The sequence below is a fragment of the Coregonus clupeaformis genome, chromosome 40, assembly GCF_020615455.1.
Source record: "Coregonus clupeaformis isolate EN_2021a chromosome 40, ASM2061545v1, whole genome shotgun sequence".
Classification (NCBI taxonomy): Eukaryota; Metazoa; Chordata; class Actinopteri; order Salmoniformes; family Salmonidae; genus Coregonus; species Coregonus clupeaformis.
In genome coordinates, this window is record NC_059231.1 from 12264866 (window position 1) to 12336954 (window position 72089).

Sequence of the window (72089 nt, forward strand, 5' to 3'; positions counted from 1 at the left end):
CACTGGTCTAATGTCCATTGCTCATGTTTCTTGGCCCAAGCAAGTCTCGTCTTCTTATTGGTGTCCTTTAGTAGTGGTTTCTTTGCAGCATTTCATGCAGTCTCCTCTGAACAGTTGATGTTGAGATGTGTCTGTTACTTGAACTCTGTGAAGCATTTATTTGGGCTGCAATCTGAGCTGCAGTTAACTCTAATGAACTTATCCTCTGCAGAAGAGGTAACTCTGGGTCTTCCTTTCCTGTGGCGGTCCTCATGAGAGCCAGTTTCATCATAGCGCTTGATCGTTTTTGCAACTGCACTTGAAGAAAATTTCAAAGTTCTTGACATTTTCCGTATTGACTGACCTTCATGTGTTAAAGTAATGATGGACTGTCGTTTCTCTTTGCTTATTTGAGCTGTTCTTGCCATAATATACTTGGTCTTTTACCAAATAGGGCTATCTTCTGTATACCACCCCTACCTTGTCACAACATAACTGATTGGCTCAAACGCATTAAGATGGAAAGAAATTCCACAAATTAACTTTTAAGAAGGCACACCTGTTAATTGAAATGCATTACAGGTGACTACCTCATGAAGCTGGTTGAGAGAATGCCAAGAATGTGCAAAGCTGTCATCAAGGCAAAGGGAGGCTACTTTGAAGAATCTCAAATCTCAAACATATTTTGATTTGTTTAACACTTTTTTGGCTACTACATGATTCCATATGTGTTATTTCATAGTTTTGATGTCTTCACTATTATTCTACAATGTAGAAAATAGTAAAAATGAAGAAAAACCCTGGAATGAGTAGGTGTGTCCAAACTTTTGACTGGGACTGTATATATATATATATATTTTAGATCTTATGACATGATGCATAATAGTCTTGATAAATCTTAGTCCTGGATTCCCTGGACTACAGAGCTGTGTTTGTTTTGCTTTAATAATACGTTTATGTTGCATTTTCTGTTTCTATGTTTTTCCCTATACAGTAGGCTATGATGGTCTGGCCAAACGGTATGGACTAGAACAGCGTACGGAGCACATAGACCAACTCACAACATTGCCATTTTCTTATTTGTTTGTGTATTAGGATCCGCAGTAGCTTTTGCAGAGGCAGCAGCTATTCTTCCGGGGGTCTGCAAAAAAAACAAAAAAAACATGACAAGTACAAAAAATTTAATTAATAAATATGCCATTTAGCAGACACTTTTATCCAAAGCGACTTACAGTCATGTGTGCATACATTTTTTACGTACGGGTGGTCCCGGGGATCGAACCCACTACCCTGGCGTTACAAGCGCCATGCTCTACCAATTGAGCTACAGAGGACCACAACACTGATACACTGATAGACAAGGACAGTCACACACATTTACAATTCAACGATATACAAACAATACAACAACAAAACATGGATAAATAATAATACAAACAATTCAAATATTACAGCAAGTAATAGTTTATTTTCAAAACATCACTATGTCTCTATTTTGGGGCTGATTATGTGTAGCTATTTGTTGCATTTTCAAAACGGTGTTTAGGTCTGATCGAATTTGAATATTCTAATGTTAATCATTCAATATTGACCTTTTCGATGGGGTATAGACCTAACAATTTTCTTATCTTTCCTTCGCAACTTTGAAAAATGTTTCGTTTCAGATATCTATGTGGTTATTACATGTTTGTTATGTAACATTTTGACCGACGCAAGACGTGTATTTCCCCAATACCGAAACGTTTATTATCATGGATTGTCTCAGATTTCTGGTTAAAATATTGCATAGTGCCGCTATATTTTTGCAATAAATGTTTTCATGATTATTTTTGATCTTCTTGTTTTTGCAAAAAAATACCTATTTTGACCTCTTGACCTGCTCTAGGTCCAGTCATTCCCGTTTCATCATGTCTATAACACCCCATTTCCTTCATTATTAGCTGTGTGGAATGTTCAGGCTCGACATTTACTCAACACGTTTGGAATAACATGACAATAGCAACATTATTATAATAGGAACAATATATTCTCTAGTATGCGCATATCTTCTGATTCAAAAACTAGCAAAGTTGGTTTGTCTACGGTTAAAATCTAAGATGTGAAATTTGAACTATAGATGCAGGGGGCATTGTTCTTTCTCTTTCCAAGTGAGATTTTCAGACAACGCTTTCTGAGAAGAAATGGGGAATAGCCCCCGCCATTATGCGCAAAAACAGGGGGAATTGCTGCAGTCGTAATCCTTCTAGAGAGAGGTGAATTTACAACTTGGTAACAATACTTTTTATGTGCCTCTTTCGCCTGTCATTGGATGCCACTGGTCATGTGCAAGAGGCAAACGTCTTCATGGCACATTTCCTGATTTCCCAACCGATGTTTTGTCTGCATTGTGCTCCCAAAGCGTCCCAAACCAAAACGCTCAGCTTACACTCTCTCAACATTAGCCTTTTATTATTGCACGAAAGAAAGTGTGAACATACCAAGTCCTCGATAACTTTATTCTTATTTAATTGACGTATCAGGGCTAGCGTTCTCCCTGTGTGCATTCCGAACTCCACATCGAAAGAAGAGCCTGTGCTGTTCATCATCTGTATAGTGTAACTGTAACGTCATGTATTATTTACACAGATTCTCCACAAGAAAAGACATGGATTACCCACCTGCATTAGGTAAGCATTTTATATCATTATACATCATGTTACAATGTTTGTTTATTGACTGGATCTACTGGATCCTGTCTCGTTGTACCAGGGCAGTAGCCTAATTATAACTTCAGTCGAGATGACATGTAAAGCCTATAGCCAAAACATACATGTTTAACATTAGCAAAACTGCTGGTATGTATGCACTATGGGGCGACACCTCTTAACGATTACATTCACATTACATGTAAATCTGAACGCATCAAACTGCGAATGGTATTTTACCATTACACTGAATGGTAATTTGCTGTGAGAATGATGTTACGTGTTCATTGTAGTTCGACCCAAATGATTCATCTATAAGGACACATATTTATCTTGACTTCAGTGTAACGTATTTGTACTCACTTTGAAGTGCAGGGTTGGGTTCTTTCGATGTTTGTGGGTATGAACAGTATGTCTGGCAGTGTGTCTGAGTCTGTCTCTCTGTCTGTTATGTATGTCTATGTTTGTGATCATCATTATTATCATTGTTTGATATATATAAATGATTGTATAATGTCTCTGAAGTAACAAGCAGCCTAGCTGAGTTTTGTGGAGCTGGCTGTCAGATGATTTGAGGATGTTAGATTTCCTAAGTGAAGTCTATTCATTAGTCCTCTTTTGGGGGCATGAATTCAATGTCATCACTGTTGTGCGAGGTAACAAATATCTGCATGACGGATTTTTTTTTAATGAAGTCACTGATGTTGTCTTGGTTTTAATGCCACTTTCTATTAGGGACGTTGTGAACGTGTGAATATATCGTTGCATTCAATAAAAGTTATTTATCTTTACATAGGATAATACTAGTAGCATAATATGCCAACACGGTGTCTTATATAGGTGAACTAAACAAGATAACAATTTCCATGTGGTCTTTTCAGATATAGATGTTCAGAAAATGAATAATTTTTGTCATACGAAAACCTTTTTTTTTTTTTACTAAACAAAGGAGTGTGGGAAAATGCAACATAATGTGAACCTTTCTGAAATGCAGAGGTTGTGCTTTCCCATCAGAGAAACAGTTTTCATCGTTTTTTTTCAGCTGCCTGAGATGAGGGCAACCGAACAAAGACAGTATTTCACTGTTGCTTGACAGGCAGCTGTGAAAGTATTTACAGCCTTACTGCAATGCGGCAAAGGAGAGAAAGCCTGAAACGAGGGAAGCCTATAAAAGTGGGGCCTGCGGATGAGAATGAAAAAACCCTGAGCATTTAAATTACTCGATTAACTTCTAGACTATGCTCTGGATTGGAAATCACCTCACGTCCCAACATATGGATATAGAGTAGTTCTTTCATCCTTCGTTCGCTCTTACCATATGAAATATTACACTGTATATAAACGTATAGATCATTTATATAGAAATAAACAGACAAAGAAAACGGTTCACTTTATTGTTATGTTTGGTGTGTGTTTGTATTGCAGTGTTTTTAATTTTGCATTTGTAGCAGTTAACCTATAAGAAATCTGTCATACGAATTGTATTTTTAAGTGTCCGGGTAGTTTAGCCTATAGTATACAATTATTGAAAATAATGGGAGCATTTTAATCCATGTAGCCTATCTGTTGTATAAGGAATGCATTATTAATAAACCTAGACCATCTATGGATTCTTTCCAGATTGAACTGCATACAAGGCCAACCATTTATACACATACAATATATTATGACATGCAAATGGTCGCTAAAATCCAGCTGCAACAAGTTCGCTATGCGCTTTAGGGATTGGGGAAAAAAAACTGAAAATGTTGAAAAAGGGAAATTATTAGGATGTTCCAGCAAGAGGCGCTGTTGCACAACAGTCAGTGATCCCTTGGTTCTTTTCCCGCATCGTTTACCTTACATGTCACTGAACTGGAATATATGATTGGAACATGACCAACTGATGCGTATTATGCTTTAGACATTGAAAATAAGTGGTTTCTGAATCGAAATATCAAGATGTAGGTGGAGTATAACCAAACTCTCTCTTTTTTTAGAGGGTATAGTTTATAAAGAGAGGTAACCCACTGGACAAAACGTTGTTTACACATCATTTCAACTAAAACGTTCAAATGTGATGACGTAGAATCAACATGGAAAACTGATTGGATTTGCAAAAATTCATCAACATAGGGAATTTCGTATTTTTTTCACCCAACTTTATACCTAAATCGAATGACAGGGTGACATTTTTGGTTGATTTCACTTTAGTTGACAACTCAACCAAAAATAGACGTTGAACTGACATCAGTGCCCAGTGGGAGGAGTTATGATACTGGCCTACATCAATGCATGTGATGCATTCGATGGTTATAACGTTTCATTGAAGCATTGTTGATACATTACATTTTAGTCATTTAGCAGACGCTCTTATCCAGAGCAATTAGGGTTAAGTGCCTTGCTTAAGGGCACATCGACAGATTTTTCACCTAGTCGGCTCGGGGATTAGAACCAGCGACCTTTCGGATACTGGCACAACGCTCTTACCCACTAAGCTACCTGCCGTCCTTGATAAATCTCTCTATCATTATATTTTGGCGATATAAGTGCCTAGAGAGAGACAATTTAACATGGAAGCTGAATCTGAGTAGTCTATTCCACGTTGGTTCAAGTAATTTCATTGAAATTACGTGGAAAAAACGTTGATTCAACCAGTGTGTGCCCATTGGGAAGTTATCATGTGTGCTTCTGATTCACCCCAAGCCAACAGGGCATCTTTTATTAAACTTTACAGAAATGAAACGTTGAGGGAAACACCCACATATCTGTGTAGACTACGTTAGAGAGGCGTTTATGGGGAAACAAGCCAAGAGTAAAAAGGTATCGGTGGATGTAGTGCTATAACATATTAGTTTGTTAGACTTTTGTAATGTCTTATATTGACCTAAAAATACATATACGTATGAAAAGAAACACATGGCATTCCATATCTTTTTTCTTTTTTTGTGTGCATATTTTATATGGCATTAGAGTAATCGTCGTTATTGAATAAGTGCAACTTTGACGGTTATTTATGGCACCAGTGCTGTGTCATGAATGGCTGTCGGGGAACACGTGATGTCATTAAACTTTGTTTTATGGCCTGTGAGTTGACAAGCCGAAATATATTTCTCCTTGTGTATTAGTAAGGTCGTGCAGATGGCTTGGAATAGAGCATTGACTCGGTGGAAGGAAATATGAACGTCTGGTTTTGTCTGAACATGGATACGTTTTCCTATTCGATGCATCGCGGTGGACTTTGCGGTAAGCTGTTTTATCATTTGATAGGTTACTAAAACTAGTGCGTGCGCATGCTGATGTCATCAGGTATACATGTCTGTCGCCTGTAGAGTTGTTTGCCTGCGTCGGAAGACAGAACTTTAACCACGGTAGTGGATGTGTATTTCGCATGGGCCAGGATGTACGGAAAACAGAATGTGTTTGAATGTGTCAATACCTAGTTGTTTACTGCGGAGATGACCAATAGTCGTTCAAATCAGTCGTTAGCGAAACAATGCGTTTTGGAAAATGGCTGATAGCCTAATATTGTAGCCTATATGCCTAGGTATATTCGATTTTGCTTCGTATATCCTAGGCTAATATTGCGTGATGGTTTATTAAAACCTGTAGCATTTTTATTTGCCTGCAATACGCACACTTATTTGAATGACAATGGCGAATAGGCTTGTGGGGATCTGAAGTCTATGAGCTGTTGGCTGGCGAGTTTAGACTTTGGAGGGAAAAATATCAACCTGTTGTTGTCACAGACTCAATGGCCTTTACAGCTATTAGCATTTCGTTAAATGACGTTTTGGAGACATAGGCCTTGTTATAACAATATATTAATTAAGTTAAATACACATCAGGCCTGTTTAATCTTAATACCCCGACAATATTTATTTTTTTATATAGCCATGCTCTATCACGCCCCCTAGTACAGAATATTATCCAATCAAAAGTCCTTGTAATATCTTCAATTGACCCATATCAGGGTGTTTGTATAGGCCTACATTGTGATGTTATGCAGGAAGTGATGTGATGACATTGGAAGGGATGTAGATTATTTTGTTTGTTATCCAATATACAGACACATTTACACGAGGCAACATTAGGCAATGACAACATGCATGAATCAGAATTGTTTTATAAACTCCCCCACATTAGGCATTGGCCTTTTATTGTTAATTTTTTACCAATGTAAAGGAAAATGTGTCTATTTTTTCGGGTTCGACTTATAGGCCTACAACTGACAGGCTATATCGTATTGAGGTTGTATTTGTATTACATTGAGAATTGCACTGCTGAAATAATTTCACTAGTCTAGGATTGAATGTAGCTTTATTGACTCTTTATTTATAATAAATAGCCCACAAATTAGATTTCAGAAAAAATACCGATTTTTCATGTTTCTTAAAACCATAAATGATACATGTTGTCGATTACGATTTGGCACACAATTTGGCTTTAATGACATAGGTACTTGAAATCAGAACTATTACCTATTAACAGTTGTATAATACTTTTTTTTTTTATCATCAGAGAACATAGCAAGTGGGTTCATTCTTGGTTCAAATGAAGGATAAAGAAAAGAGCTGACTTTTTCATTCTTTTGTTCATCAGTAGCCTAGCCTATCTCGGCTTTGACCAGCCTGAACAAGTCTCAGGGTAAGGTGAAGGTCAAGCTGTCTAACAAATATTAAAATGTGGTGATGTAATTACAAGTGTGTGACTCATATTTTTCCAATTAACGAGAATTCAGAAAATGTACTTAAAACCTTTAACTGTCTTAACGTTATTTAGACTTGTAAAGTGTCCAATTTGTTGTAAAACGTTAGGCCTATAGCCTTTATTCTTAAACTACCAAAATTATAGTACCGAAATTAGACTACAGAAATTGTCCAGTAACAAAACATGAAATAGGCATATCATTTGGAGAGTATAAGGATGCGTCTTCCGGCATATTCCCAAGAATTTGGACCGAAGGATATAAAATAAGGCGGTCAAATGAAGGGTCATTTCGGATTCGTGCACTTTTGTACTCTTTGAGCTGTCGGCAAAGAAAAAATATTTAAACTTTTTGATATGTTTGTAAATTATTTAGTTTGACCTCGTGGCCTTTAGTCTTTTGTCTTATGGGTCCACTCAATATCCAAACTTCGGACAGTGTATAGAGCACAGGCTGGTAACCTTTAACAACAAAAAAAAGTTTTTCATGGAACGCCTCTAACGTGAGTATCGGTAGTCTATCAGTTGTGAATTACCTATGTTGTGTACCTATACCTCTAACCAATACATAGCGTGTATTAAAAGTAATGAATGATTTTGGAGGCTGTGAACTTGATTTAGAATACAATGGAACATAATTGTTCACCTTCATGATGATGAATTAGCCTATGCCAATTATCGGATTAATCAGGCGCTGTGATTTTGATGGAAATCATTCAAACTTATTTAGAACGTTCATACACTTCCATTGTTTACAGTTGTCAATAGTAAGTGTATGGCGAAGGAATAGGCTTTTTATTTGGTCTTTTTGAGAATCTTATGGCTGGACTTTTGTTGAATTGAAAGAAATTATGGGACCCCTCTATTCCGTCGTCTATATATACCCTGTAGAACCGAATTTGTGTGATAAAACAACGGTCACAGATTCGATTCTAGGGGAGTATATGGTCGATGCAAAAACGTCGAGTTACTTGTCTACTTTTACAGATGTTTTTTTAAATCATTCTTCGTAACAATTTACGAAACTGAATGATGGCATGCTCCTCGTTTGATTGCTGTATTGTTCCAGCTGTTGAGTCTTAGGGTGATTTAAAATCATATCTTATGTTATAATACCATTGTGTGAGAGTACATTTTTAAGTAATATGCTCTTTACAGTGTCACGTGTCATTTTAATTTGATGATTTACCTTGATGTATAGACATAACATAAGAAACCTTTGCACGTGTCAATGTTTGGCCAGTACACCTATCATTAAAGCCAAACAGTCCTTCTCGTTTTGATAGTGAACATAACTCGCCATAATAAAAGTTATCATACCAGACTGAAATCTAAACAAATTTGAACATGGCTTCAAAGTAATGCATTTTTTTCTACGTTTTCATTAGTTTTAACATTTCAATCATTTAATTATTGATTGTTTGGCATTGGTTCGTTGCCACGAGGCTCTTTTCAGTAGTTTTGAAAGGGATAGGGTAGATGAAATGATGAGATTCTTGTAACTTTTGGATGACCCCTTCTTGACAAAGACAGTCCCCATCAATTGTCCCCAGGCTTTATTCCCGTCTTTTTGTGCCCGCTAGACGTTTTATATCTTTTGTTTGTTTATCTGTCAGACTCACGGGCTTTAGTTTGATTTAGTATTGTAGAAGTTTAAGCATGTTAACCATATTATTGCACAAAACCATCTAAATGTCCGTATATACCCAAACGTTGTATTTATTCCATTCAGATTATTTCCCATTGACTGTTAGTTAGATGATCAGGATTGATATTTAGATATGGACATTATGTAGTTAAAATGTTACATATAACATCTTATTTTTCAATATAGGGATTACATTGTCGATCCTAAAATTGCAAATGGTTAAATATGCGGTTTTATTCAACATCATTTAGGTGTTTTTGAAGTTAGTGGAAATTGCTGCTATAGGTATGTATATGTAGGCCCTACCCGTTAATGGAATAGCTTTACCGCCATTGGCCAAACTGGTCACATGGTTCCCTAACTTTATTCAGTTGACAGCAAGTAGGAGGGCTTTATGTTGGTGGAAAAAAGACAACTCGAGAAAAATTTGTATTTTCTACCTTCATAAATTAATGGCCATGAGTTCGTATATGGTGAACTCTAAGTATGTGGACCCACAATTTCCCCCTTGTGAGGAATATTCGCAAAATAGCTATATACATGAGCAGGGGAGAGACTACTACGGTCCATCGCAGGACCCAGATTTGCAGCATCCAGGAATCTATCCACGGTCAAACTACACCGAGCAGCCCTTCAGTTGTACCGCTGTGCAGTGTTCTACAGTGCAGCCGCGGGGTCATGTGCAGGGGCGAGACAGCCAGCCTAGCACTTTTACCGCCCAGACCGAACCGTGTCCCCCAGTCCAAGTGACTGGACCCCGGACTTGTGGACAGCAACAAAACACAAAGAACCAAAACGGGATACAAGCCAAGCAGCCTGCAGTAGTTTACCCCTGGATGAAGAAACACCACGTTACTACGGGTAAGATGCACTCTTTCCTCTCCACGTCTCTTTGGGACAAGTTGAGGTCCAGGATTTGAGCCACCCTAAATTCATTGCGTGAAATATTTATGGACTGCTTTGAAGAGGCTGTCAGTTACACCAGCAATAAATGTTTATTGCTCAGGAAATAGGCCGCTGGCTATCTGACCGTATCAGAGCTCTTGAAGTCCACTGGCCTATGACTATGGTGCATTTGATTGTGACAATACTTGAAGGAAGAGGTTGAAATTAGACCTAATTGCATGAAAGTTTGGTCATAGTTTCGTTCAATTTCATGTCTGGATCGAGTGTTCATTGTTTTGTTTTAGCTAGAAGTTTGGAGCGTCCCGTGAAGGGCTGTTGTTTTGATTTAACTGGGACTTAATTTGCTCACATTGGTATTTTGTTTCTCACAGTAAACCCGGATTACACAGGACCTGAACCCAAACGGTCTCGGACAGCATATACAAGACAGCAGGTTTTGGAACTAGAAAAGGAATTTCATTTTAACAGATATCTGACCAGGCGGCGTCGCATAGAGATTGCCCATACACTCGTTCTCTCCGAGCGTCAGATCAAAATCTGGTTTCAAAACAGAAGAATGAAATGGAAAAAAGACCACAAACTACCGAACACAAAGGGAAGATCTGCATCGGCTTTGCAGCCAACATTTACAAAGTATCCAGAAGGATAACCAGGCTGATGTCACAACGTTCTAAGATGGGAAGCTTTGACTGTTCCATGAACTGTGTATATAACCGACTATATTATCCATTTGACTTTGCATGGTCTCAAAACATGACATTTTGGTCATTGTGATTTAACGTGCAATAGTTATACATTGCAGGTACAGTCAGAAGGACCCTCGATGTGTTGTTGTTGGCTCACTGAATTTAGTCAACTTCCAACATTGTAACTGATCTGATAGGCGTGCGTCACTAAATGCTTAACATGCTTCGAGGAGGTACAGCAGATCGAACGAAAACTTTCCCTTCGGACAAAAGCTTGTTAAAGATGTTTTCTGATTATACCCCTCTTGCTGATTCTATAGTGTTACTCTTCTCACGTGCACCACAAAAGTCAGAGTAAGGCATGAACATTTATATATTTATTTAAAAAGGGTGTGAAGCTTTTGTACACACACTTTAATTAGAAATTGTCTTGTGATGAAATCGAACTTTTAAAACAAACAATATTTGATTCATATGATTGCTAAAAAGAAAATGGTAATTGCAGCATCAGTTGATCTATACATTATTTTCAGACAAGTGACAATATTTGTTACTTTAATATAGGCTAGCTTAAAGAACTCGTATTTATGGGTGCTAACTGGTTGAATTATTCTGTTAACGTTTTTTAAAAACTTTTATACAATAAAGGTTTTAAAATTGCGTTCAATTCTATAAGAAACAAGACATTCCTGTGTGCAGACTCTTCCCAGGGCCCTTATTCGGTTATAAATCTCTCTTGACATCTTTGTAAACAGTGTACATTTAAAGAGGGTCTCACATATGGCGTCTGAAACTCTTTCATGAGTTTCCCTTGTTCTTTGCATCGAATTTATATTTTTTATAGATGCTTCACTATTTTTTTTCATTTTGATCCAAATCAAACAGAACACTATTAAACGTATATATTCAATGTTAAGGACGTTGGGGGATGTAAAGACGTGTGCTAACCTATGTTTCCCTTTTCTTATCTACAACATTTGTAATATAGAGTGTTTAAATTTCATTATGGATATTTATTTAATTAAATATTTGTACATTTTCTTAAACCCCACAACAGTTCTAAACATATTTGAGCAACGAACGTTTTATTGTATGAAATCTGTTTAAAACTGTTGTGGATTATTAGCATGGTCTCACGTTTTCTTATGCAATGTTAAAATGCAGTGTTAAAATCTACCTATGGCATTCATTTATACCAAACCTAGCCACACAGACACTCATGTCACACGTTTCAAGACAGATATTCTTAATAGTCCTATCATTGTCCTCGTGACAAAAAGGGAAGACATCTTTGCATTGCGAAGATGTCTTCCCTCTGAAGTCTTCACGATGAGAAGTTGAAAAGGTATTTCAACTGAAGTTCGACAACAACAAAAAAAAAAAGCTCCAGAGGCAGGTTCACCCAGAGGACAGTGTTTCTATCGCCTTAGACACATTTCAGCCGCGAGGAGTGACCTCGAAACCCTTGACCCGTTGGACCTACAGCCTTCTTCTCTCACCCTTTGTCTCCCACAGGCGCTATTCGCATTGAGACTTTTTCTACTTTAGTATTGGTTTGCTATAGAATATGGAACGCTTATATAACCTGGTTAAACATGCCACGTTTTAAAGCCTATATTTATTCTGCCAGAAGTACCTCAAATGGTACTGGTTGTATGTCTCGCCATGTTAATATGCAATCCTCGCTGTCTTTATTTGTGTACCTGCTTCTTTGTCTGTGTATATACGTGCAAAACTTTAATGGAAAAATAGAGATTGTTACTTGATATGTATTATGGTGACTCAGAGCGCACTCACGTTTGTCAATATATTTCTGTATCAAGTATTCAGAGGTTCATGCTTTACAAACGTCTCTTATTGCCATCAATGCATGATTCACACAAAGGTTACGCCTGGGTACCTCAAGTAGGATTTAGCCTGTGGTTGGGTTCGGACACATCTCACAGATTGAGATATATATTTTTTAAACTTTATGTGCTTGTTTGAAAAAATAATAATATGGCATTGTTAAATTACGTAATGTGACTCAAGATAAAATCTAATTTAAAGCAATAATCATCAAATGTCCGCTTAGCCACACCAATGTTAGTCAGTGCCATAGGTTTCAGGTATTTGAATGTGGTCCTATCCAAACCAGTCAAGGAAATGTTAGCAAACTCGTACGCTCAGTGTGATTATATTTGTGATCATGCTTGGATTAAAATCTGTTCATTTGAATGCTTGTCTGCTTCTCTCTGTGTTTGTCTGTGTCTGTGTGTGTGTGTGTGTGTGATGTGTGTTTGTGTGAGTGCACGCGCGTGAGCGCATGTATCTTCACGTTTGCGCGTGCTCCTTTATAATCTTCGTGTCGCTCTCATCAGGCCATTACACTGTAACCTATTCATGTTCAGTTTGCCACTACATAGATTGTAGTGTACAAGCAATATGCACGTGCAGTGTCATGTCATAGAAAAAGAAAGAACACCGCACCAAATGAACTCTGACAAAAAAAAATGATACAATCATAAACATCAGTTCTACATGTAAACCATGTTGTAATACGTGTGCAGTTCTAAGACTACCATCATGGATTGCTGAATATCATATTCCCATGTTTATTTTCCACAGTGGACCTATGAGGCATGTCAACATGTAAATTGTGTTTCCATAGTTCACCGACATGACCATGGGAATAATGATAAAATGCCTTTGAGAAAAGCAATCATATGTCGGTACCTGCCCTACCATGTGCAGTGTGCATTGACCTACATGTCTGAAATAAATAAATGAGAGCCATAGGCAGTGCCATTTTCAATGACTACACAGAATATGGAATACACCATTGCTGCGCTCACAATGGCTTTCAAACGGCCATATTTGATTTCCAGCTGTTCGCAGAAACTGTCTTCGCCAAGCGAGACAGCCCCTTAAAATGTATTAAACTGCTGTCTGCATTCGAAGATGTAATTCAGAGAATATACCGCTCCTCGCTCTATTTCTGACCACGTGATTTTCTAAATAATTCATGCATCACATCCCCTAGAAACACAGCGTCGTCATTAATCGCGAGGACTCTATCAGACATGAAAACTGAAGAGATCCCCAAGAAAATAATATCCAAACGCTCCGATACTCAACGCATCTGTAGCCAGCACTTTAACACAGCATCTCAACCAATGGAAGCTTGGTAGGTAAATATTTTTGCTTCGTTTTTTTTTGTTGTAAGATGGTAAATGACCATAACTGTCAGATATTTGATAAATAGCGCCCTTTGATGCGTGTGCGTTGGACAGGCTGAACTTATGGCTCGTTAATGCTTTGCTTTTGGGGAAGAAATAAACCAAGAGGACAATGCCAATATTATAAAGTGGCAATATTTGAAAACTAGCATCCTTGTTATGTTTCATAGCAGGTAGAAACAAAATTGAAATATTTTCAGTCACCTTCTGTGTGAAATCGTTGTATTCATGAATGTGCGGGCATAATGAATGCAGCACTGTTGGGAAGTTCTATTTCGTTCTTGAAGGCTGTATGCTAGGGCCTCTGTGATTTATAATATTCCTAAAGAGAGCAATGCAGTCATTGGTTTACACCAAATTGCCTGTTACAAAATGTAAACAGAGTGCTAAGTTGAAAAACATTTCAAAGTGGTACAAGTGCAATATGTTATAATACAACATCTTACTATATTATTTGGATAACACTCCAGCTACATGCGTTATGGCAAAAAACACAAATCGGAAACATTATTGTAAGAATATCTCTCTTTAGATTCAACTGAGATGACGCCCCATTGTTAACATTTTTTATTGTTGATGGGGCATAATTCGAAATGTATTTCTGCTCACAGTAGAAGTTGTCTTTGAGCAGGTGGACAGTTATCTGCCTCGTTGTAAATCATTCTCGCTAATTCCTGAAAGGGTGCGAGGCTGTTGGGGGCCCGGGCGCGCACTGTAAATCTTTCCCTTTTATTACCCATGAACATATGCTGCGACGCTAGTAGTCCTGCAACCTTTCCTCAGCCTCTCCGCCAGCTTCCCCGCTGTCTTTTATGGCTTTAAATCTCCATCTTCCAATTGATTTTTGATCTCACTGATTGTCATTTTAAAGGCGTTTTTCTATTTACATCGAAAACAGTGGCTGAAAAAGAAAATACTATTTCCGTTGTTTGTGTTGATGCTCAAATGTAGGCTACCGTGCGGCTGAACAGCATGAGAAGATAGCACAGCAGACACACAGCAGACAAAAGGGTTTCCAAATGGGTTTATTTGAATACAATTCCAGACGCCTTTTTCTCATGCATTAATATTGGTTCATGGATTTCATAACATTATAAAATGCACATCTCACTCAACCTAATATCACATTGTAGATATACAATTAATGTGTATATTAAAACAATTGTGAAAACAGTATGATTATAGTTGTCAAGTGTACCAATAATGCATCGATGGACAAATCCAAATGTGAAATGTTGTATCCGAAATTCTGTTCAGAACTACATTTGAGTAGGATTCTCAAAACGACATTTATTGGGGTTAGAGGCTTTGTAATCAGGTAAACAAAGACAAATGTAAAGCTTAATATTATATCTTAAAGATGACTAAATAACCACCAATGTCTTTACAATGGTATAGTACAGCCTGACCAAATAATAAGTCAAATTATATTTCTTGCAATGGAGAGAAGAAGACAAAATCTTCAGCAGAATGAAATCAAATCGCAAGTTAAGCATTTTCACTATGGACACAGGTCAGATAAGGAAATGTAAACGCTATCCCATTTCAAAATGGGTTTGGGAGCTGAGGCTTGGTTGAAGAAGCAGCCTCAATCAGAACAATCTGCCATCTCGATCACGTGAACAAATATGCTTGTATTTTAAGGCAGTGCCTTTATTTGTCATCATAAAGGTTTTCCGAAACACAAAAATCCTAATGTTAGCTTCAATTCTGTGACTGTGTCTGAAAACCTGTATTTTTCAATAGGAGATTGATTGGCCGAATTTTTTTGGGTGGAATAAGGATACCTTCTTCGTTTTTTTTATTGGTAGTTGAATATGAGTCTTTCCATTCTATCGGGAATACTGTCTGCATTGGTATATGGAAATGTCTGAAAAACCGCAAGATCAGGTTTAGGACAGTATTGTCTACAGACAAAGGGTGAAGGATATATTCTAGAGACAGCAGGGAAAGGAATTGAGACTAAGAAGCACGAGTATATGATGCATTGATTCACAGGTAAGCAATTGCATGGCAAAATGCAACCTTTAACCATGGCTTTACACAACACGAGAGAATAAATATGATTTATTCCATTCAGAGGGGATCTTGTCGGTAACTACGCAGATAGCCTTCGTCTTATGGACCTGAGATACGATTTTAAGACACAATTTTGTGAGAAACCACTTTCGAAGGCTAGTTTGGATGGATGTATTTTGACAATCGGTTTTCAGCTGCTTTTGCAGTTACATGAAAACTGACCGAAAGAGAAGGAAAAATAGGCATTTCATTCTGACTTCTAGATTGTTAGATCGTAAATCACATTAATTTGTCTTATCATCACAGTGATGTTGGACATGATTTATGTGGTTTCAGCAATATGGATTTGTTAACCTGCGAATGTAAATAATAATGGATTAAATCATTTTAATTTAGATTTGAGAAATATTTTCAGGATTTCTCTATTTGTAAATAAGACCAAAAATATAGAGGCGCATTTTCATTTAGATATATAGGCTATTTAAAACTATTTTAATTGATGTTCTGCACTCATTTTTGCTTATAGGCTACATTATCCCTTTGTGAAGTTATTGGATAATTCAAAATAAAAAAAGATATACAAAATTATAGGCCTGTGGGAATCAAATATGAATTAGGAATAGATCTAAATAATAGGCTATTGTTCCCTTGTATGTTATTGACTGTGATATATTTTCAAGTAATATATGAATGATTGTAACTAATAATTTTCTGACTATACTGAATTAAAACAAATTTAGTCCAAGTAAAGGTTTGTGAAATAAGCTTATGTTTAGGATATGCGTCTAGTGACGACATCTTTTCATAGAAGCTATAAGAAGCTGCCAAACTAGCGATAAGAATCAAATGAATAACAAGAAGAACACATTCAATAATTCGGAGGATTTATCCCAAAATTCGTCTTAAACATAGCCAAATTAACAAGCTTCTAAAAGCTGTAGGCCTTAGCTTTATAAAATGTTTTAAGTATGAACAATTAATTAATTATATCCTCCCATGCTTCCCAGCCCAGGGATGCGCAAAAGTTATATTATTTGTCCCTTCGATTTCTAAAGTAATAACAACAACTTTGAAGTCAACTTCATATCAAAAGCGTACAATGGACACAAAACTAAGGATGAAAAGGACAGCAGATTTAAGTGCAATTTTCGACGACGATTCTTGTAGCAGCCCATTGTATATACCAAACTTACCGTAGCAATGCGTTGGCGAGAAACACTGTCGTCTCAAAAGAGGATCGTGTCTGGCCAGAGTAGTAACAATATATCCTAACAATACACTTTCAAATCCACTCAAAACATATCGACTTCGACTTCAGCAATATTTCGGAGTTTTAAATATTTCTAAGAAACACTAGGCTATAAATCAAATGAGACGATTAGCTCTTTGCCGACAGAAAATAACCTCAAAGCATATTCTGTTAGGCTAGATGAGTAAAGCAGAGTTCAAACTTACATCAAGTAGGCTAGCCTACATACTAGTTTCTTATTCTGACGTTTATCTCTTACAATTGTGGCCATGTGTCCCATCGCCAGGCTGTGTTTCAGCTTTAAAACACTGGTGAAAACTTCGGTGGTTAGGATTTCATTGTGACTTTCTTGAACCCCTTCCGCTCGTTGTTCATTAATCTATGAGTTATTGATGAACGAGCCAAAGGTCAGCCAAAAGCCTTATGACTGCTAAATATTTTGGCCAGCTCATCTTTCTATAGAATCTTCATTGTAAGATTTGTTTTCTCTCCACCATTGCACTAAATGTTCAGTTTAAATCCATTATAATTAAAATAATAATGTGTTCGAATTTGTGGTTTCTGAATTGTCCCATTTTTTTTTCTCGTGTATCCTGTTATAACGATTAGAATAGATACATGTTCGTAGAAGTTAATTATGGTGCTATATCAGATTCTGTTTTCATGAAAATCTCACTGTAAACAAAAGCAAATCAGTACAATATCATTTCAACAAAACATCTATATAAATGGTGCCATCATTTGTGATATGAAATGATAACCCTACAGTAATCCCATTGTTTTCTTCCAGTTAAATGAAGGAATGGTGGGGCTAAAGCGGTTGAAACCCATGGATTATTTTCTCTTTCAGGTCATGGTGGATGTAATGATGAGCACGTGAAGAACAATACAACACTGATCTGCATAAAATACGGTGAGCAGCATTTATTTAACCAACACCCATGACATATTAATGTTTTCAAATGAACGCGCCAAACAACACTGCCCGTCCATATAGGCCTAAGCGTACCATTTTTTATTTATTCTCAAAAATAGTTTTTAATAGGGCCTTAAAAAAAAACAAAAGAAAACGATTATCTAGATTGTGAATGGCAAACTTTTAACTCAATTCGCCAGTTTAGCATTTTCAGTTTCCCTTGCAATTGTAGGCCTATAGCCTAGCCAACCAGAGGCTCGTTTAAAACATGCACTTAGTCATTTTATACGTTGAAGAAGGTTCATCATGTTGACATGCAAGAATGCAGAGTAAGTCCAGATGCAACAGAACATAATCTCTTTGTTTAAGCAGAACATATAAACCTAATTAGGGAACATATCCACGTACACTACTATATAGTTGGTTATGAAAGATAGCTAGGTTACCCACTGGGCACATACTGGTTGTTTCCACATCATGTCAATGAAATTACGTTGAACCAATGTGGAATAGATGTTGAATTGACGACTGTGTCCAGTGGGCACATCATTCAGAATTAACATTTTAAAATCAAAACAGAATTCTACCGGTCATCCCATCACCTCCTCAATACGAATTTCAAACAGGAATACGTCCACCTTTGCGTCAACGGCGATGGTCCCTTTTATAAACCAAATGATTCCTTTATTTTCTGCGGTTTCAAACGTGCGTTTGCGAGAGCGTAGTTGCAGCAATGTAGAATGTAGAGGCTTGATTTACACAAACGGCCTCTGTATTATTGCTGCAGAACTTCCGGAGTATGGAATTCTTTAGCTTGTCTTCCTCCTACGCTTCGAGTTTTATACTTCTGTGGGTGGCATGTCTTGGTGAGTGTTTTTCTTTTCGTTCCTCTCTAAGGCGTTTACGACCATAACATTTGCACTTATACCCTTTGCTGCGGTCCACCATGACAGGTGCATTGATATGCACGGCGCGGACATGCAGGCTGCTTACAGTATCAGTTCGCCTCCATTCATGCCTTGGCCATTCAGTGTGTTACTTATTTCAAGCCTAGAATTCCAAATTGTTTCCAAAAGTAGCACGATATGTTGAATAGAATACAATATGTTTGTATCCTAGTTTAGGCTCTGGTAGATGATTGCTAACTCTAAACTAAATATAGGCTTACTGATTGCAGACTACGTCAGGGTGCCTGAATTTAGGAGCATTTGTTATACACGTACATCATTAGCATATAGGGAACTCACCCATTCCGACCACCCCAATATGTCGGTGAGAAAACAGGGAGAGAGGAAGTCACTTAATTTAGCATCATAACCCCCCTTAGGACACATGCATCGTGATAATATTTTCGAAAATAATGTAATGGTTGATTAATTGCTATTTGAATAAGGTTACCTCTGAAGTGGCATTAAAAATAGAAAAGTCATGAGTGTGAGATGTTACCAACAAATAAACAAAACATATGAACGAGATTCATATGTTAAAAAAAAAAGATTTATTTTATAAATGTGATTTTGAAATAAATGGTGAATTCTACATCGAGAGCAGTTCTGGAACATGCTGGTCTGTTAAACAATACGAGCTGATGGTGGTTTGTGGGGTATTGTGATTGGGAACAGAAAGGGATATTGTGTGAGTCACCATGCTGATTCAGCTCCTTTTCTCAAGTAATTCAAGAAGAAAATCTTTTGATCTTTTGGCACAAGTTAAACTTTAACTAGTTTGTGCCAAACATGCCAAATGGTTCGAAAGTGAGAGGTTGAGAGGGGCTATTGATGATTTGATAGTTCAGGAAAGCAAAGTTTGGAGAGTGAAGAAATAAATATTACAAAACAGAATTTTGGTAGTTTTTCAGTTTCATAAACGAGCACATGAACAAAAATACTTGTATTTGTTTGTAATATTCCATGGAGTTATATTGAAACAAATGCAAAAAATAAAAAATAAAACAGACTTCAGGAATATAATGAAAATGATCAATAGGTTATTGATGAAAGGTTATTTTTCAACTCAGAGTATAGTGTATACTCAGTCATGATTGAGTATTGGTTTACTACATGTTCAATTCATATTGCCTGCATGATGAGCATAACAACTGTTCTCTTCCTAGGTCGAAGAACACTGACGCGGTGGGAAACACCAATCACGTGATAGAAGAACACCCATACCATTGGATAGGGCTGCGTTGGGCCTTCTTGGTTTGAATCCTCACAATGCAGAAAGCTACTTTCTACGATAATTCTGGAGTCTTTGGAAGTTACTCTTACCCCAAATCCGAGTCATATAGTTATGGCCCCAGTCATCAGCCCTACCCCACCTCTAACCTTGAGAGTGATTATCAGGGTCCAGTTTGTCCAATACAAACCCCAACTGTACGGCCACTAAATCATAAAGACAGTAACATGAATGGCAACTGCACGAGACCCAGTAGCAGCCAAGGAAACAGCCAACAGCCGAATATTGGTGAACAGCCGCAAGCACCTCCATTATCGGCATCTTCGCCTAACTCCAGCAACACTTCATCTCAGAAGAAGAAATCTCCCTCAAACAATGCTTCTAATACTGCCACCCCAGTCACTAACAAACAAATATTCCCATGGATGAAGGAGACGCGATCGAACGCCAAACAGAAAAGCAACAACAACAACAACAATTGCTCAACCGCAGAAGGTACAGTGTGTGTGCGTGTGTTTTAGCATGATTCGTCTGGACATGGTGGTGCGTATGCGTACGTAAAAAGGCAGGGGTCATTTTAGGCAGCTAAGGAGGCCTATGAGAAATCATTCATAATACACAAAGACTTATGGTGTTTACTATGTCTTTTCAGGTGAGTCCTGCGATGAAAAAAGCCCACCTGGTCCAGCCGCCAAACGGGTCCGAACGGCCTACACCAGTTCACAACTTGTAGAACTTGAGAAGGAGTTCCATTTCAACCGGTACCTGTGTCGTCCCCGACGAGTGGAGATGGCAAATTTATTGAATCTCACTGAGCGCCAAATAAAGATCTGGTTTCAAAACAGAAGGATGAAGTACAAAAAGGACCAGAAGGCTAAGGGGATAATGCACTCTCCCATCGGACACTCCCCGGACAGAAGCCCACCATTAAGTGGCCCAAATCACATAGGATATTCTGTCAATGTAAATTGTCTCAGCTATGACGCGCCGTCGCCCCCTTCATTCGCCAAACCACAGCAAAACATGTACGGCTTGGCTGCGTACACCGCACCATTAGGTGGCTGCATACCGCAACAGAAAAGGTATCCGGGCTCCGAATACGAGCACCACAGCATGCAAGGCAATGGTGGCTTTGCCAACGCTAATTTGCAAGGCAGTCCGGTGTACGTTGGGGGACATTTCGTTGATTCCATGCCAGCCTCGGGTCCCATGTTCAACCTTGGCCATCTCCCCCATCCCTCATCCGCCAGCGTGGACTACAGCTGTGCCGCTCAGATTCCAGGCAACCACCACCACCATGGACCCTGTGACCCCCATCCTACATATACAGACCTCAGCTCTCACCATGCGTCTCAGGGAAGGATTCAGGAAGCCTCTAAACTAACGCATTTGTAAAATGTGAGGATTCCGTCTGTGTGCCCAAGTTCTGTTAGTCTCTTTTATTACCTCACTAGTCTAAAGTCATTTATATGATTACACTAAAAGTGAATAATGTATTACCCAGTGTTATTATTGATATTACTATTAATGCTATTGTGTAATAATTATTTTCTAAGAATAGCTGCGGTCCATTTTTCTTGACTGTTGACGATGCGCAGGGGAGACCGTTTTGTCTGTTGTTCGTTTTCTGAAGTGCAATGCGCAGAACGGGGACAGAACATGTCGTAACATTACTTGAAGGTAAGTCCTGTAAATCTGACAGTAGTTACCCATCTTTATAGGGATGGTTTTTATAGAGAGAAAAAAAAAACTCTAAGGTGTCTGTTTGCTATATTTGAAGCGTCTTATTTATTTTTCCAAGATTGTATTGAATGTATCTCTTTTTCTGTATGTATTATTTAAGGTTTTTTGTATCACACATTATTTATAATTTACATGTATAACTGTTTATATGGACATCTAGAATTTATGCAACATAGTTGGGCAGACTTTGAGATCATAGCCCTTCAATAGGAACACATGTTTTGGGTGAAGACTAGTTCTAAGATATGGTTTCAGTGGCTGGTGGTTTTAGGTTGTTGTAGAACGAACTCCTACGTGTAAATCTGGGAATATTGGGGCATTTTTCATGTGCCACGATAAAAAACAAAGTTAGGCTACATGTAGCCTATCGAAATACCGAATATTACAGAAATTAATCACACCAGCATGTCATTTGTTGTCATTGCCAATTTTCATATCACGTCATTGTTATTTCATCAGTTGGACTGTCCATGCATACATTTATGAAACGCTAATGATATGAAAATGTTATATTTTAATGTGTTTAACATTTTGTAAATAAAGTGCTTAAATTTACACAGTGGGTTAAAAGCACCGTTATTTTCCATACACATAACACACGTAGAAAAATGTGAAAACAGTAAGAAAATGATTAAGTTGCAGCAGCCGGTTGGGACTAGGTATGAATTTGCCTCGTCGCCATTTTGAAGTAACAGTAAATCGAAAGAAGGCTTACAGCCTAAACAAAGAAATGGCATGTCTCTATTCGCTCACGTCCAGTTGAGAGCGTGCACAGTACAAACATTGCATAAAGGCAAGCAGATCAAAGACACATATAGAAAATTATGTATTTTTCAAAGCATACATATTTCAGGTGGAGATTGAAATTGAATCGAAAGAGAAACCAGAGACCGAGTATGTCTCTTCTTGGTGCTGAAGAAATTCAAATGTTCCATGACTTTTAGGCCTGAAGTGAAATTGCAAAGGCAGAGCATTTTCTTCACAATGATTGTAGGCTAAGCTACATTTTTACATTTACGTCATATAGCAGATGCTCTTATCCAGAGCGACTTACAGTTAGTGAGTGCATACATTTTCATACTGCTCCCCCCCCCGTGGGAAACGAACCCACAACCCTGGCGTTGCAAGCGCCATGCTCTACCAACTGAGCTACAGGGGTCTAATTAATTTGATTTTTCGAATTATTTTCTGTTAGCAAAATGTAGGATATATTTCATCTTAGAGTTTCTCATTCATTACCACATTCTATTGTGAAGCAGATCCCACATTCAACGTAACTGAGGATTTGCATTTATCAAAATATGTTAACTTATTACAACTGGTCCATATATAGGCCTTTAACCACATCAAGGACTTGAAATGTTCCTTTACGTTTAAAAACCACTCTATTTTTGGGTAAGATGTTTAAATTGCACAAATACATATAGGCCTAATATTGTACAATATTATTTCCAACACTAGTGAGTGACTAAAGCATGATGCAGGCAACGGTAGTGTTTAACTATAGCCATATCTAACAGAGTGCCGCGCATCCTTTCTTCCTCCTGAGAGACATTTCAAAGCTCATTAATCAAAAACTCGTCGCTTTTAGACTCCACACTGATTCCCCCTCCTTGTGAACAAAGCATTTGCATTCCTAATTCTAGAAACACATTTCAAACTGAGAGGCCAAACTTTGGTAGATGTCCAAAGAGCACACTGAGCACTGGCTTAAAGAATATCCACAGACGAGAGAGAAACAAGAGTGCGCTAAGGCAATGAATCTGAGCCACGGAAGGAAGGTACTATTACAGGCGACGAGAGAAAGTAAGTGGGTCTGAAAATGTGTTCAATGCATTCAATTCCTCAGCTAGGAAAAGGGATAAAGCCTGATTCAAACGTCTGAATGAAATTAAACCAAAGTAATTTGCGAAAGCTGTTTATAGCACATGGTTAACAATAATTGGTCTGTTTCTAAAACGACAAAATAGAATCTCAGTCTTTTAATTGCCTTGATTGCATAGCTTACATCAGAGGCACTGAAGGCTGTCCCCCCCTGCAATACCATCTTATTCAAAGCACAGTGGAAGGCGGCCATTTTAACCCTTGGGGAGCTTGTCCTTTCATGTTTAATCTCTCCATTTTCTCCCTCCAGATAATGATTACGTTGATACCTTGATAAAATGCACTGTGTGCACAGCTCGCGACCAACGCTGAAGCTATTATAATGGGTAAAACCCTGAAGAAACCCATCCAATTCAAATGAAGTACATTCAAGTAAGGCTTGAAAAGGGAATTAATTAAGCTGACATGTATGTTTGTCCCTTCCACAAAGGATAGGACACCTGATTCCTTCAGCAATATGTTCGTTTTGAATGTGACATGGACACAACAAACAAAGTTGAATCTTGATTGCCTATGTGTCATCATGTTAATAGGTTTATGGCGCTGGGATGGTTTGCCCACATTGCTATTTATTTGGTCAACAATAGTTTTGACACCCAAGGATGCCCTTTGCTATATTATTGGATGACAGAAACGGTATACTATTCAGGAGGCCTTAGATTGCTTTGCTGTCAGAAAATATGCTATCTGAGTGGCACAGTATCACCTATATACACTACATGACCAAAAGTATGTGGACACCTGCTCGTCGAACATCTCATTCCAAAATCATGGGCATTAATATGGAGTTGGTCCCCCTCCCCCCCCTTTGCTGCTGTTACAGCCTCCACTCTTCTGGGAAGGCTTTCCACTAGATGTTGGAACATTGCTGCGGGGACTTGCTTCCATTCAGCCACAAAAGCATTAGTGAGGTCGGGCACTGATGTTGGGCGATTAGGCCTGGCTCGCAGTCGGCGTTCCAATTCATCCCAAAGGTGTTCGATGGGTTTGAGGTCAGGGCTCTGTGTAGGCCAGTCAAGTTCTTCCACACCGATCTCGACAAACCATTTCAGAATGGACCTCGCTTTGTGCACAGGGCCATTGTCATGCTGAAACAGGAAAGGGCCTTCCCCAAACTGTTACCACAAAGTTGTAAGCACATAATCTAGAATGTCATTTTATGCTGTAGCGTTCAGATTTCCCTTCACTGGAACTAAGGGGCCTAGCCCGAACCATGAAAAACAGCCCCAGACCATTATTCCTCCTCCACCAAACTTTACAGTTGGCACTATGCATTGGGGCAGGTAGAGTTCTCCTGGCATCCGCCAAACCCAGATTAGTCTGTCAGACTGCCAGATGGTGAAGCGTGATTCATCACTCCAGAGAACGCATTTCCACTGCCCCAATGGCGGCGAGCTTTACACCACTCCAGACAAGGCTTGGCATTGCGCATGGTGATCTGAGGCTCGGCCATGGAAACCCATTTCATGAAGCTCCAGATGAACAGTTATTGTGCTGATGTTGCTTCCAGAGGCAGTTTGGAACTCGGTAGTGAGTGTTCCAACCGAGGACAGACGATTTTTACCCGCTACGTGCTTCAGCACTCGGCGGTCCCGCTCTGTGAGCTTGTGTGGCCTACCGCTTTGTGGCTGAGCCGTTGTTGCTCCTAGACGTTTCCACTTCACAATAACAGCACTTACAGTTGACCGGGGAAGCTCTAGCAGGGCAGAAATTTGATGAACTGACTTGTTGGAAAGGTGGCATCCTATGATGGTGCCACATTGAAAGTCACTGAGCTCTTCAGTAAGGCCATTCTACTGCCAATGTTTGTCTATGGAGATTGCATGGCTGTGTGCTCGATTTTATACACCTGTCAGCAACGGGTGTGGCTGAAATAACCCAATCCACATACTTTTATATATATAGTGTACATATAGTATGATTGTATCAAACGGGAGATTATGTGCATGGCTAGTCAGATATCCGTGGACCCCCATCATTTCAGTCCCTTATTGGCATTTGCAGGGCAGGCCTGTGCATGCTTTGTGGTCACTAATTCAGAAAACTTGTGTGTGGAATTCAGCATGTATTCAAACAATAAAACGGAATGGTGAGCATCTGATAATGTGTTACTTTTTTTGTGAGCCAGAAATACTAGTTAACCTGATTGGTCTAACTTGTTAGATTTTTAAAAATCCAATATCTAACTTTTACTGCCTGCCTGAATACCTGATACTGCCTGCCTGAATGCCTGATACTGCCTGCCTGAATGCCTGATACTGCCTGCCTGAATGCCTGATACTGCCTGCCTGAATGCCTGATACTGCCTGCCTGTATGCCTGATACTGCCTGCCTGAATGCCTGATACTGCCTGCCTGTATGCCTGATACTGCCTTCCTGAATGCCTGATACTGCCTGTATGCCTGATACTGCCTGCCTGAATGCCTGATATTGCCTGCCTGTATGCTTGATACTGCCTGTATGCCTGATACTGCCTGTATGTCTGATACTGCCTGTATGTCTGATACTGCCTGAATGCCTGATACTGCCTGCCTGAATGCCTGATACTGCCTGCCTGAATGCCTAACACTGCCTGCCTGATACTGCCTGATACTGCCTACCTGTTTGCCTGATACTGCCTGCCTGTATGACTGATATTGCCTGCCTGTATGCTTGATACTGCCTGAATGCCTAATACTGCCTGCCTGAATGCCTGCTACTGCCTGCCTGTATGCTTGATACTGCCTGAATGCCTGATACTGCCTGCCTGTATGCCTGATACTGCCTGAATGCCTGATACTGCCTGCCCGTATGCCTGATATTGCCTGCCTGTATGCTTGATACTGCCTGAATGCCTGATACTGCCTGCCTGTATGCTTGATACTGCCTGAATGCCTGATACTGCCTGCCTGAATGCCTGATATTGCCTGCCTGAATGCCTGATATTGCCTGCCTGTATGCCTGATACTGCCTGCCTGTATGCCTGATACTGCCTGCCTGTATGCTTGATACTGCCTGCCTGTATGCCTGATTCTGCATGTATGCCTGATACTGCCTGAATGCCTGATACTGCCTGCCTGAATGCCTGATATTGCCTGCCTGTATGCTTGATACTGCCTGTATGTCTGATACTGCCTGTATGTCTGATACTGCCTGTATGCTTGATACTGCCTGTATGTCTGATACTGCCTGTATGTCTGATACTGCCTGTTTGTCTGATACTGCCTGTATGTCTGATACTGCCTGTATGTCTGATACTGCCTGTATGTATGCCTGATACTTCCTGCCTGTATGCCTGATACTGCCTGCCTGTATGCTTGATACTGCCTGTATGCCTGATACTGCCTGTATGCCTGATACTGCCTGAATGCCTGATACTGCCTGCCTGAATGCCTGATACTGCCTGCCTGAATGCCTGATATTGCCTGCCTGTATGCTTGATACTGCCTGTATGCCTGATGCTGCCTGTATGTCTGATACTGCCTGTGTGCTTGATAATGCCTGTATGCCTGATACTGCCTGTATGCTTGATACTGCCTGTATGCCTGATACTGCCTGTATGTCAGATTCTGCCTGTATGTCTGATACTGCCTGTATGCCTGATACTGCCTGTATGTCTGATACTGCCTGTATGCTTGATACTGCCTGTATGTCTGATACTGCCTGTATGTCTGATACTGCCTGTATGTCTGATACTGCCTGTATGCTTGATACTGCCTGTATGTCTGATACTGCCTGTATGTCTGATACTGCCTGTATGTCTGATACTGCCTGTATGCTTGATACTGCCTGTATGTCTGATACTGCCTGTATGCCTGATACTGCCTGTATGTCTGATTCTGCCTGTATGTCTGATACTGCCTGTATGCCTGATACTGCCTGTATGTCTGATTCTGCCTGTATGTCTGATACTGCCTGTATGCCTGATACTGCCTGTATGTCTGATACTGCCTGTATGCTTGATACTGCCTGTATGTCTGATACTGCCTGTATGTCTGATACTGCCTGTATGCTTGATACTGTCTGTATGTCTGATACTGCCTGTGTGTCTGATACTGCCTGTATGCTTGATACTGCCTGTATGTCTGATACTGCCTGTATGTCTGATACTGCCTGAATGTCTGATAGTGCCTGTATGCTTGATACTGCCTGTATGTCTGATACTGCCTGTATGTCTGATACTGCCTGTATGCTTGATACTGCCTCTATGTATGATTCTGCCTGTATGCCTGATACTGCCTGTATGTCTGATACAGCCTGTATGCTTGAAACTGCCTGTATGTCTGAAACTGCCTGTATGCTTGATACTGCCTGTATGTCTGATACTGCCTGTATGTCTGATACTGCCTGTATGTCTGATACTGCCTGTATGTCTGATATGGGCCTATAACTAAATGAATATGCTATGGGCCTATAACTAAATTAATATGATATGGGCCTATAACTAAATAAATATGCTATGGGCCTATAACTAAATACATATGCTATGGGCCTATAACTAAATTAATATGATATGGGCCTATAACTAAATAAATATGATATTGCCATTATTGTTATCATTATTAATATGAATACTATTGTTATTATTAATAGTGGTAGTAGTAGTAGTAGTAGTAGTAGTAGTGGTAGTAGTAATAGTAGTAGTACGAATAGCAGTAGTAGTAGTAGCAGCAGTAGTAGTAGTAGTAGTAATTATATTAGCACTATTAGTTGTAGTACTAATAGCAGTAGTAGTAGTAGTAGTAGCAGCAGAAGTGTATTGTTATCATTATTATTAGTGGTAGTAGTAGTAGTAGTAGTAGTAGTAGTAGTAGTAGCAGCACTATTAGTAGTAGTACTATTAGTAGTAGCAGCAGTACTATTAGTAGTAGCAGCAGTAGTAGTAGTAGTAGTAATTATATTAGCACTATTAGTTGTAGTACTAATAGCAGTAGTAGTAGTAGTAGTAGTTGTAGTACTAATAGCAGTAGTAGTAGTAGTTGTAGTACTAATAGCAGTAGCGAAATGTGTCCTCCGCATTTAAGGAAGAATCCACCCAAAACCACACATTCCTATATTTTACAGTGCTAAATAACACTAATATATGAGAACAATATTTTTTGTGAACAAATGTTTCATTTTGTCGTTGTAATAAGGTTGGTAGCAACATGTGAAAATTGTTGTGGAAATCTGTTGCAGCTCAAGTCGACTACAAAACCCACAATGCAATGCTCTTTATATGGGCTAGCTGGCTAGCTAGCTAGCAAACATAGCTACACACAATAATAACAAAGTCAATATCAGCATGTGAAGTAGCTAACTAGCTGTCAAATTGCCTAAACAATCTGCACTATCAATTTAGGAGTCTACAACCTCACCATGTTCAACCTGCAGATCGATAGGAGAAATTGAGAAAATTACACATTTCTCGAGGTAGGAATATTGCAAAAATATGATCAATAATTCTGTTAAAGCAGTTAACAGAATTATACAAACAATTTTATTTCAACAACTATCTCACCAGGTCCAGATTGGTTGAGATAGCCCATAGTTTTCACCTGATTGAAAACCAGGTTAAAATATGGTTTCAAAACAGAAGAATGAAACAAAAGAAGAGAGCGAGAAGGTTTTGCAGGAGTGTACATTCCCTCCCATATCAAAGATCCTCATCAGAACTAAACTCTCCAGTCTCATCCCCTCTCTGCTCCCCCACCTCACTCGCCCACAGCCGAGAACTGGAGGGGTTGGACACATGGTATCATTGGAGCTTAGGAGTTCACTTGTCACACTAACTGCACTAATGTATTCTGTTATGAAATGTAAACACGGTGACGGTGCCATTTGTTTAGTTAATCTGGAGGCGAAAGAAACACAAACCTGTTTAGGAGAGGTGCTGGCTAGCAGAGTAGAACACCTGTTTAGGGGAGGTGCTGGCTAGCAGAGTAGAACACCTGTTAGGAGAGGTGCTGGCTAGCAGAGTAGAACACCTGTTTAGGAGAGGTGCTGGCTAGCAGAGTAGAACACCTATTTAGGAGAGGTGCTGGCTAGCAGAGTAGAACACCTGTTAAGGAGAGGTGCTGGCTAGCAGAGTAGAACACCTGTTTAGGGGAGGTGCTGGCTAGCAGGATAGAACACCTGTTTAGGAGAGGTGCTGGCTAGCAGAGTAGAACACCTGTTTAGGAGAGGTGCTGGCTAGCAGAGTAGAACACCTGTTAGGAGAGGTGCTGGCTAGCAGAGTAGAACACCTGTTTAGGAGAGGTGCTGGCTAGCAGAGTAGAACACCTGTTAGGAGAGGTGCTGGCTAGCAGAGTAGAACACCTGTTTAGGAGAGGTGCTGGCTAGCAGAGTAGAACACCTGTTTAGGAGAGGTGCTGGCTAGCAGAGTAGAACACCTGTTAGGAGAGGTGCTGGTTAGCAGAGTAGAACACCTGTTTAGGAGAGGTGCTGGCTAGCAGAGTAGAACACCTGTTTAGGAGAGGTGCTGGCTAGCAGAGTAGAACACCTGTTTAGGAGAGGTGCTGGCTAGCAGAGTAGAACACCTGTTTAGGAGAGGTGCTGGCTAGCAGAGTAGAACACCTGTTAGGAGAGGTGCTGGTTAGCAGAGTAGAACACCTGTTTAGGAGAGGTGCTGGCTAGCAGAGTAGAACACCTGTTTAGTTCAACTGATGTGATGAGGTGGTGTTGAAGGAGTCAGGCGCAGGAGGGTAAATCACAGAATGACAGGCTTTAATCTGAAAAATACAGGTTTACGCAGAAATGCATCAAACACACTCCAGGGCACAAAACAGGCGCACTGGAAAATACAAGGCACACTGGAAAATACAAGGCACACTGGAAAATACAAGGCACACTGGAAAATACAAGGCACACTGGAAAATACAAGGCACACTGGAAAATACAAGGCACACAGGAAAAATACTCCCGTCGATACTAAATATAAGCGCTCCACTGAGCTACTAACCTCCACAACAAACAATCACCCACAAGGACAAGGGGAGCAGAGGGAACACTTATACATGGACTAATTATGGGAATAGAACCAGGTGTGTGTGATTGACAAGACAATTGTGATGATGATTGGGGCGGCAGTGGTTAGTACTCCGGTGACGACGAACGCCGAAGCCTGCCCGAACAAGGAGGGGGGGCAGCCTCGGCCGAAGTCGTGACAACTCAATTAACCAAATATTAAACCAAATGCCTTAAATGATGTAAAGATTAGTTTTATGAGATCGAGTTGTCATCAGAAGACTGGAGGGTACGTTCCAAAGTGTTAGAAGTGGAAGAAATAGTTTATAAACTGTCGATTCTCAAACTACTCCCAGACTTCTATCTAAAGTTAGGACTGTCTTTTATACCCATGTATGTCTACCCTGAATTAACCACATATTTTAATTTAAATGCATAATGGTGTAAGGCTGTTCTCAGGATAGTTCTTCAGAACAATGCACTAACTCTCAGGTTCAGAAATAAGATTGTTGATAACCATCATTGAATAGTCACTGCAAAGTTATTATGAGTTACAGCACTGAATAAAATATCTAACTCATATCGACATTTCTTCGTGTATCTTCCCACTGGGAATTTCAACATGGAAATGTGGGTTATATTTGGTTGAGACGTTGATCAATGAGATTTCAACCTTTATTCACCCACTCAAAAAGACAGCCAGAAGTTTGTTGAATTCCCAATGTTTTATCACTATGCTTTCAACCATCTATAAACACAACCGAATTCCAACGGAAAAACAATGTCAGCGTTTTGGTTTTAGTTCAACCATTTAAAAGCACAACAAAATTCAAATGGGAATACAATGTCAGATATTTTATATTTACTGTATACAACAACTTCATGTGTTATCTCTGTGTTTCATCTAATAGCAGAACCGAATGACCTGGATTAGAGTTGAGATTACATTAAAAGCACATAGTGCAAGTGATCAATGCTGTTCAAGATTCTCTGCAGATTATTATAGCAATAGTGAAGACCTCAACAGACCTGGGACCTTTGCATGCTATCTTGAACATGCACGCTTTCTATGATGACACAAGAAGACGTTTATAGTTACACTAGGCGAACCTCAAAATGTGCCCATGGATGTGTTACTCATTTTAAGGTTGAATAAATACTGTTACATTAGTTTGTAAAATAGCCTTAACTTTAGGCTATTTACTGTTTTACTAAAGGATTATTGAATTGTGTTTGGTAATATCAACATTTAAAGGATATCTACTGCTTGGATAGTTCCATCTGAGCCACTGGTTTAATCCTTTTCATTAACTTTAACATTTTTGGTTTAGTTGGAGACGTGAATCCAACATAGGCCTATCATTTGTTAGCTTGTTGACAACTTAATAGTCCCGTTTGGCTCAGTTGGTAGAGCATGGCGCTTGCAATGTCAGGGTTTGTCGGTTCGTTTCCCACGGGGATCAGTATGAAAATGTATTTTCTCACTACTGTAAGTCGCTCTGGATAAGAGTCTGCCAAATGATAATAGATGTTTTACTGTATGCAGACGTGTAAATGAATTGTGTTTGGTTATCAACAATTGTATGTTTTGTGCCACTGACTTAGTCTGGCTTTAATTCCAGTTTGTCTACAAATTAATAATTTATATGCTGGATTCATGTCTCCATCTGGATAGTCACCTGGAATGCATTTCAATTAACAGGTGTGCCTTGCTAAAAGTTAATTTGTGGAATTTATTTCCTTCTTAATGCGTTTGAGCCAATCAGTTGGGTTGTGACAAGGTAGGGATGGTATACAGAAGATAGCCCTATTTGGTAAAAGACCAAGTCCATGTTATGGCAAGAACAGCTCAAATAAGCAAAGAGAAACAACAGTCCATCATTACTTTAACACATGAAGGTCAGTCAATACGGAAAATGTCAAGAACTTTGAAAGTTTCTTCAAGTGCAGTCGCAAAAACGATCAAGCGCTATGATGAAACTGGCTCTCATGAGGACCGCCACAGGAATGGAAGACCCAGAGTTACCTCTGCTGCAGAGGATAAGTTCATTAGAGTTAACTGCACCTCAGATTGCAGCCCAAATAAATGATTCACAGAGTTCAAGTAACATCAACGGTTCAGAGGAGACTACTAAAGGATACCAATAAGAAGAAGAGACTTGCTTGGGCCAAGAAACACGAGCAATGTTGACACTGTCTGTGATTTATTTACAATCAAGGCACGCTTAACTAGCATGGCTACCACAGCACTATGCAGCGATATGCCATCCCATCTGGTTTGGGCTTATTGGGACTATCATTTGTTTTTCAACAGGACCCAAAACACACCTCCAGGCCGTGTAAGGACTATTTGACCAAGAAGGAGAGTGATGGAGTGCTGCATCAGATGACCTGGCCTTCACAATCACCCGACCTCAACCCAATTGAGATGGTTAGGGATGAGTCGGACCGCAGAGTGAAGGAAAAGCAGCCAACAAGTGCTCAGCATATGTGGGAAAAGCATTCCAGGTGAAGCTGGTTGAGAGAATGCCAAGAGTGTGCAAAGCTGTCATCAAGGTGAAGGGTGAATCTCTAATATAAAATATATTTGTTTATCACTTTTTTGGTTACTACATGATTCCATATGTGTTATTTCATAGTTTTGATGTGTTCACTATTATTCTACAATGTAGAAAATAGTAAAAATAAAGAAAAACCCATGAATTGGTAGGTGTGTCCAAACTTTTGACTGGTACTGTATAAATATATATATATATGTACATGTGTTTTGCATATGCAGTGATTGTGTGGCAAAATGCATTGCAACTAAAGGCCAATGTTAAACCCTAAACCCATCGTTTATTTAACAATGATAGCTTCTGATCCTTATCCGTACAACATATTTTAAAGTATTTGATTACTGGAGTTGTGGTAAGGATTAAGCTACATAGAATGAAAATGCAAACACTGAGGGAAAAGTGCTTGCCGATCGAGGGGTTTTGTCATGGCCACATTCACCCTCTATGATATCCAGTACTCACATTCACCCTCTATGATATCCAGTACTCACATTCACCCTCTATGATATCCAGTACTCACATTCACCCTCTATGATATCCAGTACTCACATTCACCCTCTATGATATCCAGTACTCACATTCACCCTCTATGATATCCAGTACTCACATTCACCCTCTATGATATCCAGTACTCACATTCACCCTCTATGATATCCAGTACTCACATTCACCCTTTATGATATCCAGTACTCACATTCACCCTCTATGATATCCAGTACTCACATTCACCCTCTATGATATCCAGTACTCACATTCATCCTCTATGATATCCAGTACTCACATTCATCCTCTATGATATCCAGTACTCATTCACCCTCTGTGATATCCAGTACTCACATTCACCCTCTATGATATCCAGTACTCACATTCACCCTCTGTGATATCCAGTACTCACATTCACCCTCTATGATATCCAGTACTCACATTCACCCTCTATGATATCCAGTACTCACATTCACCCTCTATGATATCCAGTACTCACATTCACCCTCTATGATATCCAGTACTCACATTCACCCTCTATGATATCCAGTACTCACATTCACCCTCTATGATATCAATACTCACATTCACCCTCTATGATATCCAGTACTCACATTCACCCTCTATGATATCCAGTACTCACATTCACCCTCTATGATATCCAGTACTCACATTCACCCTCTATGATATCCAGTACTCACATTCATCCTCTATGATATCCAGTACTCACATTCATCCTCTATGATATCCAGTACTCATTCACCCTCTGTGATATCCAGTACTCACATTCACCCTCTATGATATCCAGTACTCACATTCACCCTCTATGATATCCAGTACTCACATTCACCCTCTATGATATCCAGTACTCACATTCACCCTCTATGATATCCAGTACTCACATTCACCCTCTATGATATCCAGTACTCACATTCACCCTCTATGATATCCAGTACTCACATTCACCCTCTATGATATCCAGTACTCACATTAATCCTCTATGATATCCAGTACTCACATTCATCCTCTATGATATCCAGTACTCATTCACCCTCTGTGATATCCAGTACTCACATTCACCCTCTATGATATCCAGTACTCACATTCACCCTCTATGATATCCAGTACTCACATTCACCCTCTATGATATCCAGTACTCACATTCACCCTCTATGATATCCATTACTCCCATTCGAGGAACGGAAAGACCGTGGCCCTCCAGCAGGAAGATTGAACAGTGGGGAACTCGCTAGGGGTACTTGGTCGCCACAAGTTCAACCCAAACCAACAAAAAAACACACGTACGCAAGTGACTATGGATTTTTTTTGTCCTCAAACTGACCAAAAGGAGAAAGAAAAAAACACATGAGAAAGAAAGAAACTTGAGAAATAAAAGAGGAACAAGAAGGCAACAATGTGTCAAAGGTCATCAAGGTGAAACCTGACATCAACCACGGCCACTGAATGACCTTGTGTATTTTCACTAATTCTACATTCGTTTGTACCAAGGGGTGGAAATGGAGGATACTGTCCTAAATCTCACCTTATAACAGCCCAACCTGTTGCAACTACTCTACAATTTGATTTCATGGGAGCTATATCCATCCAGGTTGGGGGACGTTGGAACTCAGTCGTAAGCCTAGGTGAAGTAAGAATTTTTTACTATACCTGGACTGTGGTATCCGACCTTACTGTGGGGATTCACTGATTGCTCTTTCCTTTGTGGTAGTTGAAACGTACAGTATGTAAAGTAAAAACGACTGTTGTGATTTGAGCCGGGGTGTATATATTCATACTGTTAAATAATGAGATAACATAGCCACCATTTTGGCTTTGCAGCATGATACACTGCAAATAATGAAGTCAAATATTTACCAGGCCAAAGCCTACAGCTAGATGCTGTTTGTACTATACTGCAAACGTCCTGGTAAGGTTTACAAATGGCATTTATTGACATTTTTACATCATCACTGTCGTAACACATTAGCTAATGTCCACTGATCTTTTACTATTAATCAACAATAACACATCAATTAGATTTCTGATGTGTGAGTCTCTCAATTGATAGTTCTGATATGATAAACTATTGCTATAATTAACATGTGTAACCCAACCATGGCACATCTAAAGTGCCTGACCAAAAAGGTTCATCCCTTCCACAGTTACCTGGAGAATAACTTGCTGATAACGCAGGAAGGGGGTCATATATAACCCTTGCCTTATCTATAATGCTTCCTACCTAAATATATTATGAACACCTTTCCCCTTAGCTGAGGGCCGTATGGATCTCCTTTATGGCATTTTCTGTATGAAATTTGTGACTGAATAAATTGCATCTTTCATTTTTCTTAGAAACTCTTCTGTGGTGACTGCGATACCTGGCTCTCAGCGCTTTACATAATTATATTAGTCTTATTCTACACCAAGAAATGGATTGCTCTGGAAAATGAACCTGGCTTTGTTATAAATTACACCTATGGATTCTGAGAAATGTGTTATTTTGTTTAAAATAGTCCCTAATATAATTAGAGTTTGAATTCATGGAGAGCTACAAGTGTACCTATTACAGTAACAGGTTTTGGAATTGAATCTGTCTGCAGGATAAAGAATGATCCGGTGTGCTTTTCATTTGTAATCTTAGACACATTATTTCAGTAATATAGTCTGTGACCATTAGATATGAAAAATGGATTATTGTACGGACAGGTTTATTCATGAGTTTAGTTTTTAGCAGTACATCCACGAAAGCAAGTTAAATAATGGGTAATCAAATAACTTATCATAAGCTGGTGGTGACACTTTAAAGGGACAATCAGCAGTAGAAACAATAACAAAGCAGCCTCCCCGCCCCTGGTCCGATAAACAGCTGAGGGATGGGGCTGGAGAAATGTAACCACTCTCAAATTTATAGACAGAGCTATGGATGCAAGGACTGACCATCCATGATATCCAAGTGATAGTTTTAACAACGTTTTGGGATAATATAGTGTTTGTTTACGACAGTTGAACTAAGCTCGAGAATCAATGGGTACATATCATTCATTTATAAGTCAAAAAATCGATCTAGTAAATGCTGATTGCCCCTTTAAGCATCTTAGTATTAGCTTACATTTACATTTTAGCAGACACTCTTATCCAGAGCAACTTTACAGTTAGTGAGTGCATAATTATTATTTTTTTCATACTGGCCCCCCCGTGAGAATTGAACCCACAACCCTGGCGTTGCAAGCGCCATGCTCTACCAACTGAGCTACACAGGGCCACAGCTGTGACTCTGACACGGACAGTACAGAAGCATCATGACTAAAAAAGACCATCAGGCTGATCACCACTAGTCAGCTATCTGAAATCGAATCCAATGTATTTTCTACAAACCAATATGATATCGATATCAAATAGATTTTCCATAATGGTGTCCATCACTAGTATTCAGGTAGGTGTGAGAGGATGGACCGACTTTAGCTGAGCCCTTTGGTTAGAGAGCCTACCTGTGCTGGTTAGAGAGCCTACCTGTACTGGTTAGAGAGCCTACCTGTACTGGTTAGAGATCCTACCTGTACTGGTTAGAGAGCCTACCTGTACTGGTTAGAGAGCCTACCTGTACTGGTTAGAGAGCCTACCCGTACTGGTTAGAGAGCCTACCTGTACTGGTTAGAGAGCCTACCTGTACTGGTTAGAGAGCCTACCTGTACTGGTTAGAGAGCCTACCTGTACTGGTTAGAGAGCCTACCTGTGTACTGGTTAGAGAGCCTACCTGTACTGGTTAGAGAGCCTACCTGTACTGGTTAGAGAGCCTACCTGTACTGGTTAGAGAGCCTACCTGTGTACTGGTTAGAGAGCCTACCTGTACTGGTTAGAGAGCCTACCTGTACTGGTTAGAGAGCCTACCTGTACTGGTTAGAGAGCCTACCTGTACTGGTTAGAGAGCCTACCTGTACTGGTTAGAGAGCCTACCTGTGTACTGGTTAGAGAGCCTACCTGTACTGGTTAGAGAGCCTACCTGTACTGGTTAGAGAGCCTACCTGTACTGGTTAGAGAGCCTACCTGTACTGGTTAGAGAGCCTACCTGTACTGGTTAGAGAGCCTACCTGTACTGGTTAGAGAGCCTACCTGTACTGGTTAGAGGCCTACCTGTACTGGTTAGAGGCCTACCTGTGTACTGGTTAGAGAGCCTACCTGTACTGGTTAGAGAGCCTACCTGTACTGGTTAGAGAGCCTACCTGTACTGGTTAGAGAGCCTACCTGTACTGGTTAGAGAGCCTACCTGTGTACTGGTTAGAGAGCCTACCTGTAATGGTTAGAGAGCCTACCTGTACTGGTTAGAGAGCCTACCTGTACTGGTTAGAGAGCCTACCTGTACTGGTTAGAGAGCCTACCTGTGTACTGGTTAGAGAGCCTACCTGTACTGGTTAGAGAGCCTACCTGTACTGGTTAGAGAGCCTACCTGTGTACTGGTTAGAGAGCCTACCTGTGTACTGGTTAGAGAGCCTACCTGTGTACTGGTTAGAGAGCCTACCTGTGTACTGGTTAGAGATCCTACCTGTGTACTGGTTAGAGAGCCTACCTGTACTGGTTAGAGAGCCTACCTGTACTGGTTAGAGATCCTACCTGTGTACTGGTTAGAGAGCCTACCTGTGTACTGGTTAGAGAGCCTACCTGTGTACTGGTTAGAGAGCCTACCTGTGTACTGGTTAGAGAGCCTACCTGTGTACTGGTTAGAGAGCCTACCTGTGTACTGGTTAGAGATCCTACCTGTACTGGTTAGAGAGCCTACCTGTGTACTGGTTAGAGAGCCTACCTGTACTGGTTAGAGAGCCTACCTGTGTACTGGTTAGAGAGCCTACCTGTACTGGTTAGAGAGCCTACCTGTACTGGTTAGAGATCCTACCTGTGTACTGGTTAGAGAGCCTACCTGTGTACTGGTTAGAGAGCCTACCTGTGTACTGGTTAGAGAGCCTACCTGTGTACTGGTTAGAGATCCTACCTGTGTACTGGTTAGAGCCTACCTGTACTGGTTAGAGAGCCTACCTGTACTGGTTAGAGATCCTACCTGTGTACTGGTTAGAGAGCCTACCTGTGTACTGGTTAGAGAGCCTACCTGTGTACTGGTTAGAGAGCCTACCTGTGTACTGGTTAGAGAGCCTACCTGTGTACTGGTTAGAGAGCCTACCTGTGTACTGGTTAGAGATCCTACCTGTACTGGTTAGAGAGCCTACCTGTACTGGTTAGAGATCCTACCTGTACTGGTTAGAGAGCCTACCTGTGTACTGGTTAGAGAGCCTACCTGTGTACTGGTTAGAGATCCTACCTGTACTGGTTAGAGAGCCTACCTGTACTGGTCAGAGAGCCTACCTGTACTGGTTAGCGAGCCTACCTGTATACTGGTTAGAGAGCCTACCTGTACTGGTTAGAGAGCCTACATGTGTACTGGTTAGAGAGCCTACCTCTGTACTGGTTAGAGAGCCTACCTGTACTGGTTAGAGATCCTACCTGTGTACTGGTTAGAGAACCTACCTGTGTACTGGTTAGAGAGCCTACCTGTACTGGTTAGAGAGCCTACCTGTATACTGGTTAGAGAGCCTACCTGTACTGGTTAGAGAGCCTGCCTGTGTACTGGTTAGAGATCCTACCTGTGTACTGGTTAGAGAGCCTACCTGTGTACTGGTTAGAGAGCCTACCAGTACTGGTTAGAGAGCCTACCTGTGTACTGGTTAGAGAGCCTACCTGTGTACTGGTTAGAGAGCCTACCTGTGTACTGGTTAGAGAGCCTACCTGTACTGGTTAGAGAGCCTACCTGTACTGGTTATAGAGCATACCTGTACTGGTTAGAGAGCCTACCTGTGTACTGGTTAGAGAGCCTACCTGTGTACTGGTTAGAGAGCCTACCTGTGTACTGGTTAGAGATCCTACCTGTACTGGTTAGAGAGCCTACCTGTGTACTGGTTAGAGAGCCTACCTGTGTACCGGTTAGAGATCCTACCTGTACTGGTCAGAGAGCCTACCTGTACTGGTTAGAGAGCCTACCTGTATACTGGTTAGAGAGCCTACCTGTACTGGTTAGAGTGCCTACCTGTGTACTGGTTAGAGAGCCTACCTGTGTACTGGTTAGAGAGCCTACCTGTACTGGTTAGAGATCCTACCTGTGTACTGGTTAGAGAGCCTACCTGTGTACTGGTTAGAGAGCCTACCTGTGTAGTGGTTAGAGATCCTACCTGTGTACTGGTTAGAGAGCCTACCTGTGTACTGGTTAGAGAGCCTACCCGTACTGGTTAGAGAGCCTACCTGTATACTGGTTAGAGAGCCTACCTGTACTGGTTAGAGAGCCTACCTGTGTACTGGTTAGAGAGCCTACCTGTGTACTGGTTAGAGAGCCTACCTGTGTACTGGTTAGAGAGCCTACCTGTACTGGTTAGAGAGCCTACCTGTGTACTGGTTAGAGAGCCTACCTGTGTACTGGTTAGAGAGCCTACCTGTGTACTGGTTAGAGAGCCTACCTGTACTGGTTAGAGAGCCTACCTGTACTGGTTATAGAGCCTACCTGTATTGGTTAGAGAGCCTACCTGTGTACTGGTTAGAGAGCCTACCTGTACTGGTTAGAGAGCCTGCCTGTGTACTGGTTAGAGAGCCTACCTGTGTACTGGTTAGAGATCCTACCTGTACTGGTTAGAGAGCCTACCTGTGTACTGGTTAGAGAGCCTACCTGTGTACCGGTTAGAGATCCTACCTGTACTGGTTAGAGAGCCTACCTGTACTGGTCAGAGAGCCTACCTGTACTGGTTAGAGAGCCTACCTGTATACTGGTTAGAGAGCCTACCTGTACTGGTTGGAGAGCCTACCTGTGTACTGGTTAGAGAGCCTACCTGTGTACTGGTTAGAGAGCCTACCTGTACTGGTTAGAGATCCTACCTGTGTACTGGTTAGAGAGCCTACCTGTGTACTGGTTAGAGAGCCTACCTGTACTGGTTAGAGAGCCTACCTGTATACTGGTTAGAGAGCCTACCTGTGTACTGGTTAGAGAGCCTACCTGTGTACTGGTTAGAGATCCTACCTGTGTACTGGTTAGAGAGCCTACCTGTGTACTGGTTAGAGAGCCTACCTGTACTGGTTAGAGAGCCTACCTGTACTGGTTAGAGATCCTACCTGTACTGGTTAGAGAGCCTACCTGTACTGGTTAGAGATCCTACCTGTACTGGTTAGAGAGCCTACCTGTGTACTGGTTAGAGAGCCTACCTGTGTACTGGTTAGATATCCTACCTGTGTACTGGTTAGAGAGCCTACCTGTGTACTGGTTATAGAGCCTACATGTGTACTGGTTAGAGAGCCTACCTGTGTACTGGTTAGAGAGCCTACCTGTGTACTGGATAGAGATCCTACCTGTACTGGTTAGAGAGCCTACCTGTGTACTGGTTAGAGATCCTACCTGTACTGGTTAGAGAGCCTACCTGTGTACTGGTTAGAGATCCTACCTGTACTGGATAGAGATCCTACCTGTACTGGTTAGAGAGCCTACCTGTGTACTGGTTAGAGATCCTACCTGTGTACTGGTTAGAGAGCCTACCTGTACTGGTTAGAGATCCTACCTGTACTGGTTAGAGAGCCTACCTGTGTACTGGTTAGAGAGCCTACCTGTGTACTGGTTAGATATCCTACCTGTGTACTGGTTAGAGAGCCTACCTGTGTACTGGTTAGAGAGCCTACATGTGTACTGGTTAGAGAGCCTACCTGTGTACTGGTTAGAGAGCCTACCTGTGTACTGGATAGAGATCCTACCTGTACTGGTTAGAGAGCCTACCTGTGTACTGGTTAGAGATCCTACCTGTACTGGTTAGAGAGCCTACCTGTGTACTGGTTAGAGATCCTACCTGTACTGGATAGAGATCCTACCTGTACTGGTTAGAGAGCCTACCTGTGTACTGGTTAGAGATCCTACCTGTGTACTGGTTAGAGAGCCTACCTGTGTACTGGTTAGAGATCCTACCTGTACTGGTTAGAGAGCCTACCTTTGCTGGCCAGACCATTGTCATCCTGATTTATCTAGCTAAGTGGCCATGCTGGTCAAACCTCTTCCTCAGAAATAATGATCCTGCCATGACCTTAAAAGTTTGTAGAAGGCTGCATATCATCTGTTTGGTGACTCATTTCAACAATCCAGTGCCAAAGCAAAACAGATACAGTATATTGCCCTTTTAATATCAGAAGAATTAGTGAAGATGCTTTTCTAAATTAGAGAATTTTGCAGGCTTGATTCCGCCTTCAGTGGCTTATGAATTTGGAGGTTATCGTTTAAGACTGAAGACCATGGATGAATTCAGCGTTATTTCCCGGCTGTTTTCCCCGTCTCTTGCTAGTGTGGTTACTGATGTGGTGGGAGCCTTTCGTCCTCTGAGTCTGAGAGTTCTAATGACTGGCGGTGTGATGCCTGCAGCCGTTATCATCCAAGTCCAAAACACTGTACATGGTTGTAATAACCCCCCATTCATTGGAGGAGATCCCAAGAGTTGATGCGATTGCCTTCAGCAAGACCATGTACCTGACCCCATCAATAACTGTGAATTTGGAATGTGTCATAAAGGTTCTGTTCAATGTATGCCAAACATTGGAGAATGAATGGGATCTAATTCAACCATGGAAGGCATTGTTCTGTAAATATTAATAATAACAAGGCTATTTTATTCTTATAGTAGGCTTGACAAACAATGGTACAATGCTCATTTCCCCTTTCCCCTAACCTATGCTGCGCTCCGATCTAAAAGCACAGGAGAAGCAGGGTTAAATCATTCTGCCCCATTCAAAAAAAGACATTTGATTTCATTTTGCAGTGTGTCTGGCGGTGGGTGGAGGTGGCAGGAGGCCTGTCAGGCAGCGAGGCTCTCTGGTCCTGTTACAGCCCAACTTTGGCTGCAGGAGGAGCGGAGCAGCACACAGATCTAGTGTTTAGACACGCAATATCGACAATGCATTTATCTTTGAATAATGGAAATGTCCTGAGAATACGGTGGCAGTGGTCCTGGCATGTCCACAGAGGGCGCGGGCCTGTCAGGAAGCGAGGCTCTCTGGCCCTGTTGCAGTATAATGTGGCGTCTGCTCTGACTCCCCTGGAGCATACCGCTACTCTGCTACTCTACTCTGCTACTCTACTCTGCTACTCTGCTCTGCTACTCTGCTCTGCTCATCTACTACTCTGCTCTGCTCCTCTACTCTGCTACCCTACTCTACTACTCTGCATTGCTACCCTGCTACTCTACTCTGCTACTCTGCTACTCTACTCTACTACTCTGCTCTGCTCCTCTACTACTCTGCTCTGCTCCTCTACTACTCTGCTCTGCTCCTCTACTATTCTGCTCTGCTCCTCTGCTCCTCTGCTCCTCTGCTCCTCTGCTCCTCTGCTCTGCTACTCTACTACTCTGCTCTGCTCCTCTGCTACTCTGCTCTGCTCCTCTGCTACTCTGCTCTGCTCCTCTGCTACTCTGCTCTGCTCCTCTGCTACTCTGCTCTGCTCCTCTACTACTCTGCTCTGCTCCTCTGCTACTCTGCTCTGCTCCTCTACTACTCTGCTCTGCTCCTCTACTATTCTGCTCTGCTCCTCTGCTCTGTTACTCTACTACTCTGCTCTGCTCCTCTACTATTCTGCTCTGCTCCTCTGCTCTGTTACTCTACTACTCTGCTCTGCTCCTCTGCTCCTCTGCTCCTCTGCTCTGCTACTCTACTACTCTGCTCTGCTCCTCTGCTACTCTGCTCTGCTCCTCTGCTACTCTGCTCTGCTCCTCTGCTACTCTGCTCTGCTCCTCTGCTACTCTGCTCTGCTCCTCTACTACTCTGCTCTGCTCCTCTGCTACTCTGCTCTGCTCCTCTGCTACTCTGCTCTGCTCCTCTACTACTCTGCTCTGCTCCTCTACTACTCTGCTCTGCTCTTCTGCTACTCTGCTCTGTTCCTCTGCTACTCTGCTCTGCTCCTCTACTAATTTGCTCTGCTCTGCTCCTCTTTTACTCTGCTACTCTGCTCTGCTCCTCTGCTACTCTGCTCTGCTCCTCTGCTACTCTGCTCTGCTCCTCTGCTACTCTGCTCTGCTCCTCTACTACTCTGCTCTGCTCCTCTGCTACTCTGCTCTGCTCCTCTACTACTCTGCTCTGCTCCTCTACTATTCTGCTCTGCTCCTCTGCTCTGCTACTCTACTACTCTGCTCTGCTCCTCTGCTACTCTGCTCTGCTACTCTACTACTCTGCTACTCTGCTCTGCTCCTCTGCTACTCTGCTCTGCTCCTCTACTACTCTGCTCTGCTCCTCTACTACTCTGCTCTGCACTTCTACTACTCTGCTCTGCTCCTCTGCTACTCTGCTCTGCTCCTCTACTAATTTGCTCTGCTCTGCTCCTCTTTTACTCTGCTACTCTGCTCTGCTCCTCTGCTACTCTGCTCTGCTCCTCTGCTACTCTGCTCTGCTCCTCTACTACTCTGCTCTGCTCCTCTGCTACTCTGCTCTGCTCCTCTACTAATCTGCTCTGCTCTGCTCCTCTTCTACTCTGCTACTCTGCTCTGCTCCTCTGCTACTCTGCTCTGCTCCTCTACTACTCTGCTCTGCTCTTCTGCTACTCTGCTCTGCTCCTCTGCTACTCTGCTCTGCTCCTCTACTAATTTGCTCTGCTCTGCTCCTCTTTTACTCTGCTACTCTGCTCTGCTCCTCTGCTACTCTGCTCTGCTCCTCTGCTACTCTGCTCTGCTCCTCTACTACTCTGCTCTGCTCTTCTGCTACTCTGCTCTGCTCCTCTGCTACTCTGCTCTGCTCCTCTACTAATTTGCTCTGCTCTGCTCCTCTTTTACTCTGCTACTCTGCTCTGCTCCTCTGCTACTCTGCTCTGCTCCTCTACTAATCTGCTCTGCTCTGCTCCTCTTCTACTCTGCTACTCTGCTCTGCTCCTCTGCTACTCTGCTCTGCTCCTCTGCTCCTCTGCTCTGCTCCTCTGCTACTCTGCTCTGCTCCTCTGCTACTCTGCTCTGCTCCTCTGCTACTCTGCTCTGCTCCTCTACTACTCTGCTACTCTACTCTGCCTCAGGCCCACATTCCTCCTTCCACTGGCTTCCTCCGCCACACTGTACCGGCTCCCCACTTCATTTACACTCCTGTTGGAGAGGGACTTAATGTGGGAAAACCTGCTGCCAAAACAGATCTTATCTGCTCTCTCTTTCAGGACAGTACTCAGGAGCACACTGATTAGAGAGAATGAAATATATTCACTTCAAACGTTATATTTGTAGAAACAAACCTCAAGCATTATCCTGCGGATTCCCTTCTGTCTGTAATTATGTATGTCCATCTTATGCTATATGCTTGAATCCTAAATGAAAAGGTAAAGAAACATTTATTGATTGGAAGCCATTGTTTTCAGATGCTATTCCTTTAACATTAGATATATCACAAACAGTCTTTACACAACATCATGGGTTGGTTCCTTCACCAATATGTTGCTGTGGGCTAGAGGGAGTAAAACGTGGATGGTTGAGAATGGATGGCTCCGGGCAGTCTGACAGTGCTGTTCAGTGAGGCAAAGTGCCAGTAAATTGTTTTTCTTCTGCAGTGCAATCTTATAATTCTTCTGGGAACCAATGACATTGTGTTTACCAAAGAGAATAATGACAGATGGGGAAAAATCTAAATGGAGGATTTTGGGATGTGTCCTGACCACCACACATAACTGTTCTACCCAGAAACACTTCTGCCGATTGTTTTGGTTTTTTAAGTGTCTGACAGACTGTACACTGTATATATATATTATGTTATATTATAAAGCCATGTCCCAGAATACAGTACACTATACTGTATATATATGATGTTATATTATAAAGCCATGTCCCAGAATACAGTACACTATAAATTGCTATATATACAAATGATGCTATATTTATAATATGCTATATTATAAAGCCAAGTACCAGAATACAGTACACTATATATATATATATATAACAAAAGTTTCTCAATACTTTGTTATATACCCTTTGTTGGCAATGACACAGGTAAAACGTTTTCTGTAAGTCTTCACAAGGTTTTCACACACTGTTGCTGGTATTTTGGCCCATTCCTCCATGCAGATCTCCTCTAGAGCAGTGATGTTTTGGGGCTGTCGCTGGGCAACACGGACTTTCAACTCCCTCCAAAGATTTTCTATGGGGTTGAGATCTGGAGACTGGCTAGGCCACTCCAGGACCTTGAAATGCTTCTTACGAAGCCACTCCTTCGTTGCCCGGGCGGTGTGTTTGGGATCATTGTCATGCTGAAAGACCCAGCCACGTTTCATCTTCAATGCCCTTGCTGATGGAAGGAGGTTTTCACTCAAAATCTCACGATACATGGCCCCATTCATTCTTTCCTTTACACGGATCAGTCGTCCTGGTCCCTTTGCAGAAAAACAGCCCCAAAGCATGATGTTTCCACCCCCATGCTTCACAGTAGGTATGGTGTTCTTTGGATGCAACTCAGCATTCTTTGTCCTCCAAACACGACGAGTTGAGTTTTTACCAAAAAGTTCTATTTTGGTTTCATCTGACCATATGACATTCTCCCAATCCTCTTCTGGATCATCCAAATGTACTCTAGCAAACTTCAGACGGGCCTGGACATGTACTGGCTTAAGCAGGGGGACACGTCTGGCACTGCAGGATTTGAGTCCCTGGCGGCGTAGTGTGTTACTGATGGTAGGCTTTGTTACTTTGGTCCCAGCTCTCTGCAGGTCATTCACTAGGTCCCCCCGTGTGGTTCTGGGATTTTTGCTCACCGTTCTTGTGATCATTTTGACCCCACGGGGTGAGATCTTGCGTGGAGCCCCAGATCGAGGGAGATTATCAGTGGTCTTGTATGTCTTCCATTTCCTAATAATTGCTCCCACAGTTGATTTCTTCAAACCAAGCTGCTTACCTATTGCAGATTCAGTCTTCCCAGCCTGATGCAGGTCTACAATTTTGTTTCTGGTGTCCTTTGACAGCTCTTTGGTCTTGGCCATAGTGGAGTTTGGTGTGTGACTGTTTGACGTTGTGGACAGGTGTCTTTTATACAGATAACAAGTTCAAACAGGTGCCATTAATACAGGTAACGAGTGGAGGACAGAGGAGCCTCTTAAAGAAGAAGTTACAGGTCTGTAAGAGCCATAAATCTTGCTTGTTTGTAGGTGACCAAATACTTATTTTCCACCATAATTTGCAAATAAATTCATAAAAAATCCTACAATGTGATTTTCTGGATTTTTTTTTCTCAATTTGTCTGTCATAGTTGATGTGTACCTATGATGAAAATTACAGGCCTCTCTCATCTTTTTAAGTGGGAGAACTTGCACAATTGGTGGCTGACTAAATACTTTTTTCCCCCACTGTATATATATATTGTCACGATCGTCGAAGGATGAGGACCAAGGCACAGCGTGATGAGTGAACATACTTTACTTTATTAAGTATCACACGATAAACAAAACAATAAACGATAACGTGACGTCCTAGGTCTAAACACAACCAACACGGAACAAACCACAAGGAACAAGATCCCACAACTACTGTGGGAAAACAGCCTGTCTAAATGTGGTTCCCAATCAGAGACAACCAGCCACAGCTGACACTCGTTGCCTCTGATTGAGAACCACTCTGGCCAACATAGAAATACAAGAACTAGAATATTAACATAGAACACAAACACATAGAATCTACACACCCTGGCTCAACATATAGAGTCCCCAGAGCCAGGGTGTGACAGTACCCCCCCCCAAAGGCGCGGACTGCGACCGCGCCTAAACATAAACCAAACAGGGGAGGGCTGGGTGGGCATTCCTCCTCGGAGGCGGTTCCGGCTCCGGGCTTGACCACCACCCTTCAACCATCCCCCCGTAGCGCCCCTGGTCCGGTCTGGCCCCGCTGGCTGGAGCTGGACTGGGCATCGTAGGAGCAGATTGTTTAGGCTCCGGTGTGGAGCAGCTGACCGGTACCTGACCAGGCACCGGTGACCCAGGCACGGGTTGTGCCGGACTGACGATGCGCACCCCTGGCTTGGTGCGTGGAGCAGAAACGGGCCGGACCGGGCTGACGATGCGCACCCCTGGCTTGGTGCGTGGAGCAGCAACGGGCCGGACCGGGCTGACGATGCGCACACCTGGCTTGGTGCGTGGAGCAGGAACGGGCCGTACCGGGCTGATGATGCGCACCCCTGGCTTGGTGCGTGGAGCAGCAACGGGCCGGACCGGGCTGATGATGCGCACCCCTGGCTTGGTGCGTGGAGCAGGAACGGGCCGTACCGGGCTGACGACTCGCACCCCTGGCTTAGTGCGAGTGGCAGGAACAGGCCGGGCCGGGAGGCGACGCGCACCATTGGCTTGGTGCGGGAAGCAGGAACAGGCCGGGCCGGGCTGGCGACGCGCACCATTAGCTTGGTGCGGGGAGCAGGAACAGGCCGGGCCAGGCTGGCGACGCGCACCGTAGGCTTGGTGCGAGGGGCAGGAACAGGCCGGGCCGGGCTGGCGACGCGCACCGTAGGCTTGGTGCGGGGAGCAGGAACAGGCCGGGCCGGGCTGGCGATGCGCACCATCAACTTAGTGCGGGGAGCAGGAACGGGCCGGACCGGACTGGTGACGCACACCACTTGCTTGGTGTGAGGAGCGGGACTGGGTTTCTTCATAACCCTCCGCTCCCTCAGCTGCCTACACAGTTCCTCTCGCCGTGCCTCTACTCTCACCTTCTCCCTTATCGCCTCCAGTAGCTCCACCCTCTGAACCACTAACTCCTGCTCCCTCTGGACCAATAGCCCCCTTAACCTGGTGGCCTCCTCACCTAACCTCCCAATACGCCCTGTAGCTGCCTCCTGCTGCCCCGTCGCCCATGCCGTGTGCCCCCCCCTAAAATGTTTTTGGGGTTGCCTCTTGTCCGTCCGACGACAACACTGTTGACGCCGTTGCTCCTCTCTCCGTCGCGCCTCCACCATCTCCTTCCACGGACGGCGATCCATCCCGGCCTGGATTTCCTCCCAGGTCCAGGACCCCTGCCCGTCCAATATCTGCTCCCACGTCCAGGCTGTCTGCTCCTGGGCACGCTGCTTGGTCCTGTTATGGTGGGATCTTCTGTCACGATCGTCGAAGGATGAGGACCAAGGCGCAGCGTGATGAGCGAACATACTTTACTTTATTAAGTATCACACGATAAACAAAACAATAAATGATAACGTGACGTCCTAGGTCTAAACACAACCAACACGGAACAAACCACAAGGAACAAGATCCCACAACTACTGTGGGAAAACAGCCTGTCTAAATGTGGTTCCCAATCAGAGACAACCAGCCACAGCTGACACTCATTGCCTCTGATTGAGAACCACTCTAGCCAACATAGAAATACAAGAACTAGAATATTAACATAGAACACAAACACATAGAATCTACACACCCTGGCTCAACATATAGAGTCCCCAGAGCCAGGGTGTGACATATATATATATATATATATATATATATATATATATATATATGATGCCATGTCCCAGAAATTCATTTACTTTTCTGAAAGGATGAATAGCACACATTTTCACTCCATGTAGTTTGTCTGTAATGATGGCTGAAACCACATTCATTGCACTAATATTTCATTGGTATTCTAATAGAACAACCATCACATGAACACCTAAACTAAACTCCCACATCAGTGAAGAAGTGACCCCATTTTAGATTCCCACAGCAACCCACCAGGCTGCTGTGGATAACGTTTATGTTGGACGCAGTGAAGCATCAAGCATGTTCTCTGTGTCCATGTGATTGGCTGGTGTGTTTCTTGCTCTGAAGTGGCAATCTGCCAGTCCTAAGTCCTGTTGGCCCCAACAACCACTTCATGGCCCCGTCTGCTCACCCTCGTCACCGCCAGACCCTCCCATTCGCCAGAGCAGCAAGAGGGCTTCTCTAGGGTTACAGACAAGGTAACTGATATCACACTGTGTTCACTGTTCCTGGTCCGGAGTGGTTGGTCCTTATTGGCAGAGCCAGCTGGGCAAAGGCTAAAGTTGATTAAATATTTAAATGTGGTGTCTTCTTCTCACATGGCTTTCTGTTGATGTTGTTCCACGGGCAGGGGACGGCTTTACAACATGTCATCGCTGGAGTGTGATTTGCTACAAGCCCAGTCTTGTCAACCGGGAGGCGCTGAGGTGTGACCGCTGAGATGTCCAACGTATCCACTGGCCTCAGGGCTAGCTAATCAATTACATAATGCAGTCCATCTCTCCGTACCAATCCCTAGTCAATATCAGACTCCAGGCAAAAACCATATCATCTTTGCTCTAACTGTAAGTGTCTCTGGATAAAAGTGTCGGCTAAATGACTAAAATGTAAATGTAACATCTAAGTACAGTAGATGGTAATTGCACTCCATAGGGTGCGCGCATTGCCAATATGTCCTTTCATGCTGCCTACAATATTAGTCTTATCTCGGTCATTAACTTTGATTTAGAAACAGTGAGTCTATGTATGTGTTGGTCTAAATGTGATAATACTATTTGAAACCGAGTTGTACATTTTTCAAATGAAATTTAAATGAAATGTTATTTGTCACATGCGCCGAATATAACAGGTGTAGACTTTACCGTGAAATGCTTCCTGACAAGCCCTTAACCAACAACGCAGAGTTACAAAGTAAGACAAATTAGCGAAATAGAAAAGGAAATAGTACCACAATAAATTAACAATAACGAGGAGCACCGGTACTGAGACACTGTGCAGGGAACAAGATAATAATGAGACTATATACGAGGAGTACCAGTACTGAGTCAATGTGCAGGGGTACCAGGTAGTAATGAGACTATATACAAGGAGTACCAGTACTGAGTCAATGGGCAGGGGTACGAGGTAGTAATGAGACTATATACAAGGAGTACCAGTACTGAGTCAATGTGCAGGGGTACGAGGTAGTAATGAGACTATATACAAGGAGTACCAGTACTGAGTCAATGTGCAGGGGTACGAGGTAGTGGAGGTAGTTGAGGTAATATGTACAGTACCGGTCAAAAGTTTGGACACACCTACTCATTCAACGTTCTTTCTTTATGATGCAGCACCGTATCACTCTCCTTCCTGGTAAAATAGCCCTTACACAGCCTGGAGGTGTGTTGGGTCATTGTCCTGTTGAAAAACAAATGATAGTCCTACTAAGCCCAAACCAGATGGGATGGCGTATTGCTGCAGAATGCTGTGGTAGCCATGCTGGTTAAGTGTGCCTTGAATTCTAAATAAATCACAGACAGTGTCACCAGCAAAGCACCCCAACACCGTAACACCTCCTCCGCCATGCTTTACGGTGGGAAATACACATGCGGAGATCATCCGTTCACCCACACCGCGTCTCACAAAGACACAGCGATTGGAACCAAATATCTCAAATTTGGACTTCAGACCAAAGGACAAATTTCCACCGGTCTAATGTCCATTTCTCGTGTTCCTTGGCCCAAGAAAGTCTCTTCTTTTTATTGGTGTCCTTTAGTAGTGTTTTCTTTGCAGCAATTCGACCATGAAGGCTTGATTCACACAGTCTCCTCTGAACAGTTGATGTTGAGATGTGTCTGTTACTTGAACTCTGTGAAGCATTTATTTGGGCTGCAATTTCTGAGGCTGGTAACTCTAATGAACTTATCCTCTTCAGCAGAGGTAACTTCCATTCCTGTGGTGGTCCTCATGAGAGCCAGTTTCATCATAGCGCTTGATGGTTTTTGCGACTGCACTTGAAGAAACTTTCAAAGTGACTGACCTTCATGTCTTAAAGTAATGATGGACTGTCATTTCTCTTTGCTTATTTGAGCTGTTCTTGCCATAATATGGACTTGGTCTTTTACCAAATAGGGCTATCTTCTGGGGGTAGAAGCTGTTCAGGAGCCTTTTGGTCCCAGACATGGCGCTCCGGTACCGCTATGTTCCATGTGGTAATTGTTCATTCAGCAGCATTGAAAATGATTAGCTTTTTTGTCACACGAGCCAACGTTTCATGATAAAATATGAAATAGCAGTGGTCCCTTGCCTTGTTTTGGAATGGTTACCTCAGTGTGCATCATGGACACTGGCTGTTTATAAGGACCATGTGTGGGAAGGCCTGAGATAGTCCCTGTTCAAAGCAACCTGCCTCTCCTTTCTAGTACAATTTATCTTGTGGATGCAGATGAGCGCTTTGTTGGAAGCTTGCACCTCATCCTTTACCTGTGGTTGCCAGAGAGAGAGAGAAGAGAAGGAATCCATTCAAAAGGACCATGACAGAACCTGCTGTTCACTTGAACTCTCTGTGAACTAGGCTCAACAGCAAGGTCCATACATCAGAACAAATACGTTATTTATTTTCGCTGCTCTTGCCCTGTATTCCACCCAGCCAACTATTATGAACACATTCAACATTGCCCATATATTAATCTGTCAATCTTGACTTGTCTGATCACTGTATCTGTCTTGACAGATTCCATCAAACAGTGACTAAGTGTAAGACTGGGATTTCATGGCTTCTATCATGTTACAGCTAGAGCTCCAGCTACAGTCCAGCTACAGTCCAGCTACAGTCCAGCTACACTCCAGCTACAGTCCAGCAACACTCCAGCTACACTCCAGCTACAGTCCAGCTACACTCCAGCTACACTCCAGCTACAGTCCAGCTACAGTCCAGCTACACTCAAGCTACAGTCCAGCTACACTCCAGCTACAGTCCAGCAACACTCCAGCTACACTCCAGCTACAGTCCAGCTACAGTCCAGCTACACTCCAGCTACAGTCCAGCTACAGTCCAGCTACACTCAAGCTACAGTCCAGCTACAGTCCAGCTACACTCCAGCTACAGTCCAGCAACAGTCCAGCTACACTCCAGCTACAGTCCAGCTACACTCCAGCTACACTCCAGCTACAGTCCAGCTACACTCCAGCTACAGTCCAGCTACACTCCAGCTACACTCCAGCTACAGTCCAGCAACAGTCCAGCTACACTCCAGCTACAGTCCAGCTATAGTCCAGCTACACTCAAGCTACAGTCCAGCTACAGTCCAGCTACAGTCCAGCTACAGTCCAGCTCTCGGAAAGCTCCTGTGTTGTTTGTTTCCTCTTACTGTATATCTTCTGCCAGGCAGGGCGGGTGTCTGCCAGGCAGGGCAGTGTTTTTAATGGAGCATTCAAAATCAAATTAGACTTTGATTTAATTTCTTTCTGGGAAGTATGAGCACATTGTTCCAGCCTTCATATAAAATAGGCCGTCATTCACGGGCTATAAAGGAATGTTATTAATTTCTGCTCAACAGAAAGTAGATTTGCAGCCTCAGAGATCTGGTTAGCTGATAGAGCAGGGTCAAGGGTGAGCTGCAGACAGAGCAACTGGTGTGACACATGCTGATGAAGGGAGGATAGGGAGATCCTCTGAAAACTCACAGTGACCAGGAGGAGAGCTCCTATCATGATCACGTATCATAACAAACTGTTACATTATTCTGAATGTTTTCCAAAGGACACATTTTGCTGTTGCTGCACAAATGTAATGAGTTTTTCTTTAGGTTGTTGTTGAGAAGGAGAATAATGTGAGATCTTAATACCTCAGCACCAACAGAAAGGAGTTTGTGTCTGTCCAGGACTACCAAGCCCGGTGGTAATATTGACACAGACATTGTCTTGTTTATATAACCACGTGGTGTTATATAAAAAGTAATTGGACAATATTTAATTTCTGTCAGCAGTAAGGTTGAGTGGCAACAATGGATTTATTGTGTGTCCTGGCCTCTAACTGAGCATCTCTGTGAGCTAGAAATGCTCCCACTCTCTGCCCCCACTCCCACTCTCTGCCCCCACTCCCACTCTCTGCCCCCACTCACACTCTCTGCCCCCACTCCCACTCTCTGCCCCCACTCCCACTCTCTGCCCCCACTCCCACTCTCTGCCCCCACTCCCACTCTCTGCCCCCACTCACACTCTCTGCCCCCACTCACACTCACTGCCCCCACTCCCACTCTCTGTGTCACGATCGTTCAAGGAAGTGACGGACCAAGGCGCAGCGTGGTAAGCGTACATTTTATTTAATTAACGTACTTAACACAAAAACAACAAACCAAACGATACGTGTCCTAGGTTATACACCAAAACAAACCTTACGGAACAAGATCCCACACCAAACTAGTGAAAACAGGCTGCCTAAGTATTGTCCCCAATCAGAGACAACGAGCCACAGCTGTCTCTGATTGGGAACCACCCTGGCCAACATAGAAATACACGAACTAGAACAAAACATAGAAAATAAAACATAGAAAATCCACACCCTGGCTCAACATATAAGAGTCCCCAGAGCCAGGGCGTGACACTCTGCCCCCACTCACACTCTCTGCCCCCACTCCCACTCTCTGCCCCCTCCCCCACTGCCCCTAAGGTACCCTTCATCCAAAGAGAAAATCAAGTTGTATCTGAACTTGGACCAATAGTCTAGCTTACTGAGGCAAAGGCACAGCAACAAACAAACCTACCTCAATATGAACAGACAGGCATCAGGCAGGCAGGAGGCAGGAGGCAGGAGGCAGGAGGCAGGAGGCAGGAGGCAGCAGGCAGCAGGCAGCAGGCAGCAGGCAGGAGGCAGGAGGCAGGAGGCAGGAGGCAGGAGGCAGGAGGCAGCAGGCAGCAAGCAGCAGGCAGCAGACAGCAGGCATCAGGCAGACCCATGGGGCGGCGCACAATTGGCCCAGCGTCGTCCAGGGTAGGGGAGGGAATGGCCAGCAGGGGATGTAGCTCAGTTGGTAGAGCATGGCGTTTGCAACGCCAGGGCTGTGGGTTCGATAAAATAATGTATGTGCTAACTGTAAGTCGCTCTGGATAAGAGCGTCTGCTAAATGACTAAAATGTAAATGTAATCAGGCAGGCAGGAGGCAGCAGGCATCAGGCATCAGGCAGGCAGGAGGCAAGAGGCAGGAGGCAGGAGGCAGGAGGCAGGAGGCAGGAGGCAGGAGGCAGGAGGCAGAAGGCAGGAGGCAGGAGGCAGGAGGCAGGAGGCAGCAGACAGCAGGCATCAGGCAGACCCATGGGGCGGCGCACAATTGGCCCAGCGTCGTCCAGGGTAGGGGAGGGAATGGCCAGCAGGGGATGTAGCTCAGTTGGTAGAGCATGGCGTTTGCAACGCCAGGGCTGTGGGTTCGATAAAATAATGTATGTGCTAACTGTAAGTCGCTCTGGATAAGAGCGTCTGCTAAATGACTAAAATGTAAATGTAATCAGGCAGGCAGGAGGCAGCAGGCATCAGGCATCAGGCAGGCAGGAGGCAGGAGGCAGGAGGCAGGAGGCAGGAGGCGGGAGGCAGGAGGCAGGAGGCAGGAGGCAGGAGGCAGGAGGCAGGAGGCAGCAGGCAGCAAGCAGCAGGCAGCAGACAGCAGGCATCAGGCAGACCCATGGGGCGGCGCACAATTGGCCCAGCGTCGTCCAGGGTAGGGGAGGGAATGGCCAGCAGGGGGATGTAGCTCAGTTGGTAGAGCATGGCGTTTGCAACGCCAGGGCTGTGGGTTCGATAAAATAATGTATGTGCTAACTGTAAGTCGCTCTGGATAAGAGCGTCTGCTAAATGACTAAAATGTAAATGTAATCAGGCAGGCAGGAGGCAGCAGGCATCAGGCATCAGGCAGGCAGGAGGCAGGAGGCAGGAGGCAGGAGGCAGGAGGCAGGAGGCAGGAGGCAGGAGGCAGGAGGCAGGAGGCAGGAGGCAGGAGGCAGGAGGCAGGAGGCAGGAGGCAGCAGGCAGGAGACAGCAGGCATCAGGCAGGCAGAAACTGCACATGGCAACAGTACTTAATCAATCTCCAGCCACACAGGAGCACAAATCAATCAATATATCAAAAATACATCATGGCTTCTTACAGCCTCTACCCAGCTTTTCATTTGCCTTGCACACATTGGCATGTAGCATGTTCTCATATTTCAAGATGAGACATTGGGAGCAGAGTCTTGTATCTATTTCTGTCTGTAGAATAATGGTTGTAATGTAGAGTATGCATCCTGAATGTCAACATGTTGTGTGTAAAGGACATATATGTAATGTGCAGTATGGTCTTGAAATAACCATATTCTCTCACCTCAAAACCCTTGCCAAATCCTGAACGCTATGGCTCACACAATCCCTATTATCGATTAGATTTTAGAGCGATTAAGCACTGTTTTACAAAAAGGTCACTCCACTGCCTGAAGTAAGGTCCTTTGCACTCCGGTGGGAACCACAGCTTCAGACTGACTACACTGAATCTAATCTGATGGGAAATATGTAGAGATTGCTTGTTTCCCCCTCCCTGTAGGCCCCTCTCTTTCGCTCTCTCTTTAAAAAATGTATACATATATATATATACACTACCGGTCAAAAGTTTTAGAACACATTTTACATTTACATTTTAGTCATTTAGCAGACACTCTTATCCAGAGCTACTAACAGTTAGTGAGTGCATACATGTTCATACTGGCCCCCCGTGGGAAACAAACCCACAACCCTGGCGTTTCAAGCCATGCTCTACCAACTGAGCTACAGAGGGTCATTCGAGGGTTTTTCTTTATTTTTACTATTTTCTACATTGTAGAATAATAGTGAAGACATCGAAACTATGAAATAACACATATGGAATCATGTAGTAACCAAAAAAGTTTTAAACAAATCAAAATATGTATTTTATTTGAGATTCTTCAAATAGCCACCCTTTGCCTTGATGACAGCTTTGCACACTTTTGGCATTCTCTCAACCAGCTTCATGAGGTAGTCACCTGGAATGAATTTCAATTAACAGGTGTGCCTTCTTAAAAGTTAATTTGTGGAATTTCTTTCCTTCTTAATGTGTTTGAGCCAATCAGTTGTGTTGTGTTGGTGTTGGTAGGGGTGGTATACAGAAGATAGCCCTATTTGGTAAAAGACCAAGTCCATATTATGGCAAGAACAGCTCAAATAAGCAAAGAGAAATGACAGTCCATCATTACTTTAAGACATGAAGGTCAGTCAATACGTAAAATGTCAAGAATTTTGAACATTTCTTTAAGTGCAGTCGCAAAAACCATCAAGCGCTATGATGAAACTGGCTCTCATGAGGAACGCCACACGAAAGGAAGACCCAGAGTTACCTCTGCTGCAGAGAATAAGTTCATTAGAGTTACCAGCCTCAGAAATTGCAGCCCAAATAAATGCTTCACAGAGTTCAAGTAACAGACACATCTCAACATCAACTGTTCAGAAGAGACTGTGTGAATCAGGCCTTCATGGTCGAATTGCTGCAAAGAAACCACTACTAAAGGACACCAATAATAAGAAGAGACGCGGTGTGGGTGAACGGATGATCTCTGCATGTGTATTTCCCACCGTGAAGCATGGAGGAGGAGGTGTTATGGTGTGGGGGTGCTTTGCTGGTGACACTGTCTGTGATTTATTTAGAATTCAAGGCACACTTAACCCGTATGGCTACCACAGCATTCTACAGCGATACGCCATCCCATCTGGTTTGGGCTTAGTGGGACTATCATTTGTTTTTCAACAGGACAATGACCCAACACACCTCCAGGCTGTGTAAGTGCTATTTTACCAGGAAGGAGAGTGATGGAGTGCTGCATCAAATGAGCTAGCCTCCACAATCCCCCGACCTCAATTAAATTGAGATGGTTTGGGATGAGTCGCACCGCAGAGTGAAGGAAATGCAGCCAACAAGTGCTCAGCATATGTGGGAACTCCTTCAAGACTGTTGGAAAAGCATTCCAGATGAAGCTGGTTTAGAGAATGCCAAGAGTGTGCAAAGCTGTCATCAAGGCAAAGGGTGGCTATTTGAAGAATCTCAAATATAAAATATATTTTGATTTGTTTAACAATTTTTTGGTTACTACATGATTCCATATGTGTTATTTCATAGTTTTGATGTCTTCACTATTATTCTACAATGTAGAAAATAGTAAAAATAAAGAAAAACCCTTGAATGAGCAGGTGTTCTACAATCATAGGATCTTACAAGAGGCATTGATGAAAAATGTATGAACTCACTAACTGGAAGTCTCTCTGGATAAGAGTGTCTGCTAAATGACTAAAATGTAAATGTATATATATATATATTAGGGGTGTAACGATTCATTTTAACAACGATTCGATTTGTATCACGATTCGTGGTTGTCGATACGATTCAAGGACGATATTGGTTCATTTAGAACGATACGATCCGAAACGATTCAGTGACTTGAAATCGATTCAGTAACCTTTTAGCCAAAAATTCAACCAGTGTGACTGAAATAAATACCTGGATACTGGACAGTGCAGGTGAAGTTTCCTAGATTCCTGTTTCTTGTAAGGACCGCAATGGTGGCTTGATAATTTCTCGCTCGTCGGCTTCTCCTCTGTCGTCCGCCATGCTATGTTTTGTTGTCTTTGCGCCTTTGCGCTGCTGCTGGCGCGGGGCGATGACGTCACGGATAGGCAGACTGAATCGAGTAATGTTTAAAGCCTTTATCATTAAAAGTGCTAAGAAAAAACATCCATATAAAGTCTGACGTGCTTAAATCCAATGGGTTATTTCCTAGTATCGATACAATCGATTTATTACATTTTAAAACGATGTTATATTGATATATGTTGTCCAAAAGGCCAACTCGCTCGAGCACAGATCGATGTAGTTGGATCATAGGAATATAAATCGATACATCGATGTAGTAGATGGATCGTTACACCCCTAATATATATATATATATATATATATATATATAGTATTATTATTATTATTATTATTATTATTATTATTATTATTATTATGTATCTCTCTCTGATGAAAACTCTGATGCTGACAGCCAAGGCTCAGCACTTTATTCAATCCTGACAGACAGATGGGCAATACATATTCATAGAATAGGCTTCAAAAGCAATATGAAGACCATCATGATGATCACCAATTGACTATCTATAGATACTGTATGTACCATCATGATGATAACAATTTTTTTTGTATTTTTGGCATTTGGTATTTTATTAGGATCCTCATTAGCTGTTGCAGCAGCTATTCTTCCTGGGTTCCACACAAAACATGAAACATGACATAATACAGAACATTAATAGATAAGAACAGCTCAAGGACAGAACTTAAATGGCACACATAGCCTACATATCAATACATACACACAAACTACACCTCACGGCATTGTGCCGTGAGGTGTTGCTTTTTTGTTGTTGTTGTGAAACCAGGTTTGTTGTTCATTTGAGCATTCTGAGATGGAAGGGAGTTCCATGCAATAATGGCTCTATATAATACTGTACGCTTTCTTGAATTTGTTCTGGATTTGGGGACTGTGAAAAGACCCCTGGTGGCATGTCTGATGGGGTCAGAGCTGTGTGTAAATTGACTGTGCAAACAATTTGGGATTTTCAACACATTAATGTTTCTTATAAATTGAAGAAGTGATGCAGTCAGTCTCTCCTCAACTCTTAGCCAAGAGAGACTGGCATGCATAGTATTTATATTAGCCCTCTGATTACAATGAAGAGCAAGACGTGCCGCTCTGCTCTTGGCCAGCTGCAGCTTAACCAGGTCTTTCTTTGCAGCACTCGACCACAGGACTGGACTAGAGCCTGCAGGACTTGCTCTGTGGAGTATCATAAAATCATCTCTTTATCACAGACAGACCTCTCCCCCTCTTTATAACCATTCAATCTATGTGTTTTGACCATGGCAGTTTACATTCTAAGGTAACACATAGCAATTTCGTCTCCTCAACTCGTTCAACAGCCACACCATTCATTACCAGATTCAGCTGAGGTCTAGAACTTAGGGAATGATTTGACTATCTATAGATACTGTATGTGTATTTATTAAAGCTGGAAAAATAATTTCATGTGGTCACTTACTCAATCTCATTAACGGAATGTGGAATCTCATTAATGGAATGTGGAATCTCATTAATGGAATGTTGGTGACCTTTTGTTATTCCAGCCATCCCATCATAAATCATGCCGAGCCACAGTGTGATCCTTCCCTCCACAGATGTTGTCTCACAGACTACTGTTCACCTCAACTCCCTCCACAGATGTTGTCTCACAGACTACTGTTCACCTCATCTCCCTCCTCCTCTGCTGCTGCACTCTCTCTCTCTCTCTCTCTCTCTCTCTCTCTCTCTCTCTCTCTCTCTCTCTCTGTCTCTCTCTCTCTCTCTCTTTCTCTCTCTCTCTCTCTCTCTCTCTCTCTCTCTCTCTCTCTCTCTCTAGCTCTCTCTCCCTCTCTCTCTCCCTCAATATCTCTCTCTCTCTCTCTCTCTCTCTCTCTCTCTCTCTCTCTCTCTCTCTCTCTCTCTCTCTCTCTCTCTCTCTCCCTCTCTCGATGCTCATCTCCTCTGTATGTCTTTTGCAGTTGTGTGTCGTTACATCTAGTGATGTGCTCGAGCCACCTCAGAACGTACGCTCTCTCACAGCATTCATCTTAATTCAACTTTAATGAAAAGGACTCCTCTTTACTATTGTGTCTCGCAGCTCATAAATGATACATGGTACTTTGCAGCATTAGTCACACAGAGCTCTGCTTCATACACTGTTCATTTACTGGGCCAGTACACTTTCTCTATCCGCCATTTTTATAGCCCCTGAGGATGGTTTCTAAATCTAGTTATGCAAATGGTGAATGTCTTCAGAAATCTAGAAACAGTTCAACATAAATTTACAATTTTGTTGCATATTTTTATATCATGCATTGACCGAACAATGACATATGCAAGTGTATCATGAGGAACAACATGTGTGGCCACCTCTCTCCTAGGCTTTGAGGCTCTGAGGCCAATGGGTAAAAGCTGAAGGTCAGAGACAGAGTGATAGCTAGCTAACCGCTGGGCAGGAAGGAGGAAGGAAGGGAGGAAGGAAGAAAGCCAAGCAGACAGGCAGACAGGAAGACAGGAAGGAAGGAAGGAAGGGAAGGAAGGAAGGAAGGAAGGAAGGAAGGAAGGAAGGAAGGAAGGAAGGAAGGAAGGAAGGAAGGAAGGAAGGAAGGAAGGAAGGAAGGAAGGAAGGAAGGAAGCCAAGCAGACAGGAAGGAAGGAAGGAAGGAAGGAAGGAAGGAAGGAAGGAAGGAAGGAAGGAAGGAAGGAAGGAAGGATGGAAGGAACGAAGGAAGGAAGGAAGGAAGGAAGGAAGGAAGGAAGGAAGGAAGGAAGGAAGGAAGGAAGGAAGGGAGGAAGGAAGGAAGGAAGGAACCCAAGCAGACAGGAAGGAAGGAAGGAAGGAAGGAAGGAAGGAAGGAAGGAAGGAAGGAAGGAAGGAAGGAAGGAAGGAAGGAAGGAAGGAAGGAAGGAAGGAAGGAAGGAAGGAAGGAAGGAAGGAAGGAAGGAAGGAAGGAAGGAAGGAAGGAAGGAAGGAAGGAAGGCAGGCGGACAGACAGGCAGCAGCTCAGAGCAGAACACCCAGAGCTGGCTCAGGTTCTACTGCCTGCCCCTGCATATGCAGTACTATTACCTCTATGTTCTCCGGTCTAGGAGGATGTGAGCCAGTTCTGTCAAGCTCTGTCACAGAGGAATAGGACACTACCCTACTTCTTCAGTTGGCACGATGTTTCACACGTTGGTCCTTTCAAGGTACAATAACAAATCAAACCCTGACCATGGTTCAGACGCCACAGCTTGCTATGGGGTCAAAAGACATGGAGAGGCAGCACTCCATATAATATATTATGTATTTTGTTTTGAAATAAAGTATGTTCTAATGTCTAAGTGTGGTTCTAGCAAAAACACTACTTGGTGTCAGACTTTTCAGCGGGGGGTATATGTTGTAACCAGTGGAGGCTGCTGAAGGGAGGACGGCTCACAATAATGGCTGGAACGGAGCATAGGGAATGGCATCAAACACATGGAAACCATGTGTTTGCCGTATTTGATACCATTCCTCAATTCCGCTCCAGTCATTACCACGAGCCCGTCCTCCCCAATTAAGGTGCTACCAACCTCCTGTGGTTGTAACCCACAAGGTTCCATGGTTCCTTGAGATGTGTTAGGCTGTGGGATCCGCCCTGGTAACTCCCCAGCCACCCCCACAGTCACTTCCTGGTTTTAATGAAGTAGGAAGTGTGTGTCAGGAAATAGTCTCTCTAGACATCTAGGTTGCTTCCCACAATGTTCCATGTCCACTTTATCCAGCTGAAAGACGATAGCCAGAGCTTTACCCATGATGTTGCACAATGATTTAAGTCAATAAGTCATCGTTTTAGTCAAAGTCTGATATGCTTGGGCTTGAAGTGACAAATCCGAACTGCCCACTTCATGCAAATCCACGTGAATGCAGTGTCTTTTTCCGATGATGTGACACACAAATTATTTTCAGCCTACGTTTCAGGGCTGGGTTTTATTTGAATTTTACCACCCACCAGCATGGCATTGTTTATTAGTCAGAAAAAAGCTGCAAAGTTATTCCTCTTGGTGACGGAGATGAGCCAAACAGCCCTGTGTCCGCCTGGCCGCCCTGAGCCATGGAGGAAATTATCACAAACTTTTGTTTTCGCACCTCCACTTTATTTACTAGAAAATTACAATAATCCATCGGATGATTTGTCAATTTTTTCACAAGTGTCTATACAGATAATGAAAAGGCATTCAATTCATTAATGATCATCCATGATCATGAGCAAAGTCATTTCACTTCCCCTGTGAGAACCATGAGCACGTGCTGACTTGGCTTTACTGTACCGGAGCCGAAGCCTGCCAGCAGCCGACCTACCAAAGGTCGCACCGTGTCCATTACAATGTAGAAAAACGCATATCAGCTTTCAATAGTTATCCATATTATCGGAGATTCATCTTATTCTTTCTAGCTATTTCTATGGTGGATTCGCGTCCGCAATTTATGGAAGCATTATAACAAAACTTTTGAGATAACAATAGATGATGACGTCTTAGATAGGCCAGTGGTTTCCATCTATGAAGTCTTAGATAGGCCAGTGGTTTCCATCTGTGAAGTCTTAGATAGGCCAGTGGTTTCCATCTATGACGTCTTAGATAGACCAGTGGTTTCCATCTATGAAGTCTTAGATAGGCCAGTGGTTTCCATCTGTGAAGTCTTAGATAGGCCAGTGGTTTCCATCTATGAAGTCTTAGATAGACCAGTGGTTTCCATCTATGAAGTCTTAGATATGCCAGTGGTTTCCATCTATGAAGTCTTAGATAGACCAGTGGTTTCCATCTATGAAGTCTTAGATAGGCCAGTGGTTTCCATCTATGAAGTCTTAGATATGCCAGTGGTTTCCATCTATGAAGTCTTAGATAGACCAGTGGTTTCCATCTATGAAGTATTAGATATGCCAGTGGTTTCCATCTATGAAGTCTTAGATAGACCAGTGGTTTCCATCTATGAAGTCTTAGATAGGCCAGTGGTTTCCATCTAAGAAGTCTTAGATAGGCCAGTGGTTTCCATCTGTGAAGTCTTAGATAGGCCAGTGGTTTCCATCTATGAAGTCTTAGATAGGCCAGTGGTTTCCATCTGTGAAGTCTTAGATAGGCCAGTGGTTTCCATCTATGAAGTCTTAGATAGGCCAGTGGTTTCCATCTATGAAGTCTTAGATAGGCCAGTGGTTTCCATCTATGAAGTCTTAGATAGGCCAGTGGTTTCCATCTATGAAGTCTTAGATAGGCCAGTGGTTTCCATCTATGAAGTCTTAGATAGGCCAGTGGTTTCCATCTGTGGCAAAGTTTTCCCTACATCAATGCTTATGAGAAATCCAGCTACAGAACCAGCCATAGAGCCAGCTGGCTAATCTCTCGAATACATTGTAGTAACAAAAAAAAAACTGCAACAACAGATAACATTAGCTAGCTAGCTAGATAAGGTTAGCATGCTAGCTAGCTAGATAAGGGTTTAGCAAGAGCAATAGCTAGCTATATAAGGTTAGCATGCTAGTTAGCTAGATAAGGTTAGCATGATAGCTAGCTAGATAAGGTTTTAGCAAGAGCAATAGCTAGCTATATAAGGTTAGCATGCTAGTTAGCTAGATAAGGTTAGCATGATAGCTAGCTACAATGACAGCTATCAGTGCCCTATTTGTTGATGTTTATCAACTCCAGGTGAAAATTCCCACACCCAATTCGTGAATATGTCTAAGTAGGAAGTGGAACCTAAACATGCATTTCCTCTCTTGGACAGGAAATTACGTGTAAATAGTGGCAGCAACTTCCTCTGGAAGGGTTTTGCCTGCATAAGTTTTGCCTGCAAAACCGAACGTTCGAATCGCAACCTTCTGACATGTCTACCTCGTGATTTGTTGGGAGAGTTGTCCGTCTAAAGAGGACCCTTCCCAGATAATTTTTTTTTCCTTTTCTAAATTACCTAGAGAGTCCATCATTAACCCTAGACCTTGGTCACTGCTGTTGCCAGGAGACAAGTCAGAAAGGGAGAAGCCATCTTGACTAAATGTTTTGGTCAGAAAGTTCGGTAACCAAGAAACTGTTTATAGTTTAAAAGTCTAGTATTCTCACTCCATAGAAGTGAGAATGTTCTTAAAGTCTTGTAAGGGATATTTTATTGTTTATTAGAATACGTTTTCTTTTGAGGACTATTCCTACTTACAGTCCATATTTTGGGTTTTTCGTCTGTGGACTATTTCTGCTCTAGATGATTACACAGAGTAAGAACTGAACTGATAAGCTCTGTCCTTATTTCGTTATTGTTAGATTTTGTATTTGTGATCCAGAGACTGAGCCTGTACATTTGAGTTGAATCATGGGGAATTTTTGGTTTGATTCTGTATGCCAGTTGATTTATCTGTGAATATATTTGTTCACGTGACATTCGCGCTCTCCCTTGTATTTCTATTACAGGCGTTGGATTTAGCGCTAACTGACCATTATAATGTAAAGCGTTTGGGTTCATCGATTTCATCCTGTATCGTAACATTAATTGTAGGCAGTTGACAGTCATAGGCCTGGAGGTGACTGGCATGGGATCAGTGGTCACCCCAGCTGGGGAAGGGTCATCATAGGTCAGCCATTGAAGGGAGGGGCGGGGACCTATACAGTAGGTGAGGACACCTCTCGCCCCTTTCACTGGTCTTTTGATTTCGTTGGCATGGTTATTTCCATTTGTTTGGATCGTGTCACAAAGGAGTTGGGTCCAAAGGCAGCTTCATGTCGGTCCCGCCGGGCCACCTCGGCACATGAAAAGGCCTAAAGGAGAGTCTCTGTGTTTTGAAGTGCAGCCGTCCCTCCGAAGGCTGACGGGGAGGGCTTTGTTATGCTCAGTGGCTACACGGGAAGACCTCAGCAACAGACCCTCCCCCCAGTTCCTTTATGTCATTCAGTTTTCAGGAAGGGTAGAAGGGTACAGCCACTGGAATGATGAAACCGAACCACGTTACCCAACTCTCATTGTTTTTAATGGAGGGGGCTAGCTGCATGCACTCATATTGTCTTTAACTCTGAGTGCAGGGGGAAATTATAATTAATCTGTTAATGACAGTTGTCATAAGCTCTGGGAGAGTATAATAAATTGCATGCATCATTGGGGCCTTCTGAGGGTTTGTTTAATGTAGTTACAAAAATGGCAGCAGTTGATGTGCAGTCCACAGCTCTACCAGGAGAATGCTCATTTCTGAGTGACACTTAACCTGATGTAGTTCACCTATGGCTGAAGGGGTTGGGGGAACCTAATGAGGTTTTCTTTCCTCCCGCTTCCAGAACCACTGAACTAGATGACCTGGTTTGTATCAGAGAAAGGCAAAAATAAGAACGTTGCATTGTTCAGAGGAAATTAATTAAACTCCCTCAAATCTACTGAATTCCAAAAGCAGCTGAAGCCACAATTCATTATTGTGGTCGGCCGTTGTGGACAGTGAATGATCGGTCATACATTTCGAGTGCTTAAACTCAAGATAAATTGCAGGGTGATCCACAAATCTGGAGGCTAAAGGTCACATCATCGTGCCCTTTTTTTACTTCATTGGGGCTTTAAAGACTTGGGACGTTCTGGAACATCACACTGACGGGCACAGCGGAGTACAGCAAAGACCCAGAGAACTTCCTCGTCTTTGACGCAGGACAATGAAGCCTCTGTGGAGCAGGGCCCTGACACAAGCAGGCAGGGGAGAGGTCTACACTTTTTGCCCCAGAGGGACAAAGGAGCCAAGCGTTTGAATCTCACATCAGGGGATTATCATGTTAGCCGATGTAGCCCCAAACTGAGAAAGCTGCTCTTTTCCCAGGATTTGACAAGGATACCCTCCAAGCAAAGCTTTGTGATTACAAGGAGATTAGCCCCTGTTGTACGTTACCATCCCAGTGCTGCTAGCTGTCCTCCTGAAGTCAGCTGGGAGCTGCTGACATGGGTGGAGAAGGCTGACCAACCCCTCCCTGACCAACTCTCTGTCTGCTCTGTACCTCAGTCATTCAACCAGAACTGCTCTATATAGAAGATACTTTCATCCTTATCTCTACTGCAGCATTATTTGATATAGAAGATACTTTAATCCTTATCTCTGCTGCTGCATTAATTGATATAGAATATACTTTAATCCTTATCTCTGTTGCTGCATTATTTGATATAGAAGATACTTTAATCCTTATCTCTGCTGCTGCATTAATTGATATAGAAGATACTTTAATCCTTATCTCTGCTGCTGCATTAATTGATATAGAAGTTACTTTAATCCTTATCTCTGTTGCTGCATTATTTGATATAGAAGATACTTTAATCCTTATCTCTGCTGCTGCATTAATTGATATAGAAGTTACTTTAATCCTTATCTCTGTTGCTGCATTATTTGATATAGAAGATACTTTAATCCTTATCTCTGCTGCTGCATTATTTGATATAGAAGATACTTTAATCCTTATCTCTACTGCAGCATTATTTGATATAGAAGATACTTTAATCCTTATCTCTACTGCAGCATTAATTGATATAGGAGATAATTTAATCCTTACCTCTGCTGCTGCATTATTTGATATAGAAAATACTTTAATCCTTATCTCTGCTGCTGCATTATTTGGGACACAATAAGCCAAGTTTGGGGCTTCGCCTTCAGGCTAGCTGGCAGTAGCCTGACACCAATTGACACAGGATGGTTTTCCAGGTCATCTTGCAACAACATTGCCCTCTCTCCAACAGTGACCAACACACAATAGAGATCTTTTAGTTGACAGACAACCCTTGGCGCTTGGAGAGACTGAGGCGTAGCTCAATTAGAAGAGGGATATTTTGCCATGAGCTGCGAAGCAATTAACTGCCATCCTGCCCTGCTCTTAAACGTAGCAAAGGTCACAGTGTGTTTTGGTGGAGGATGAGGACCCAGGTCAACAAGAGTTTGAAATCCTGTTGACGTTAGATTTGACAGGTCTCAGCTTTGGTATTATCAGTACCACTGAAGTCATTGATTTCACTCAATACTATGATAATGACCTTGTATTACTATTGATTTATACGTAGCTTATATATATATATATATATATATATATATATATATATATATATATATACAGTACCAGTCAAAAGTTTGGACACACCTACTCATTCAAGGGTTTTTCTTTATTTTTACTATTTTCTACATTGTAGAATAATAGTGAAGACATCAAAACTATAAAATAACACATATGGAATCATGTATTAACCAAAGAAGTGTTAAACAAATCAATATATTTTGATTTGTTTAACACTTTTTTGGTTACTACATGATTCCAAATGTGTTTTTTCATAGTTTTTCATGTATATATATGTTGTACATGTAGCATAACAAACCAATATCACAGGCTGACTTTTTCACCCTAAAGTAATATATACTGTAAAGATCAGAGTTACACCTGAAGCGATATATACTGTAATGATCAGAGTTACACCTGAAGTGATATATACTGTAAAGATCAGGGTTACACCTGAAGTGATATATACTGTAAAGATCAGGGTTACACCTGAAGTAAAATATACTGTCAAGATCACAAAAGCTTTCTTTGCCTCCATAATGTTAAATCCAGATTGTTTAGGCATGCTTGAGTTCTTCTCCAAACTAAACCCGGAAACTAGTGAGCCCAGACTGCTTTAATAAGGCCTCGGTGGAAGGCAGGCAGTAGCAGCAGCTCCAGTTTGATTCATTTCCTCTGTTCCACTGTTTAAGTCCTCCTGGCCAGCAGATCCCAGTTGCCATGGCTCCCACCACAGTTATCACCCACTTGTCTCCCAGTTCTGTTGATGCCGCCATTGTTGTTGTTAGCTTAGTTTCCCCTCCACTCCTTTTCGCTACCTTTTAGGGTGTGGTATATTTAAGCAATAAGGCCCGAGGGGGGTGTGGTATATGGCCAATGTACCGCAGCTAAGGGCTGTTATTATCCACGACGCAACACGGAGTGCCTGGATGCAGCCCTTAGCCATGATATATTGGCAATATACCACAAACCCTCGAAGTGCCTTATTGCTGTTATAAACTGGTTACCAATGTAATTAGAGCAGTAAAAAGACAAGTTTTGTCATACCCGTGGTATACAGTCTGATATACCACAGCTGTCAGCCAATCAGCATTCAGGGCTCGAACCACCCGGTTTATAATAATATATTAATCATTTCCCAAGTTGTTATTTATCACACGCTGTTCCAGAAATGATCATTTTGGCCCTAGAGGACCAAAGGGCCAGGTGTTCCAAATGAAGTAAAACATCTTAACACTAAATTCATTTCTCTGATTAATGGCCCCTTAAAGACAGGGCAAAACAACGTAATGTTTTGTTTAGTAGAGATACTGAAGTCTTGCATCACAGTTTAACACTTATGTCCAGTGATTGGCTCATACTGCATTTATATGTCCAGTGATTGGCTCATACTGCATTTGTATGTCCAGTGATTGGCTCATACTGCATTTGTATGTCCAGTGATTGGCTCATACTGCATTTGTATGTCCAGTGATTGGCTCATACTGCATTTGTCTGCACGTCGTTTATAACACTTGAGGAGCAAACATTTTGGAAGGGAATACAAAAATGGTGGGGTTTTGAATTCTCAAATCAAATCAAACTTTATTTATATAGCACATTTCTTCCAACAAATGCATTTCAAGGTGCTTAACAAATAAAAACTGAACTAGCACTATACCTTCCAGCAACAATGCAAGGTCATTGTGAAGCACTGCCATTAGCTCACTGTGCTAGGTCACCCCAAAGTTTATTTCTCAGGGTTCATGAAGAACAAATGCACAATGGTCTAAAATAAAACCAATGTAACTTACCACCCCACTGAACCCAGTCCCCCTTTTTTCACATTTAGGAACAATATAGTAATGATTATTAATTACTGCTGCTGTGCACTCTATTAAAATTGCAATCCTCCTCATCCACCCCGATTGATCTGGTCACAGTAGGCAGCTGTGGCAAAATGCAGTGTATAATATTCACGCCTGTACTCCTTGGTTGTGCTGTGTGTCAGAAGCCATCTTGCAGAGAATCCCTCACCCACCTTGGAGCGCAGCCTGTGGAACTGATGAGGTGAACAGCATTGCTCTGCAGCTACACGCTAGTAATCACGGGACTGAAGAAACACATACATCATCTGCCACACAGGTTGGCATGGCGAGTGAAAAGCCTTCACATTGCGTAAGATGTTGGACAAATGATGGCCATACGCGTGTTTGTCTGGCTGTGCATCTTCAGTCAGGGAAAAGCTGAGCCTGACACTTATTTCCCCTCCCCCACTCCTCTCCTCCTCTCACGCCCTCTTCCTCTCTACCTCCATAAGGCGTCAGCCTTTTACACCTCCCATTTTTTGCTCCTTCTGTGCAGGAGGTTGAATATTGGCAACACTGTTAGTGCCCTCAGCGGACGTACCAGAGGTAAAGATTACATAAATTATTTGCCAATTGTTTGACACATTCAGGGCATTGTCCTTGCAATAATCATCAGCGCTCTGTCAATTGAAGGTATGAATGGTGCCACGGGGTGTTTTTTGTCTCTCGGGGAAGCCTCTTGGCTTCTCTTGGCTTCTCTTGGCTTCTCTTGGCTTCTCTTGGCTTCTCTTGGCTTCTCTTGGCTTCTCTTGGCTTCTCTTGGCTTCTCTTGGCTTCTCTTGGCACCTGTACTCTCCAGGAAATAGACTCCACAGTCCAGCCGTAAACAGCAGCATAGTGGGAGGAGAGGCCACTTCTACATCTGGCATTTGGATATCAACGTAGTAATGGATTTAAACCACTCATACTCTATAATTGTCTCTCAGTTATAATAGTAATGGGTTTTGACCTGCCCTTGTGGTATTCACAGGAGAGAGTGGAAACTGAACCAAACACAGCCGTTCTGCTTCTGAATGTGCTCATTAGAAACACAATTACACACTCTAATCACACCTCAACATGAATGTCAAGGGTATACTAACTGATGTTCTCTTGCAAACAGTCACTGCTGAATACATTAGTGAAACACACCAATGATCTCCAGTAGCCAGTAATATTTGCCTATTTCACACTATCAAAACACTGTCAATGGTGTCTATAAGCAAATGAGCTTGATTAGAATATTGATGATTTTATTTAGGAGTAAAAGGAATGGTATGTGTTGCATTAATTGCTCAGAAGCTTGGATCTCATTGCTATTAGCTCATCTAATGGTACAGGTATTTGTATTTGTATTTATTATCGATCCCCCTTAGCTTCTGCATGTGGTCCAGCAAAATTAAGGCAGTTTATACAATTTAAAAAACATTACAATACATTCACAGATTTCACAACACACTGTGTGTGTCACAAATGTCAGTGAAATGCGGTGGAAGAAGTCAGGCGCAGGACACAGAACTCTCGGAAACGCACTTTACTCAGAATGCAAAGAACACGAAACAGAATACCTCCACACAGGGAGGAACTAACCCGCTCACCAACGACACACGTCACAAAGAACAATCACACACAAAATCCAAATGAGAGACAGGGGTAAATATAGGGCATACAATCAAACATAATGGGGAACAGGTGTAAACAATACAGACTAAACTAGAAAAACACTGAAACATCGATCGGCAGCAGCTAGTACTCCGGGGACGACGAACGCCGAAGCCTGCCCGAGCAAGGAGGAGGAGCAGCCTTGGCAGAATCCGTGACAGTACCCCCCCCCTTGACGCGCGGCTCCAGCCGTGCGCCGACCCCGGCCTCGGGGACGGCCAGGAGGACACGGAGCAGGGCGAGTCGGATGACTCCGGTGGAAATCCCTCAACGGGGAGGGATCTAGGATGTCCCACCTAGGGACCCAGCACCGTTCCTCCGGACCGTACCCCTCCCACTCCACGAGATACTGCAGGGCTGTAGGGCTGTAGGCAGACCTGGCATAGGAATGAGATGGCAGGCCTTAGAAAACCGATCCACAACGACCAAGATCGTGGTATTCCCCTAGGAGGGGGGAAGTTCCGTGACAAAATCCACCGACAGGTGAGACCACGGCCGTTGTGGAACGGGTAGAGGTTGTAACTTCCCTCTGGGCAGGTGTCTAGGCGCCTTACACTGGGCGCATACCAAGCAGGAAGAAACGTAAACCCTCACGTCCCTAGCTAAGGTGGGCCACCAGTACTTCCCGCTAAGGCAGTGCACCGTCCGACCAATACCAGGATGACCAGAGGAGGGTGACGTGTGTGCCCAATATATCAGTCGATCACGTACCTCGAGCGGCACGTACCTCCGCCCCTCTGGACACTCTGGGGGAGTAGGGTCGGTACGTAACGCCCGCTCGATTTCCGCGTCGGCCACCCACACCACCGGTGCCACTAGACAAGACTCCGGAAGTATGGGAGTGGGCTCAATGGACCTCTCCTCTGTGTCATATCGTCGGGACAGGGCGTCTGCCTTAACGTTCTGTGACCCTGGGATATAAGTGAGCTTAAATACAAACCGGGCAAGAAACATGGCCCACCTAGCCTGACGAGGGTTCAGTCTCCTCGCTGCCCGGATGTACTCCAGGTTACGATGGTCAGTCAGAATGAGAAAAGGGTGTTTAGCCCCCTCAAGCCAATGTCTCCACACCTTCAGGGCTTGAACCACCGCTAGCAGCTCCCTGTCCCCCAAGTCATAATTGCGTTCCGCCGGACTGAGCTTCTTAGAATAGAAAGCACAGGGGCGGAGTTTTGGAGGCGTGCCCGAGCGCTGAGACAGTATAGCACCGATCCCCACCTCAACTTGGAACGCCAAAGAGGGATCCGGATGTGCCAGCACCGGAACCGAGGTGAACAGGTCCTTCAAATGTCTAAACGCCCTGTCCGCCTCAGCCGACCACTGCAAACGCACCGGGCCCCCCTTTAGCAGGGAGGTGATGGGAGCTGCTACCTGTCCAAAGCCCCGGATAAACCTCCGGTAGTAATTGGCAAAACCCAAAAACCACTGCACCTCCTTAACCGTAGTGGGAGTCTGCCAATTACGCACGGC

The 72089-nt window shown here is 42.7% G+C and overlaps 1 protein-coding gene and 1 pseudogene across 5 annotated transcripts; both read left to right on the top strand.

The window, feature by feature from the left end:
* Positions 1-2327: 2327 nt before the first annotated feature.
* LOC121554848 (homeobox protein Hox-D3a-like) lies at positions 2328-22137 on the top strand. 5 transcript variants are annotated; one of them, XM_041868545.2, is made up of 5 exons: positions 2328-2645; positions 5771-5888; positions 17926-17988; positions 20105-20664; positions 20822-22137. In XM_041868545.2, the coding sequence occupies exons 4-5, from the start codon at positions 20208-20210 to the stop codon at positions 21562-21564; spliced, it is 1200 nt and encodes a 399-aa protein (XP_041724479.1). In that variant the 5' UTR covers positions 2328-2645; positions 5771-5888; positions 17926-17988; positions 20105-20207; the 3' UTR covers positions 21565-22137. The 5 variants fall into 5 exon arrangements, with proteins under 5 accessions (XP_041724479.1, XP_041724480.1, XP_041724484.1 ...); XM_041868546.2 differs by lacking the exon at positions 5771-5888; XM_041868550.2 differs by lacking the exons at positions 2328-2645; positions 5771-5888 and adding an exon at positions 13622-13759.
* On the top strand, positions 9123-12806 carry LOC121554849 (annotated as a pseudogene).
* Positions 22138-72089: the final 49952 nt, after the last annotated feature.

What these genes read in the sequence shown, in the direction of transcription:
- LOC121554848 (XM_041868545.2), top strand. Translation starts at nt 20,208, where the DNA reads ATGCAGAAAGCTACTTTCTACGATAATTCTGGAGTCTTTGGAAGTTAC. An exon ending in CAATTGCTCAACCGCAGAAG is followed by an intron (nt 20,665 to 20,821) that starts GTACAGTGTGTG and finishes ATGTCTTTTCAG; the next exon opens with GTGAGTCCTGCGATGAAAAA.